The sequence below is a fragment of the Sitophilus oryzae genome, unplaced genomic scaffold (assembly GCF_002938485.1).
Source record: "Sitophilus oryzae breed Bouriz unplaced genomic scaffold, Soryzae_2.0 scaffold_1903_pilon_pilon, whole genome shotgun sequence".
Classification (NCBI taxonomy): Eukaryota; Metazoa; Arthropoda; class Insecta; order Coleoptera; family Curculionidae; genus Sitophilus; species Sitophilus oryzae.
In genome coordinates this window covers 991724-1063812 of record NW_022146617.1, presented here as the reverse complement: position 1 = coordinate 1063812, position 72089 = coordinate 991724, and the positions used below count along the sequence as shown (strand labels likewise).

The window sequence follows — 72089 nt, the reverse complement described above, 5'->3', positions numbered from 1 at the left end:
TCGGAAATCACGCCGTTCAGTTCGTGCAACGCCGCCTCCTTGTCTTCTATTTTGAACGAAATTTCCAACAGGTCGTTTTCCAGTTTTTCTTTGGCACGTTTACCTCGTAGAATTTCGGCGGCTTGATCCTATATTAGAAGAGATAAATGATAATGCATTCTGTACTTCTTTAGCATTAATTACTAGGGTTGTTTTTTATATTTTCCATATACCGGGTGCGTCTCAAAAGTGGCTCACCCCTATAACTTCTTTATTTTTTCAGATAAAAAAAACGAGATTTGGTATGTTAGTATATGACATAAATTAGGATGGATTGACATATTCAATTGTTTTTGGTCACTTCCTGTTTTACCGGAAATGACTACAACTTTTGAATTCTCGCTTAATAAAAAATCGTAATTTAAAATTCAATCTAGAGCGCCATGGTTATGTTATAAACACTAATTCTTAATCAAGGATCCCTGGAAAAATAGATTTGACTATCTAATGTTTTTAGTGTCTTGTCCTGGCCTGTTAGAAAATGCTCAAATCGTATTTTTAATCATATCTCATTTTTTTCAAATGGAACGAGGGTGGCTCATTAGCATATTTGGAAAAAGTATTTTTTTACGAATAATTTGATACCACACACTTGGTATTTCAAGTCAAATTTTCATTACAAACCACAAGTTATAATTTCAAATAAACCATATGCGAAGATGTCAAAAGGTGACATATGATTTCTATCGCATAAAAATACCGAGGGTGCCATTTAAATATCAAAAGTTGTAGTCATTTCCGGTGAAACAGGAAGTGACCAAAAACAATTGAATATATCAATCAATCATAATTTATGTCATATACTAACAAACCAAATCTCTTTTTTTTTAAATTAAAAAATAAAAAAGTTATAGGGGTGAGCCCTACTTTCCCTACTTAGGGGTGAAACTACTTTCATATCTCATAATTTTTCTATTATACCAACCTATACCTATCTCTAATAGTTTTTGGGATAAAAAATAAAACATGTGTAAAATTGACAAAAACCTTAGCGTGAATAAGCATTGGTAAAATCATGAATTAAACACTTTTAAAATTGCAATTTGGGTTATAAGTTAACGAAAGTCGATATATTCGATCTGTCTGAATAAACCGATTGGATATTACACAGGGAGAGCAACAAAGATTTGAGCATTTCCGTTTGTTATGAAATTGCTCAAATCTTTGTTATTTTAATTCAAGCCTATGTATATTATTTAAAAAATCAAAAGACTAATAAAATTGCTTTTCAACTATATATCATGTTATCATGTTATAGTCTATAAAATGAATAACTTTGAATTTTGACCGTTATCTTTACCAACATGGCAAATATATAATTCCTCTATCAAAAAAGTTACTGATACTCTTTAAATTGAGTGCCTGAACGTAGGTAAAAAAATCAAGTAGGTAACTCTTTTAACTTTCGTGAAATAGAAAAGGAAAATAATAAAACAAGTGACAATTCTTCCTCTTCTTGCAAATCAACACAAAATGTCGTCAAAAGTAAAATGTCATCAGCTTTTGACATTTCTAAATATCAGACCAATACCGTCTCTAATAGAACAGCCTCGGAGCGAGATTTATGACGTCACGCTAGTTAGATACTACGGATTAATAAATATGTTGTAGAATACATGGAAAACATAATTATTCCTCGTATTTTTGATTTGTATTTTAAAAATGATATAATTTACATGAAATATACATAATATACAGTTAATAAATACAATATATATACCTATTTATAGTAATAAATACTTTGGCAAATAAACTATGAACCATACAAATACAGTAAATGTTTTACAATATACAAATAATGAATAGGTACAAAAGATAATGGGTAAAATGTAAAATATATTTTACATTTTGGGGTTTGAAAATCGATCTAATTTAACAAAAAACATTCAATATCTACTAATAGTGATGTATTGTTATTAGTGTTCGAAAAATTATATTTGCAAATAATACAATATCATAGAAAAAAAGGCGTCATTTCGAAGGCGGATTTTTTTGGTATTTAGGTTCGGGAAAAACGCTGATTAAGTTTTCATTTGGTTTTACATCATTTTTATTTGGTTTAAAAAAAACGTTTCGGCTAACATTATAGCCTTCATCAGTGTTGTGTCATATGAAAAAAATAGTGTCGAATATAATCCAAAAAATTACATATTAAAATATTCACACCACACACCACATACCTAATGTTTACTGCAATTAATAAACTAATATAAACTTGTCAAAAGATGACCACATATTTTTTTAAATTATTATTCTTAACACTAAAACTACCTACATTGACAATGGAGTACGATTTCAGCCATATTCTAAATCATTTACTGCATTTATATGGTTCATAGATTATTTGCCAAAGTATTTATTACTATAAATAGGTATATACTCGTATATTGTATTTATTAACAGTACATTATGTATATTTCATGTAAACTATATCATTTTTAAAATACAAACCAAAAATACGAGGAATAATTATGTTTTCCATGTATTCTACAACATATTTATTAATCCGTAGTATCTAACTAGCGTGACGTCATAAATCTCGCTCCGAGATATATAGGATTATATAATATATCTATTAAAGACGGCATTGCATCAGCATGGCCGCAAGTTGCTAACCTAATAAAATTAACACTAGAAAAGCCCGCGGGAACTGTCAAATTCAAAGTTATTCGTTTCACAGACTATATCATGTTAAGTAGAGCTATTTAAAAATTAATAATTCTATTATTATATTTTCATTTTAAGAATTTCGTTACCATGATAATTTTAGAATTTTAGCACATAAATTCTAATTGATACTATTTATATAGAGTGTAGAGATATCTCCCATGCGAGTGTAGAGGTATCTCCCAAATCTCTACGCTCCATAATTGATACTTATAAAGTTTGAATATTTATCATGGTAACGATTTTCTTTAAAAGAAACAATTATAAGTGAGTTATTATCTTTTAAATGGATTTACTGAAGAAATCAGAAGGTTTAGGTATAGGAACAAGATATATCGTTGAAAAGAAATTTTATTTGGGTTTCGATTTTTTAAATAATATACATAGGCTTGAATTTAAAATAACAATAATTTGAACGACTTTATAACAAACGGAAATAATTATTTTTTTCTGACCTCCCTATTTGATATCCAATCAGTTGATTTAGACAGATTTTAGTTAAGCTAAAAGTAACAAATTTTAGCTTTCAATATGCCGAATTTATGATTTAACCAATATAATTATTCAAGATCATGTTTTTGCCAACTTTACACATCTTTTATTTTTTTATTTCGAAAACTATCAGAGATTGGTATGGGTTAATATAATAGAAAACGTTTGAGGTATGGAAATAGCAGGTCCTAGACACTCAATAGTAATTTTATGGAACTAAAAATTTAGTTTCTTCTGCATCGCCAGGTGGCGCAAAAGACATTAAAGTACAGGTTTCTAATTTATATATGAAGGTGACATAACAGCCTCTATATTTACTACCGTCTATGGTCTAGTTGTCAAAATGTTGGTGATCCGTCAAGTTATTTTTAAATCATTTTTAAATAATTATTAATTCAGATATTCCTGATTTGCCGGAAAGTTCGGTGATTTGTGTTTATAGTTTATGTTTTTATTCATTTGTGCATTTTGATATTTACAGTCGATCATTATTTTCGTGCTGGATACTAAACATTTTTATTAAAGACATTTTAGACTAGAGAAATAATACATTTATGAACAAACTAAAAAAAATGTTTAATCATAAATAAGTAAGTACATAGTTGGTAATATAGTATTTTTAGTAATAGTTAAGTACTAGTCTATACTATATTATAATTTATTTGTTAAATCAAAAAAATAGGCGGTATGTGCTCTATTGTTGGTGTTTAAAATGTATGTTTTCATAATTTTATTTTTAGTTTTGAATGTGTTACACTTTTAATGATCAAATAAAACATAAAATATAGTAAACAAGTCTATATTTATTATTTTATATTTTACAAGGAATAATTTTGCGCTTGAATAACGTTACCGGTTTGGTTAGCGTTAATAAACAACGGAACGCTAAAATTATGTTATGCTAAAACTCTCCATTAGTTTCTTCCGGATCACCAGGTGGCTCTAAATGATGGACTTATTTGTTTTATATCAGTGTCCAATCTATCTCTAGTACGTGACATTAGTCTATGGGAAGTAGTTTGTTAGCAATATTCTGAGAATTTAGAATAATGGATTGAATAATGACAAGACAAGTGACATCTGTCTAAAAAAGACAGCGATTTAGAGTGACAATTTGGTTATTTAAAATTTAGAGTGGCAATTTTGATTATGCAAAAGAAATACATATTCTATGAGTTTACTGGTTACCTAACGATTAACATTAATTTAAAAATAAATCCCCAACATGAATAATCTTTGAACAAAACATTTAAACAAAAACAGACCATAGACTACACAAAACAAATTGTTGGTTAGTAGCAGTTAGTAGTAGTCGGATATATAGATGTAGTAGTATTTTGGTTTAATGGCCACAGCTATCCGGCCGGGTAATAGAATTATCGTTTTTGAATAAAAATGAAAAAAAAACATAAATTTATAAAGCTAGAGTACTATACGGTTTTATATTAACTCTTTTTTTTGAAGTTTATAAAATGCATTCTTAAAAAACACAACCTAACCAACTATATCCTTCCAATCCTTCAATTTAATAGCTGTTAGTACGAAGTTCCACTTCAAATATGCGCACATAGTGCACACACAATTTTTTTCTACCTCTAATACCTCTAATATTCAAAATATAAAAAACCCTCGTATAAAGTATTACGCTTCGTCCTACGTGGCAGACAAAAGCGAGCGAGCGACGCATGCGCGACATATTTCAATCGTCTACCATGCCGTTTTACGCTTCGTCCTATGTGGGAGACAAAAGCGGGCGATGCGAGCGACGCGGCCTTATCAAAAAACGTTTTCTTATGAACAAATAATAATTTCTTATGAAACTTATGAATTAGCTCTGTTATCTACGCTTATAAAGGTGTTCTGCATTGCCGACGCAGGACGATTTCAGAAGAAAACGGTGTTTGAAAAAACACTTGTCGCTCCCATCGCCCGAATCGCCTGCTTTTGTCGCCCACGTAGGACGAAGCGTTAGTCGCGCCCATCTCCTACCTAGGACAGCTTCGTAAGAAAATGTTGTTTGATAAATACGCGTCGCTCGCACCGCCCGAATCGCGCGCTTTGGTCTCCCACGTAGGACGAAGCGTTAGAAAAATTATTTTAGATTTAGCCTCGTCGCACGTATCGGCTACAAGAATCGGCCGATATTGGGTACCAATCTTTCACATGTAGCCGAATTTTTCCCAGACTTTGAGGAGGACTATTGTGGGAGCATTTTACACCTTGAAGGTAACGCGGGAAAAATTCTACAACTATTTTCTAATGTAAATTTCTTCTTTTGGCGAATTACACTGTCAACTTATAATTCCGAATACTAACCTCTAATTGTCCTGATATCTCGTTGAGACGAAGATCAGCGTCAGAATTCTTTTTCTCTAACTCTTCTTGATAATTGAGGGCGTTGTACAGTTTGGTACTCAGTTGAGTCACTTCGTTTATCAGCTTATCGCGTTCTCTCTCCAATCCATCCTTGTTTTTGGTCATTTCCCCCCCTCTATATTTACAGATTTGTATTTTAATAAAATATGCCATAGTTCGATACTATGGCATACTAAATGGAAAAAATAGAATCATTTTTAATCAATTGATAAGTGTAACTCTTATAATGTTATAATACCATACGATTGAAAAAAACGACGTCAAGGACGGCTGGGGAATGACAATCGATGATAATTTTTGGCGAGGTCAAGCCCTAGACGCATTTACTTGGTTTACCCGTACTCTTCTATATTTTTTTATGACGTTTTCTGCCAGTTGGCCTTAAGAAGGTTGTAATTATTTTTATATTGAGTAAAATTATTTTTAAATTAAATAAAATTTAATCTTAATAAATTGTAAGTTTTATGTCAACTTTTAGTTAAAAGACGTCGTTTTATTTTCGATCATAGGGTATAATAATAATGCTAGGATTATTTTAAATGAACCTTAAAATTAAATTATTATCGTTGATTGAAAGAATTGGGAAGATAGCCACCTAATGGGCGAATTCGTGACAAGGCTGATTTGATTTCCCCCTACGTCTTAAGTGCTGTACGATGGAGACACCAATCGTTCTGCGGTCAACACATAAAATACTTATTTCCTCTAAATCGGCCAGTGAAGGTATATCGAAGACGGTGTAGATCTAAAAGCGACACTGTTGCCATATTAAAATGTGTAATATCTGTAATACGTTTAACAAAAATATCTTTGAATGAAAAATCCGCGTTAATGTATTGAAAATTTATTCGCGTTAAACATAAAATAAACAACAAAAATATAAATTCCTTTATAGGTACTGAATATATCGTATGATCGAAAAAAGTCGATTAGTTGGCTTGGAAATGACGATTATTGACATTTACAATAATATTTTACATATGAAATAACAGCGATCTTTATTTCCAAGCCAACTCTGACGCCGTTCTTTGTTTAATAATATAATATTATATTAAATTGTTTAATGATAGAAAATCCGTATTATTAACGCACTGTACCCAAAATCCGTAAATCTACGGATTAATCAGTAGTTCTGACAACACTGTCTTCGGCAACCACTCACTCTGTCGATTGAAAGCAGAACTACGGTATAGTAATTGAAATTATTTTTATTTGTAACTTTCGAAACCATAAGAGTTATGGAACATTATGTTTTTTGTTAACCGCATATATTTGTGTTGAAGAGCCTCTGTGAAATTTTATTTCCATAAAATACTAACACTCCCATGTAGATTTTATATAAATCAAGTATTTATTTTTATTTACTGAAACTGACGGTTCTACTCATAATATGAAATCAATATGTAATAGTTATTTACAGTACAAGTGTGTTTATATACGAACATGATTACAAAAAGTGTGAACGATTAACCAAACCAAATCACACGAGTGTTGTAATTATGGAGTGTAGAGGTAAGGAGAAACAACTCTTACGGGACTTTTATTGAAAAAGTGGTCACAAAATGGGAAGAATAAGGATTCGCCAAATGACCACAGTGGCGCTAAAAACGCATGAATCTAAAAAAATGAAAACTAACCATAGATAAGAGAATGTGTAAGAGAATAAAAATAAATATAACCAAACATTACCCAAAAAAAGTTTTGTTTTTATTTTTTAGACAGAGTTGTTGAATATAAAATAATTATTGTTTATCAATATTTTGTGCTTTATTTATTATTTAACAATGGTTAAAGTGTGTGTGGTGCGAAGTTGATTGAATAGCTGATGGAAAAATAAAGAGCAAAGGCAAAGCCTACGGTATGGAAAATACATAATATAATTCAATATTGTATTATTTGTATTATATGTAAAAATTAGAGTCAATCAAAAGTGTAGTAAACATTTTTCGTAAGATTATTAACATACATGTTACAAAGTATATTTTTACAATCCTTTTTATAAAGTTACAACCTAAATAAAATTTATTTTTAATGATTTTAAAGTTTGACAGACATGCATAAATTGTTGGCATTTTTTTAAACAAGTAAAAGTAGGAAATACATAAAATTGTAGGTACTTTGAAGAAATATAGTTAACTGTAAGTGCTGTATTTTAATAATCTATCAAAAATCAAAATCATCAGGATAATATTAGGTATTGATTTTCAGACAAGAATTAGATTACAGTGATGGTCAAAAGCATTTAGATATTGCTTTGAAATCTACAGATAAGGTATGGCAGTTTCATTTTAAAGAACAAGATGTTGAAGTTTGTGATAAAATTGTCATCAGAAATACTGTCCACTTCAGTATTTACATAGGAAAATATTGGAGGATGAAGCTCTACCTACTGCCTCAGGTTAATTTAAATTCTGAATTGCAACAACAGCAACAAGCAAGAAGGGCACCATTAAATGAATATTATACACATAAGTATTATTATACACAGAAAGAGTAATGTTATACACATAAATATTAACATTTTGTAGAGCAACAACAGAATAAAAAACCAAAATATGAACACCAGCAACTAAAACAGGAACCATTAAATGAATATTATACACGTAAGTACAATTTGATCGAATAAAAAACGGCGTCAGCGATGCCTATGAAATGAAGATTGCTGTCATTTTTTATGTAAAATGATATGGAGAATGTCATCGAGATGTTCATTTCCAAGCCAACTGGACGCCGTGTTTTTCGATCATACAGTTATACACATAAATAGTAATATTATACACATAAACATCCCTTGATAAAGATCAACATTTTGTAGAGCAATAACAGCATCAAATAATGGAAATAATGGACTCTATTGCTCAAATCAAAAACAAAATTTCAGCATTACCACTTTATTGGCTATATCAATAAAAGAAATTATTGAGTTTATGAGTCTAGATCCTACAAGCAAGCAGATGTATCACATAATTTTAAATGAAGATTTATTCTAATAATGAAAAAAAAAAACTTTGGATCAAAAATATTTTCTTCTGATGAGGTTTATGAATATTAAAGTCTGTTGAAGTTTGGCCATTATGTGTTGGTATACAATTTATTTATGATGTTACAGTAGTTAAACCATCCGAGTACGAAACATGTTTAAAATCCACTATTCTTAATGAATGGCAACTACCAACTTGAGAGGAAGCTAAGAGAAAGGTTCTATTGGGTGGACTACAAGGAAAAGGGACATATACATGAGGATCTGGAAGGGCTATAACATTACGTCTCAAGCCATGGAACAATAGGAAACGAAATTCAAAGGAAAATATTACAATACGTGGGATGCAAATTATAGTGCAAAGAATTGAGAAAAAGAATTATTAAAAGTAGTTATTGTTACGATAGTTAAACCATCCGACTACCAAATATATTTAAAATCCACTATTCTGAATGAATAGCAACTACCAACTTGGGAGGAAGCTACGAGAACGATTCTATTGGGTGAACTACAAGGAAGACATGAGCATCTGGAAGGGCTATAAAATTATATTATTTCACGTCCCAAGCCATGTTGGAATAGCTGGGAGTGAAAAAGAAGATAATACTGCACACGATTCTTGTCTAGAAGTAGTTGATATTAAGGTAGTTAAGTCATCCGACTATCGAACATTTAAAATCCACTATTCTGAATGAATGGCAACTACGATAGAGCAAAACGTAAATAACTACTTGTACAGTATAAAATTACATAATATTGGCTTAATTTTTATACTAAATAAAATGTATTACGTTATTTTTGACCTGCATTATATTTATTTAAATCCCATATCATCAATTAAACTTCAAATAAAGTTTTCCTAATTATAATTAACATTAATTTTAAACTAAAGCTTTTTCATGTTGAATGAGATTTACGAAATAACTTATGAAAAACAATAAAAAAGACGCTCAGTCTTTTGCTTCTGAATAATCGATAATAAAACCACATATTGACTTACTTTTATACTAAATAAATGTAGGTATGAAGTTATTTTAAAGCTGCATTATATTTATTGTAAACCCATCACCAATTATTACTTTAAATAATTTTTTTCTTAATTATAATTACCATTAATTTTAAGCTAAAACGACCAGAATATCTTTTCGTCGTCTTGAATGACATTTGCGAAATAACTTATGAGAAACGATAAAAAAAGGGCCTAGTCTATTGCTGCTGAATAAAAATCTGTAATTTATTTCATGCAACATGAAAATAAAATTGTATGTTTTTGAAACTCGCGGCTTCGCGTTTGCTTCACGTCAAATATTTATGTCTTGAATCATCTGTTCTAAAATGTTCGGCGCATGTCTTAAATTTTAGGATCTTGCTACAGCAGCGCCATCCTAATTCTTCCCTTTTTTTGATGCACGGAGTTATTTCTCCTTACCTCTACACTCCATAGTTGTACTCATGTTTAAACGCACGTGTCATGTACAACGTTTTATCTACAACCGAAAAATAAGAAAATGCTGTTTTAATTTTCGTTTATTAGTCGCCCACCTGTAACACCTTTAACTATGACATTTGTCACATTTTTTTTCTGAAAACTCAGTTTGCCCTGTCAAGTAAACGCGAGCACTTTTTGCACAGAAAAATTATTTTAAAAATTAGAATTGTTTTGAAGAAGTGTAAAAAATGTGTTATTAATATTTATAATAATCAGTAGCAGGAATTTGTATCAAAAATTAATATATTTAGATGTTCGTAGTTGTCATTGTTCATTATTATAAAAACTAGTTGTGTACCATAACACCACTAGTTGTGTTATGAATCTCATAACGTAACTGAAATACTAAAAAAATAGCGATGTAAAAAACGGTTGTAGATAAAATTCATAATATAATAATCTACGATTGACATTTCTTTAACAAAAAATGTCTCTAGTAAGAATAGTAAATGGGAGTAAATATTCAAGGCCGTGACACACGAGCTAATTGGACAGCCTATGTTAGCTTGAATTATAATAACCATCATAAAATATACGCTTTTTATACAGGGTGTTGTATATATTATATCAAACATGTGCCATCTCTCGTGGAGAAATTCCTCACGTAAAAATTTATTTATTTTTCATATCAACATAGGTCCGATTCTGCTTTGTTTCGTAGCTACAGGGTGTTAAAGTCTTAATAATCTTTCGATTTATTATAATTTTAAGTACTTATAGTGATTCGAATGAAATTTTGAGGGTAAAAGTTACTATAAATGCGACATATTTTAAAGCTAAAAAATTGTCAACATATTCACCAGTGACTTGCATATGGGTTATCACTGGAATATTTTTCAAAAAAAAAACATGTACGCCACTGACTTTTTTCTTTTGATACCAAAATTGTGTAGACCATTTAATGTCAATTAATCAAATAAAAGTTATCTCTTGATATTTTGTTGAATTCTGCCTCCTTGATGAGACGAGCGCAATTTTATTAATCACAATTAATAAAATTAAAAATAAAATTAATAAATTAATTATAATGTATTTTACCTAATTTATTATTAAATATTATTACTATTAGTTGTTAGTACTGGTAAGTGAAACCTACAGCAGTTTCAAATAAAAAATAATGGTACTTAAGATAATTACGAAAAACCTCTAATTTTAAAATGTTTTAACATCCTGTAACTCTAAAAGTATGCATTTCCATAGTCTAAATTTTTGTCATATTTTTTGATGAGAAATCATTGAGTACTTATTTAAAACATTAGCAACCCAAGTAGCAAAATTACGTTGTTCAACGTAATCACAACGTCGCCAGGAGCAACCCAACGTTGCCGGACAACGTCGAAGCGACGTCTAAGCGACCCATATTTGCTCCAAAATGGTGTTTGTTTTTAGGGTCGCTACAACGTCGCCAACGTTGGCGACATTGTTTGAGGTGACGTAGTACGTCGTGTGCTAAAAGTTGTTTTTCATGCCGATTCGCGATATTTTGGGGTTAGAGTTAAAAACATTCGTCGTCAAATATTACTATATTCAACCATGGGGAAACCAAAATGAATGATGTATGAATTAGAAATGGAATATATTATGCTCCATTAAGAAATAACTAGGTGAATTTAACTTCGACAAATCTGCAAAGTTTTGAAATGTCGGCAATTGAAATTCATCAACGAAGATTAGTTTACTGTTGAAAGTACCATGATACTTCGAAATATGGCAAAGCCCCTTTTTAATTTCCTAGTTTTAATTTTAAAATTATAGTTTACTTGGTTAACCTAACTTTTTTTTTGTTTAAGTTTGAGACAAATATACGAAATCTATCAGAAAAATTAGCTTACAACCCTAACAGATACAGATTTTTAACGAAATTCGCAGTATTTTGTGGTTTCTGATATTTTATTCGATTCGTCCACAACGCACGAAAAGATAAATCGTATTAAAATGGCGGAATTGCCTAACGCAACCTTTAAAATACCAATATAGTGCATAAGGTGCGGTAACCGACCTTTAGCTCACCTATGCCAACCTTTGGTTCAGAAATTGACACCTGCTTTGACGTAATAGGACCTCTGAACCCTACCGACATCTAGGAGGTAAATAACAAAATTCCTTCTTACAGTGCTCTTTTTTACCAAAGAAAAATAAAATAAAGAAGAAAGCCGGTCATCCTTTGGTGGTGGTGGTCACATACTCGTTAATAAGATCGCTGACATTAGATCAGCATTTCTATTTATTTATTGTTAAAAAAGCCGTACAGGAAGTATTGTTGCACAAGATGATAATCCTTTTAAAAGCTAGTTTACAGCTGAATGGGATATATTATTTTGTACACTCCACTGACTTAAAAATGTTTTTATCTTTTGGTCGAAAAGACGTCAGGATGAATTTCAGTTGACTGCTCTTCTGGAGGATCATTATTCTCATAGTATTCCTCTGTTGTATGGGCTTCAGCTGTACTGTATTTATTTCTATAGTATCCATTGATGATAAGCTACCACTTGTAGCACATTGCGAGGATGTGGATGACGAACATAAACTCGTTATTTCCACTTCATTTTTCAGACACTGACTTGCTCGCTGACTTTCTTCTAAATACTTTTTCCTTTTTCTATAAAAAGTTGTAGAGTATTTATATACTTTTTTCCTATACATCTTCTTTTCGCTTTACACAGTAAGTACCACAGAAAAAATACCTAACCAATTGCTCTGTGACAGTACAGTACAGAATTTTTGTGAGGTTAGGTGTAGATAGTTCCGCTTCCACAACAAAAATCGATATCGTCGCGCTCGTCGCCGTAATCCAACGTAGTAATTGGTTATAATTTATAATCTTGAAGTTGCTTTGGGTCGTTTAATGAAACGTTGTATTACGTTGTAGTTAATATGTACATAAGTACATACTAACTACAACGTAATACAACGTAAATTACGAGTGTAAACTCGTAATTTAAAAGTACGTTGCACAACGTTGTACTACGTTTGTTATTCTGTAGTACAATAAACATGCCTTCTGGCGACGTAATGACAACGGTATAAAACCCCACTTCTAACAACGTTGTGCCCTACAACGTTTACCAACGTTGTTAGGGGTCAAAATATACAACTGTTTAAGTGCAACGTCGTAGCGACGTTTTGGCTACGTAATTTGAAGTTTGGGTATGCATGGGGCAGGAAAAAGTACCAATTTCAACGTTGCGCGTAGTCAAAACTAGTTGGAAGTCGGAATTTTGTTACTTGGGAAGTTAACGGTATTATTATTTTTAAAAGGTTGAAATTAGACTTGGATCAAGGCAAATTAATAAAATTGTGTTTATCTCATCAAGAAACCGACAAAGTATCAAGAGACAACTTTTAATCGGCATTAAACTGCTAAAACTATTTTGCTAACAAGAGAAAAAAGTCAGTGGCGTACATGCTTTTTTAGAAAAAATATTCCAGTGATAACTCATATGCACATCCCTGGTGAATATGTCGAGAATTTTTTAGTTTAAAAATATTAATTTATAGTAACTTTTACCTAAGGGTAAAAGTTACTATAAATTCTAAGGAATTTCATTCCAAACGCTAAGAGTACTTGGAAGAAAATTATAATAAATCAAAAAAATACTAAGACTTTAACATCCTGTAGCTTACTTACTTACTTACTTACCAATCCTGTAGCTACGAAACAAATTAGAATCGGACTATGTTGATGTGAAAAATAAATCTTATTTTTATGTGAGGAACCTCCCACGAGAGATGATGGCATATGTTTTTTGAAACATCCTGTATGTTAGACAATCTGGATATATAAAAAGATTTACCTTATTATTTTTTTAGAATTTTCACAAATTTCACTGACTAATACTTTTCAATTAATATTATAACAAATATTTCGTGTACTCGCTATTTAAGCTCGTGTACCTATTTGTATAGGTCGGTACTTTACAAGATTCTCCGTTGGTGGCAGCACTGTTTAAGGAATTTATAGGCACCAATCCTATAAACTTCTTCCTCTTTTATACAATGATAAACTTGATAATGATCAGAGAACTAATACATCATTATTTTTTTTTCAAATTACATTTTCAATTTAAATAAAAACATTTAACTAATGTTAATTATTTGATTAGAGTTTATACTATGGAGTGTAGAGGTAAGGAGAAATAACTCCGTGCATTAAAAAATGGTCAAAAAAAGGGAAGAATTAGAATGGCGCTGCTGTAGCAAGATTCTAAAATTTAAGACATGCGCCGAACAGATGATTCAAGAAATAAATAGAGAACAACGGCATACGGTCGAATCGGCCTACAAACACGTAAACGTTTACGTACGCATGCGCATTTCTTATATTTTCTATTTTTTATACACGTAAAAGATTCTTTACGTCTACGTATACGTGCCAGGAGCGGCCGACTCGACCGTATGCCGTTGTTCTCTAATATTTGACGTGAAGCAAACGCGAAGCCGCGGGTTTAAAAAAAAATACAATTTTATTTTCATGTTGCATGAAATAAATTACAGATTTTTATTCAGCAGCAATAGACTAGGCCCTTTTTTATTGTTTCTCATAAGTTATTTCGCAAATGTCATTCAAGACGACGAAAAAATATTCTTATCGTTTTAGCTTAAAATTAATGGTAATTATAATTAAGACAAATTTTATTTAAAGTAATAATTGGTGATGGGTTTAAAATAAATCTACTGCAGCTTTAAAATAACTTCATACCTACATTTATTTAGTATAAAAGTAAGTCAATATGTGGTTTTATTATCGATTATTCAGATATCAGAGCCTCTTTTTACTGTTTCTCACAAGTTATTTCGTAAATCTCATTCAAGATCAAAATCTTTAGTTTAAAATTAATGTTAATTATAATTAGGAAAACTTTATTAAAAGTTTAATTGATAATATGGGATTTAAATAAATATAATGCAGGTCAAAAATAACGTAACACATTATATTTAGTATAAAAATTAAGCCAATATAATATAATTTTATATCTGTACAAGTATTTATTTACATTTTGCCATCGTAGTTGCCATTCATTCAGAATAGTGGATTTTAAATGTTCGATAGTCGGATGGCTTAACTACCTTAATATCAACTACTTCTAGACGAGAATCGTATTATCTTCTTTTTCACTCCCAGCTATTCCAACATGGCTTGGGACGTGAAATAATAATATAATTTTATAGCCCTTCCAGATGCTCATGTCTTCCTTGTAGTTCACCCAATAGAATCGTTTTCGCAGCTTCCTCCCAAGTTGGTAGTTGCTATTCATTCAGAATAGTGGATTTTAAATATATTTGGTAGTCGGATGGTTTAACTATCGTAACTATAACTACTTTTAATAATTCTTTTTCTCAATTCTTTGCACTAAAATTTGCATCCCACGTATTGTAATATTTTCCTTTAAATTTCGTTTCTTATTGTTCCATGGCTTGAGACGTAATGTTATAGCCCTTCCTTAGATCCTCATGTATATGTCCCTTTTCCTTGTAGTCCACCCAATAGAACCTTTCTCTTAGCTTCATCTCAAGTTGGTAGTTGCCATTCATTAAGAATAGTGGATTTTAAACATGTTTTGTACTCGGATGGTTTAACTACTGTAACATCATAAATAAATTGTATACCAACACATAATGGCCAAACTTCCAACAGACTTTAATATTCATAAACCTCATCACAAGAAAATATTTTTTGATCCAAAGTTTCTTTTTCGTTATTAGAATAAATTACCTGCAATTTGTTAATTCATTACAACATTGAATAAAAGATGCAAAGTGTTTATGCATACTATAATAGATAAATCTTCATTTTAAATTATTTGATAGATCTGCTTGCTTGTAGGATCTAGACTCATAAACTCAATAATTTCTTTTATTGATATAACCAATAAAGTGGTAATGCTGAAATTTTGTTTTTGATTTGAGCAGTAGGGTCCATTATTTCCATTATTTGATGCTGTTATTGCTCTACAAAATGTTGATCTTTATCAAGGGATGTTTATGTGTATAATATTATTATTTATGTGTATAATAATACTGTATGATCGAAAAAACACGGCGTCCAGTTGGCTTGGAAATGAACACCTCGATGACATTCTCCATATCATTTTACATATAAAATGACAGCAATCTTCATTTCATAGGCATCGCTGACGCCGTTTTTTATTTGATCAAATTGTACTTACGTGTATAATATTCATTTAATGGTTCCTGTTTTAGTTGCTGGTGTTCATATTTTGGTTTTTTATTGTGTTGTTGCACTACAAAATGTTAATATTTATGTGTATAACATTACTCTTTCTGTGTATAATAATACTTATGTGTATATTATTCATTTAATGGTGCCCTTCTTGATGGTTGCTGTTGTTGCAATTCAGAATTTAAATTAACCTGAGGCAGTAGGTAGAGCTTCATCCTCCAATATTTTCCTATGTAAATACTGAAGTGAACAGTATTTCTGATGACAAATTTATCATAAAACTTTAACATCTTTTTCTTTAAAATGAAACTGCCATACCTTATCTGTAGATTTCAAAGCAATATCTAAATGCTTTTGACCATTACTGTAATCTAATTCTTGTCTGAAAATCAATACCTAATATTATCCTGATGATTTTGATTTTTGATAGATTATTATAATACAGCACTTACAGTTAACTATATTTCTTGAAAGTACCTACAATTTTATGTATTTCCTGTTTAAAAAAATGCCAACTTTGTGCATGTCTGTCAAACTTTAAAATCATTAAAAATAAATTTTATTTAGGTTGTAACTTTATAAAAAGGATTGTAAAAATATACTTTGTAACATGTATGTCAATAATCTTACGAAAAATGTTTAATACACTTTTGATTGACTCTAATTTTTACATATAATACAAATAATACAATAATGAATTATATTATGTATTTTACATAATGTAGGCTTTGCCGTTGCTCTTTATTTTTCCATCAGCTATTCAATCAACTTCGCACCACACACACTTTAACCATTGTTAAATAATAAATAAAGCACAAAATATTGATAAACAATAATTATTTTATATTCAAAAACTCTGAAAAATAAAAACAAAATTTTTTTGGGTAATGTTTGGTTATATTTATTTTTATTCTCTTATCTATGGTTACTTTTCATTTTTTAGATTCATGCGTTTTTAGCGCCACTGTGGTAATTTGGCGAACCCTTATTATTCCCATTTTGTGACCACTTTTTCAATAAAAGTCCCGTAAGAGTTATTTCTCCTTACCTCTACACTCCATAGTTTATACGTACTCTTCACCGTCTTGGTTCATCATATTCTTGAAATCGATCTCCCTATTCAAATTTTCCACTTGCGCCCTTAAATTGTCTATGATTTCTTGAGCCAACTGCTCCCTGCCGTGCGCCGCGTCAGCTAGTTTCCAAGCCTTGTTGATCTCCTGCTTCAGCGTATCTATGGTCGTTTTATCTTCGTCGGCTAGCCTGAAGGCCGCGTCCAATTGTTCCTGGTTCTTATCTATCAATTTGCAAAACGCTTCATTTTCTTCTTCCGTTTCCTTTTGCCTGGTAAACGATTGAAAGAAGGCCTCGAACAGTTTGTTGAAATCTTCGGCGAAATGGGCGACCTCCGGGTTTTGTTCCAATTCGGCAACAGTCTGGAAAATGAGATTTTTGAATAAATATTCAGAAGTTCTTTTTAAATTATAGATTGTCTGGGAGGAGGAAAGTTAATCCCTACGACCTTATAGACCTATTGTCCATTTTCTCGAGTTATAACTCATATCATACAGTCTCACTACTACTACTGCCATTACTCGCTGACGAGTATTTGACACGCATCAGAAGGTGGCGACGAAAGGTGTTTTCTTTCATGACCTTTTCTGTGACTGAAAAACCCGATACGTGATGTTATCTGCCTACCGCACTCCGGACATTCAAAAATATCATTGCTTTGTTGCCTCTTTACTTTTTGGTTGTCGCTGTTAACTGAGTTTACATTTCTTCTCCATTGGGTTCTATTGTGAACTGCTTCTTTTCCCACTCATTCTGCATGTTAATCTCTTTTAAGTTTTCGTGGAAAATGTCCTTGTATCTTTTGAGTTGTCCACCCGGCCTCCTCTTACCGTCAACAAGCTCACCGTAAAGCAGAGATTTTGGTGTGCGGTTTTCTTCCATTCTGCATACGTGACCAGCCCATTTTAAGCGGGATTTTGTACCATGCCTTCAATACTCTCGCAGTTAGCTTTTTCAAGGACCGATACGTTTGAGACATGATGGAATCATCGGATTCTTAACAGTTGCCTAAGGTGTCTCTGCTGCAACTTGTTTAATGCGTTCATGTGGCGGCGGTACGGCACCCAGGTTTCGCTTCCATATAACATGGTGGGAATTATAATTGCTTGGTACACTGCAAGTTTCGTTTTTGTACTCAAGTCATGATTGTAGAAAACCCTGTTTTTTAATTTCCAGTCAAAATCAATTTTAAGTCAAAAACTTAGAAGAAATAAAAAAAAAATGTTAAATGAATCTATTTTTGTTGTTAGATACTAATTTTTTGTATTTAATCTTTCTGTAATTAGTGAAACTGGAACGCATATTTTATCGTTAAATACACTTACAAAATTGTTAATACCAAGTTGATACTAAGTATGTACTATTTTAAATCATATTTATATAATAATTTGTTTATATTCATACCTTGTTGTAATCTCTTTCGATAATTGCAAATGCATGTTCTGGATTGTCCGGGTCCAATTCTTCTTCACGATTTTCGTCACCCTCATCTGGATTATCGCTAAAGTCGCTTTCTTCCATTTTGTGATATTAAAAAAGGTACTAGGTCTGGCAAAAATAATCTCAGGTAAAATCACGACATGAGATATGTCCAAATCTGTCATTAATAATACCTTAAATATGATACGAAGGTAAATAATCAGTATCCATGGAAATTATTTATCGATAAAACTTTGTTAAGGCAATTACAGAATACCTTAGTAGTCCAGTAAATCAAGGTTGAAACCACTTAATTCGGCGGCCGGGACTTTTCAGGCGAATTGTGTACCTTTTGGGGAGTAATTTTAGGGGAAATATTGTAACGCCGTGGCTTTGCCCGAATAAATGGCCCCAAATAGCCGAAAAATCAGTTTTTCGCAAATATCTGCCAAAATATGCAATTTACAAAACTTTTCCTGAAATAAAAAATTAAGCTTATGTAATAATATACAAAAATGATTCTTATCATTTTTACGTTGAATTAGCAGTATTCGAGATATTCCGCGCACAAGATCAGTGAATTTTCTCTCTTGAAGTCTTAACGCTCCGAAGTAGAAGTGGGAATTCTAGTTCCTTGGGAGGAACTAGTTCCTTAGTTCTTGTTCCTCCAAAGGAATAGTTCTTTAAACTAGGTCTTTAGTTCACAATTAATGTACGAAATATAACGAGACGTGTAATTGCGTACGTTAAAAATATATACAGGGTGTCATTGAAATGGTGTAAAAAAATTGGGGAGTGATAGTACTCCTAAAAATAGTAAAAAAAGTTCCTATAAGTATAGGGTGGAAAATGCATATTAAGGGAGTTAGGGGCACTGAAAGGGTGAATTTAAAAAAACGGTTGTTTTGAAATTGTAGGCTTAAAAAACGAGATAAAATTTCGAAAAAAAAATCCTCTGCCATAAATTTTGACCCTAAATCTCTGTTGCCTTCAATTTTCTCGAAAACCATCGCTTTGGGCGATGTGCAACATGAGTATCTTTTTTGTAGGAAAAAATATGTAGTTTTCAAGAAAATGACCCCACGTTGCAAAAAAATAACCTCAAAAAGTTATTCACGAAACAACCCCCTACCCTTGCAAAAACTACCCTTTCCGCTTTTCCAAATAATTTTTCAGTATCACCATTTGTTTTAGGGTCAAAATTTATGATAGAGGATTTTTTTCGAAATTTTATCTCGTTTTTAAACGGTTTTATTTGGCTCGACCCGTACGGTATTTATTTATTTGTTTGTTTATTTGGGTCAAAATTAGAAATTGAAATTTAAGTACCTTCCTGTTGTCAGATTGATCTGAAATTTGGTACACACCTTTAGTTCCGATGACAATACAATATAGTAATATCGATAACATTGTAAATCTAAGATGGCCGCCGGTACAAAATGGCGGATTTCATATTTTCCCACAACCCCCTCAATATGGGTATCAAATAAAAGGGCTACACTAGTAGAATACTGTGATTATGACAAAATTTAAAATTCAAGATGGACGTCGTTACAAAATGGCGTATTAGGTGAGGGCATGAGTAGTCATGTCCAGAACAGTTGTGTGACGTTAGGACAGATAAAAAAAATACGTGATGAATTTGTGAAAATGTTGCGGTCCAACATTGACGTTACAAAAGGATTGGTAAATGGTGCTATAGGCCACATTACAGAAATTGTTTGGCCTCAGTTCCGTCGAACCCAAATGTACGAAACAGATGTACCATCAGTTTGGATTGACTTTGGCAGAGACGGCATGCACGTTATACACCCGAAAGCCATACAGTTTCCAGCAAAATTCAATTATGGTACGGCTGAAAGAAGGATGTTACCCTTAATTTTGTCATGGGCATCCACCGTCTATAAAATGCAGGGCAGCACAGTCGACCATGCAGTAGTGTATTTGGGCTCAAAATTGTTTGAGGAAGGGCAAGCATACGTGGCTCTAAGTCGAGTCAAGTCTCTGGAAGGGCTATGTGTTGAGGAATTAGATTGTAATAAATTATCAGGTAAAAAACCATGTAACAATGATGCACTAAATGAATTAAATAGAATGAGGAATATTCGGTAGGCATTTCCGTTAAATACTAAAAACTAGAAAATAAAAAATCGGTAAAAAACTTTTAAGTTAAACGGTTTTATCTTATGTGCACTGAAAACTAGAAAATAATAATAACAATTAGTTGTTTTGAACTTCTAGTTCAGAAAATATTTTAGTACTAGGCAGAATACTTTTAGGCATATTAGACTAAAATAAAAACGTGGGGCCCCTCTGAAATCCTACCTATGGCAAAGCATATCTTTATACTTTGGTAGATCATGAGCTCGGCGTTCGTTGGTGAAGCCGCTACGGCTGGTTATTGATTGTCAAAATCTCCAGTTACGATTATAGTAAGTCGATGCAATCCACACTTAGTATAGAAGAAAGTATTACAGCAATAGTTAATGGGCCCCACGTTTTTATTTTAGTCTAATATGCCTAAAAGCTATTCTGCCTAGTACTAAAATATTTCTGAACTAGAAGTTCAAAATACATAATTGTTATTATTATTTTCTAGTTTTCAATGCACATAAGATAAAACCGTTTAACTTAAAAGTTTTTTTACCGATTTTTTATTTAAGCCCACAATTTCAAAACAACCGTTTTTTAAATTCACCCTTTCAGTGCCCCTAACTCCCTTAATATGCATTTTTCGCCCTATATTTATAGGAACTTTTTTCACTATTTTTAGGAGTACTATCACCCCATGATTTTTTTACACCATTTCAATGACACCCTGTATAGGTAAGTTTTATTGCAGATAAAGAACTAAAAAAGAAACTCAAATCAAAGTTTAAAAAACTATATCACAAATCAATTGGAGCAAATAATACGAAAATTTTACGAAAAATTGAATTTTTCTTCACTTCAAGCTATTTGTTTTTGTCTAAAAATTCAAAATATCTACTTCGTTTTATATACGTATATAATATAAGTATATATATAAATTTTTAATTTTAGGGACCTAAAGTGAGACATTCCCATAAAATATTCAAAGAACAAACTAAAAATCATAAACAGTATCCACGACAATTTTCTGTCGTAATTACGCCGGCTGTGGCAATAGACAAGGTCGAATCCATCGTCGTCACCTTGTATTATATTTTGGATCTGCCGACTGAATAGATCCCCGTGAACTAGTCCTTTAATTAGTTCCCCTCCGATCCGGAACAGGTAACATACGGCTGGCACTCCCCACTCTTGTTATATCCATATTATACTATACTCCATATTATATATCGGTCACAGTCTGGATCCCGAAATAAGTACTGAGGAACTAGTCCTTTGAGAAACCGGGAACTAGTTCCTTTCATTCCGGGGTCGGAATAGTTCATTGGAACTAGTTTGTTCACGAACTATAAATAAATAAATGCCTTTATTGTCAAAAAATGTTACAATTTGTAGACAAAGGTAAACTAAACAAACAAAGTAAACAAACAAGGTACACGAACAAGCAAACAAAAGATAATACAAAACATTATACAAATAATATTGTCAGTCTTATTGTTTAAAATAAACATTTATAAATGTTTACAATGTCAAAGAATAAAAAAAATAAAAATAATATTCAAAAATATTTAGTTAGTTTAGTAAAGCGATATTTATTATTCTCTAAATAAATTTATTTCGATGTCATTGGTAAATATAGCAATAGCAAACATTAGACCAGTGTTTACAAGATCAAATTCGATTATCAAAACATAATTCATTTAATGCGTAGAAAGCCTTGTCTAGAAAATAAGAGTTCAATGCTTTGCGAAATGAAGAAAATGATGTTATGGATTTGATTTCAAATGGCAGGTGATTGTGCATTTTTTTCGAGTTGTATAATATTGAACTTTTAACTAACTCTGAGCGTGGGGTAGGTAGATAAAAATCTTGCTTCGGCGTTCCTGAGTGGATAAGTGTGAGATGGCATTTCTTGAGAAGCTGATACATGCTTACGTATTAGGCAAACGGAGTCAAATATAAATAAGGAAGGAAGAGTTAATATTTTAATTTTTTAAAAAAGTCCTGGCAATGAATTCTGCTGTTTAGTCCCAGTGAATATCCATCAGCTCTCTTCTGGAGCTTGAAAATGCGGTCAAATTGAGTCGCACAACACATACCCCAGAATGGAAGGGCAAATCCCGCGTGCGACTCAAAAAGTAATATAATAAACAGTTCTAGCCACTGACAAGTTAAACTCCTTAGAAACAGATCTTAATAACAAAACAGGCAGAGCTCAATTTTTTCGACAAAGTTTCGATATGCATGTCCCATTTCAGAGAATTGTCTACAGTAAACTGTATAAGTTTACATTATCATTAGAGAGATATGAAAGTGGATCATGAAAAGGACATATTATGCTTTGTAAATGTAGCGAAAAACTTAACTAATACCAATTAGTTAAGTTTTTCGCTATATTTACAAAGTAATCGTTAAGGTTCTCAGGTGAGGTAGAGATATTGCTAGACGAAAAAAAGCTTTGTTTCTCAAATCATTCACAATAGACCATGTTTCTTTAGCAACATTACCAGAATTGACTATTCTCTTATTATAATAAAGGTCCTTAGCGGCTCTTATAGTCTTATGATAAATTTTTCTGTATAGTTTTACGTAATTGTGGAAGAAGACACTGTCTGAGAATTTTTTTAAGTGAGATAATGAACGCATGCTTTTAGAAGATATGCGTAGACCTTTAGTGGTCCAAGGTTTATTATGCTTATTTTTGATACGCCTATGAGGAAAGGATTTGAACGCTAGACTGGTTAATGTTTTTACGGAAATAGAAAATTCGGTGTCGACATCATAAGAGCGAGTATCCCAGTTTGTTGTTTTACATAAGTGGCTGAACTTTTGAGCATTCTTTTCTGAAAAAATACGGAATAATTTACGAGGGGCATTTTTGATTTTGGACTTTATTTTGAGAGAAGATATTGCGCATGTAGTTGGCGGAGCTTAACAGAAAATTACTATCCTAGTGACGTCATGCGCGCGGAGAACAGATTTGCGACCGCGAAGGATCTTATCTAACCTTCTTGTATCATGCATAATTACGAACAGTCCAACTGGTTTCTTTTTACGAACAACTTTACAAAAAAAAGTGCCAGGATCATATTTTTAGCTAAGGACCCAATCTTCTATTTGGCGATCATGAAAATCATCTACATGCCATATTTCGGCCAAAATTGGTGAAAAACCCGTTCTTTGGCCCGTCAGGGCCGTTTTTAATTGTTTTTCTGAGACTACGAAAAAAAGTGTCAGAACCTTTTTTGTAGATAATAACCTAAGCTTCATTTTTTATTTCAAAAAATATTTTGTAAATTGCTTATTTTGGCAGATATTTGCATCAGTTATGGATAAAATAGAAATGAATATGCTGTTGCTCCTTTCCATAGTAATAATGCTTATTAGTTCCAATAATTACCTACCTAAGTACGCAACTTAGGTAATATCCATATTTATCTTAGTGTGATGAAATATATGCAGATATTAGACATCATATTCAAATGCACCAGCCAGTAAAAACCTGCAAGCATAGAACATTTTTTTACGAATATTTTCTATTTTTAGTTTCACAAAAGGGTTATTCTTGAATAAAAATAAATAAAACAACAAATGTGAAAAATAATATTTATTGGATATGATAATCCCATAAACCATTATAAAATAAAATATACAGTTATCACAAAATAGTTCAGTACATTAATGAAAATTAAATGTGAATAATGTTCAATGAAACTAAAATGGCTACTTTAGCTACGAGCAGACCTGTTGAACTTTTACTGAGCTTTTGTGCAACAGACCTGCCATAATATATTTTTTTTATTAATTTAAAAACGAAAATAGTAACTGTAAGTGGTAGGTACTAAAATTTATAAAACATCAGGTCACATACTAAAAATCTAAACAAGTATTCACTGCTAAAAAAATCACTCTAAACTTTTCTTGTCGCATTAATAGAAACTAATTTCGTCTTATTATAGATAAAAGTCGGTATTTTAAGTCAAAACACCCTATATTTTATAAAATTGTTGGTTACGAACTTTTTACGCGGTTCATTTTAAGGCAATACATATGAAATGCTAGTTACACGAAGTTAACGCGTTTAACAAAAAAAATTGTAAAAATCTAAAATGCCTTTATAAAAATAACTTTCTATGATCTCCTTTAATACAGAATATAACTACGATTTATATAAATAAATAGGCGTGTCAAAATATACAGATATAGAACATGCCCGGTGACCAAATGACAAATGTGTCCCACTATACATTTGTTAACCGCAAAAATATAAATAAATTAGATCATAGGTATTTCCATCCATCTGAAAATAAAGCCTAAATATTTTATGAGGAAAACCTCAATACTTTTTATTTTATTTAAAACAAAATAATAATATACAGGGTGGTCAGAATTGTAATCGGAAAACTTCGGCGAATAGGTTGCCGAAGTTTTGCAGATTTGCAGATAAAAATAAGTAAAAAAGTTTGTAGACATTTACGTTCTAAAATGCTTCGTTTCGGAGATACAGGGTGTAGAAGTTTAACTTTTATTTCGTTTTTTTCCAAATAATTTTTGAACTAAAGCCGATATTTGGATGAAATTTGGTGTTTGGGTGTTTTTTAACATAAGACATTTTTGATGTCAATATGACTCCTACTTGTAGGGGACGCCACTTACACATTTTTTAACTGGTGTGAAGAAAACTAAATACTGTGTTAAGTGAAAAAATATACATATTTTCGCCATTTTTTACGTAAAAAGTCTTCTTGATAAAAATCGCTACGAGTAACTGTTTTCAAGATATTTAAAATATTAAATATCAATACGTGTTATCATTGACAAAAAAATAAACATATTGACTAGATAGCTATTTGACAGAAATTACAAATTTGAGAATTTTGGCACAAACATTTCAAATGTATGATTTCAGACTAATAACTCTCTTATCAACTCGTTCAATTTTTGTCAATTATGACATGTACTGATTATTTCGTTTTCAAATATCTGGAGAAATAAAATATAGAGATATTTGATAAATGGCAACAGTGGCAACTTCGCTTCTTCATATGACAGATAGAATACTTATTTCGCGCAGCCGCAAAGAAAATTGAAAACCGGACTGTCGCTACTTGTCGGTTTACTTACTCTGATATTACTATACTACGAGTTTTACCAAGAGACGTTTTTTTACGTAAAAAACGGCGGATATGTATATTTTTTCACTCAGTAAATTTATACAGGTACGGACGAAAAGCTATTACTCTTGAAACTAGTTTCAGGCACCCAACAATGTTGCCGCTTGTTGTTCCTTAATTTCATGATTTTCAATTATTGTTAGCTAAAGTAAAGACGTTTATTTTTACGTTTTTTTTTCAAAGTTGGATTGTTATTGGGTTTATTTTGTTAGAACTATTTGTCTTGCCGGACCGTGCAACTTTACAACCCGTAGTTCCGCATGCGTATTTGTCTTCGGTGGAACGGCAGAACAAAGTAATGCTTAGCTATAGTCTGGTGACGAAAGTAGCCTGTGGCTCCCTGAGTGAGGCAGCCGCTTCGGGACCGAGGGGTCCAAGGTTCAAATCCCACAAATATAGAATCTTTTTATTTTCTTTACAGCTGTTTTAATTTTTTTGCAGCTGTCGGTAATAGCAATCAAAATACGCCGTACGTGTGTTTTGATTGTACTGGTTAGTCTCTGGGGTAATTTTTTTTTGTTTAGATTGCACGCAACTACCCGAGTATCGTTTCTGCGCATGTGGAATTGCGGGTTCTAAAGTCGGTCCGGCTAGACGCCAATCGTTCTAACAAAAATAAACGTCTTTAGTTTAATTAGCTAACAATTGGAAATCATAAAATTAAGGGAAAATAAACGGGAAAAAAGGGACAAAAAATGTTGGGTGCCTGAGTAGACTAGTGAGACGTAGACACAAGTGTTAAGAAAGATGTAGTCGTATTGCCATCGAAATCAAGTTTCCTATGTCAAAAAAATTACCAGATACCAATTTTCATTCAAATATCGACGTTACTTCTGAAAATATTTTGAAAACATCGAAATAATAATGAAACCTACACCCTGTATTTGCGAAACTATTTTTATCTCCGAAACGGATTTTTATCTGCAGAATATACTGCTGAAGTTTCCTGAATTCAATTCCGACCACCCTGTATACAGATAATACCTTTGATAACTTATCTGACAAGAGCTGTATAAGTTTTTAAATTGTTAATTATATTATATTATGGGTTTTCTGGTAATACGTTAGCACTTGACTAAACGATCCACAATCAACAATTAAAGTTATTCATAGCATATCACCACTCAAGGTTAGAAAATATCTATCTATTTAAATATTACACGTTAAAAATAACAAATGGAATGTAAACATTTTCAAAATGTAATTTTCTTTAAAAATATGTCTAAGTATAGCGAGTTTCGAGTTTCTTATTTAAATAACAAATGTTCCAAGTTCCAAGGTTAGATTAGTACAGTTAAGAGTTGGAACTTTTGGTGTTACAACAGCAAAATAAAACACTAATTCACCACATTACACCAAAACACCTTACTTTTGCTCTACATAAGCAGATGATGCTAACATGGTTAGCGAAACGCGCGTCCAGTGTAAAAGTAATATGTTTTGGTGGATTGGGGTGAATTAGTGTTCTATTTGACGATAATTAGTTAAACAAATTATACTTTATACCTAAATTTCATTGTTGTAACTTTAAAATAAAATGATTTATAGTGGGAGACACTTGTCGACCAGTATGGTACGAGAAGAAATAAATTGTATAATTCCTTCATCATAAAACAAAGCAAAAATATCAAATTGAGCAAGACATAACATGAAGAGTTTAAAAATTGACCAAAAGAAATATGTATGAGCTAAAATCTAATTTTTTACATGTAACCTTGAACTTCAAACTAAACTTATTAAGCAGTTTCAATGAAAATGGGAGGGGACTATTATAATTGTTATTTTAATATTTGTAAAAATAAGTGCAAGGTCACATTAAAATGTATTTTTCTCCGTTAATTATTAAAAAATAAGCTATCATGCAAAAGTTTCAACTGATGTGAATGTTTTAAAGACTACTAAAAACAAACTTCTGAAAAATTGTTTAAAACGTGGTCAATTATCGTTATTTTATTTTATTTATGATAGATATAGATACATACATATAAAATGCTTAGTGAAACACAAACGCCTTTTTAAGTAAAAAATAATGAGAAAACATAAAAAATTAAAATTCAAAAAAATCAAAGAGATATTTGAAAAACATAATGAACTTTAAACCTTTTTTAATTGATAGAGGCTTGGAGACGTTGGTATAAAAGAAAATCATCAAAGAAATAAAGCATTTTAGCTAAAATAAACAGAACAAAAATTAATTGCAAAAAACAATAAAATATAAAATTGACCACAAAAGTTAAAAAATCTTAAAAATAACGATCAATTTATTGTTAAAAAACTGAATTCAATTCTATTGATCATAGATATTTTAAAATCTATAATTCCATTTTATTTTAAATTACTGGTCACATCAGCTTCTAGAATATTTAAAACAAATTAAAGCTTAATTAGATTAAAAGAAGTGGCTAATAAAAATAACATATTATACATAATCATAAAATAGACAACCAATGTTACAATGAGCTTTGATTACAATTAAATATTTAATTGATAATAACTAATTACAGGACTTGATAAATTATGAAAATATGTACACACATACACCTGCGAAAATTTCTAATCGATAACGTAGCAGGAGTTTTTTTATGTTGGGTTTATATCACATATATACATAACATACATGTTGAAAATATATTGTTATACCTAGAAAAGAACTATCTGAGGTTAGGGGTTCTAAATCAAAAGAAAAATGATCTAAAGAGATTCAAGAAATTAATATGTGTAAAAGTAATTAGAACTAAGAAATTAAGTTTGTAAACATGTTTTGAAAGAAAATTTATTTATATCCCTTAGAACATTTTTTAAATTTCATTCAATTTTTTATAAAATTTAGAACAATTTTTTTAATTTCGAAGTTTGATCCCACAAAATTATATAGCCGCTGTTTTTAGTTAATAATAAATCATATAGAAAAAAAATATCCCTGGTAACTTTCCCATACTTAAACCCTACAATAAAAGTTGTTTTTACTTTATATTATTGTAAGCTATGATAAAAAGTGAATTCGAAACCAAATTTTAATAAAAAATATGGTTTGAGCAAAATATGACAACCAAAGCAATCAGCTGCATTCTTAAGTAAAATGTTCTAATTTGTCATTATTTCTTAAACATAAATGGACTAAATAAATAAAATAAAGAATAAATACTTTCCAGTCCCAATTGGATCATTGGAAAGCAAAAAAATCAAAATATTACTGAGAGTTTTCAATTATGTTTTTATTATAGATTTATAGTAAGCAGCTGATATTATTTTTATGTTATGCTATACAGGGTGGTTCGAATTGTATTCGGGAAACTTCGGCAGTTTATTCTGGAGATAAAAATAAGTAAAAAAGTTCCTTTAAATTCATGTCCTAAAATGCTTCTTTCAGAAATACAGGGTGTAGAACTTTCATTTTTATTTCGCTTTTTTCCAAATAATTCCTAAACTGTAGGCAATATTTAGATGAAAATTAGTCTCTGGGTGTTTTCTGGCATGAAGATTTATGTCAATATAATTCATACTTGAAGGAGGCGCCACCTACATGTTTTTTAACTCTTTTGCAGAGTAATAAATTTTCGTCTGTACCTGTATAAAGCTACCAAGTGAAAAAATATACATTACCATATTTTTTTTATGCAAAAAAATATCTTGATCAAAATCGCTACAGCAACAGTTCTCAAGATATTTGAAATAGAAATTTAGTCAATACATGTCATTATTAACAAAAAATAAACATGTTCATTATAGTTATTTAAGTTAAATAGTAAATTTGGGAACTTTTTATTTTTTTAATTAATCATAACTTTTTCTAGAAAAAATCATGGTAAAACGGTTTCTGTTGAAACTTTGACAAAAAACATTTCTAAATTCATTATTTCAGTCTAATAACTATCTAATCAACATGTTTAATTTTTGTCAATGATGAAGCATTTGATTCCAAATATCTTGTGAACTATTTTTACCAAGAGATCATTTTGACGTAAAATACCGCGGAAATTTATATTTTTCCACTTAGTAGTGTAATACAGGTACGGATAAAAGTTATTACTCTTCAAAACAGTTAAAAATATATAGGTGACGCCCCCTATAAGTAGGAGGCATACTTATATCCAAAAACACCCAGACGCCCATATGGACATTAGTTCAGAAATTACTTAGAAAAAAAAACAAATAAAAATGAAAGTTCTACACCCTGTATCTCCGAAATGAAGCATTTTATGGAACATTTTTACATATTTTTATCGGTAGAATATGCTGCCGAAGTTTCCCAAATACATTTCAGACGACCCTGTATATTTCAATAAACCCAACATTTAGTGTCCATAGTTAATAAAATAAAAGTGAAGATAAAAAATGGTCAAGATAATAAAAAAATATACACGGAACCACCTTGAGCTAGTGAAGTTTACATTTAATGAGCTACCTACTGGTTGGTTTAGTTCGAGTTTTCTTTTATACATATAAAATTACCGTAAACATTTCACTATCCTCCAAAATTAAAATTTCCAATAATCTATAGCGCAAGTCAAAAAAAATCTCACTCTATAAGTACTCTGTGTGCCTTCCTCTCTCGAAAACAGCCGCCTCTAATGAATTGTAAATGGGGTCAAATTGTATAAGAAGCACTTATTGCAAACCCTGACGGGTTTCACCAGGCCGTACTTGGGTAGCGGCACGCTGTTGGACGAACAGCGAGCGCAGAACACCTTACCGCAGTTCCGGCAATGGTGCCGCCGTTTCATCACAGTAAAATTCGATCCGCAACTCATGCATTTCGGCGCCTGCACGTCCGGGATCCACACGGGCGGACTTTCTATGCTGTCCCGATGTGATTCCTCTATAGACGGAGCCTCGCCGTGCGTTCCATCTGTACCCGGACCGGTACTGTACACTGAAAAAAATATTAATATAAGTAATTTTACAAAAAAATATTGATATATTAAACAGGTTTGGCAAAGCTACTGTTAGCAATAGGAGATTCTCAATGCGATAAAAAAAAAGATGACACGGCTACAGTCTACCCTGCAGTGTAACAAAGACAGATAACTCTGTTTTTCCTTCCCCTGATTAGAAGAAGTGACACGATGAATGAAAAGATCGCTTCTGGGAGAGGGGGCGGGACCACAAGCGTCTGCTTCGCGTCGGCGATGGAACTTCGACAAAAGAAAAAATTCCCGAAAAAAACTTAGTAATGAGTGGCAGAACAGGGTTGCCAGATTTGTTAGATAGTAAATTTATTTCTTCCCTATTTGATGATCTTTTATTTATAAATCAAAAGCTTTATTAAATAATTTGATAATTTTTCACGACTTTTATTTTATTAACAAATATTGATATTTAAAATGATCAATCAAAATTAAAACTATAATAAACTGCACAATCAAAATAAAATATAATATTTAATTACAAAATTAGCATTTCTATGTGTTCCTAAAATTGAACACGCAATTGAATAGCGCAATCACTGTCGAACACTAACTCAATTCCACTTATTTTTACCAAAAATGCAAGTGTTTCTAACATGCATATAAAATTTTTTAAACTATAAGGAAAACTACAACGACTCGTTAATAAATAAACAAATAAAATATCACGAGACGTAATTAAATCGTGAAGCTGAACGCATGATGTACACCATTCCCTAGAACTTTAAGTACTGACAGAGGTACTGAGTGGGCCGACCGGTCAACTGCGACAAATCTGCTATATCCCCTTCCACGTCTCTTAGCAATGTGTACAGTTTCTCGATTTATTTCATACGTTTGGCAACGTGTTTACTGTTCTCTCTTTGTTCAGTACATTATAAACGCATTGTACTCTTCTTACATACGGAAATCTCGACCCAAGACTAACCTTTGCCAGCCCTTAGTATGTTAACGTAGCTGTTAACTCTCAACTCTCTTTTTATTAATATACTTTTTAGACAGAAGAAGCACACAAATATTTGTCCGTATTTAGTTTGTTTCTTAACTTAGATTTTGTTCTTTGTTTATTTTTTGGGGGGAGAAATGCGGGTTCAACTTTAGTAAAGGAATGAGACAAAATATTTTCTAAATATATGATCTTCGGAAATGCTGGCAATACAGCACATAATCAGAGACAATAAGAATTTTTGAGAATGTCTCCGTAATTCTGCGACCAGACAGAATGATGACCTACAATTTTTAAACAAAATTTAATAAACAATAATATTTACGAATGTCAGAATATACGGTTTACGGCGCGATAGTCGGCTTAATTTTTAGTCCAAATGTGTCAGATTTTTAAAAGTGCTTCTATTGTAAAGACTAAAGACACAGTTGAACATACCGCTAGACTTTTGTTTAAATCGGTAGATCGGTAGCTTACAGACGAAAGCGGTAGACCTGGCAACTCTGTGACGGACTGAAGCGCTGGCGCGACGCGGGGGCGCGGAGAGAGAAATAATATTAATGGCGACAAAGAGCAGGTGGATGGGAGGAGGCGCGGAGGCGGTCCTATTTTCAAAATTTGTTGTCTTATTGAAGTTTGTCTAACTTGACAGTCGAAGTGGAAGTGGAAACGGGGAAGTTGTTGTCCATCTCTCTTTAAGCTTAGACTTTTTATAGGCGTTTCATTCCAATGCATGTAATTCCTATGCCTAGATATCAAGTTACCAATCCTGTATAAGATGACAGCGATCTTCATTTCATAGCCATCGCTGACGCAGTTTTTGTTTTCGATCATATGGTACCTAGAGTAGAACAAAACCAGCTTTGCACAAAAACCGGTACCGAAATCGTTTTATACAGGTTTTTAGATTTTCATATTATCATGAATCTATTTTTCTGTACCGATTGATTCCTGTACCGGTACCAAAATCGGTCCTCCGGTACCGGTACTGAAACCGGTCTTGTAAAAGACGATACTGATAGTGGAATATTTCAAAAGTACCGGTCCTGGTACCGGTAGACCGGAAGACCGAACATGCCTAGCAAGAAATAACCATCAATATTGTTATTAAATTCACAAATTAACCTTCAACTGGCAAGGTGGGCTCCAGCGGACCCCAAGCACTATTTAAACCTCTGTAAAATGTTTACGTTTGAGAATTAAGCCGCGCCGCGCCATTTACCTTTAAGTTAGGGTACCAATACGCAACTCTTAAAGGCGCACTAGATTTCATCAAGTATTGTTCCTACCAGAGGGGGCTAAAGTTTCATTGGGGTCTGTGTGGCACCACCACGCCAAGAATGTTTCATTATTAGGATGGTAGGTAGTCTAAAAAGTGTGCCTCACTGGGACGCTAATTTTGAGGAAGCATTAATTCAGTAGTTTGATGAACTTGTAACGTTTTTAGTTCGTTACATGTCTTTTTTGTATATGATATATATGATGTCTGGCGTATCGTCATCGGATTCCGTATCGTTCAGGCCTGATAATTTATTTGGCACCCTTGGCGTAATTTTTACGTTCTCTAGTCCACAACCCTGTTATCGTTTGACACAACCCTGTTATCGCTCTGTGGAGGCGCTGTCAACATCGCTTCTGTCAACTCTCTGTGCTGTGGACTGACTTTTGCTTTTAGCGCTCTGTAGCCTAACCTAACCATCCCGGCTTTTAGAAATGGTGATTATTTAAATCTCGCTGTATAATCTGAATCAGCTGCTATTTCAAAGCAACAGGTAAAGATGAAATATTATCCTTTGAGATTCGATATTATTACTGCATATTTTTAGGGTAGAGTTTTGGATGTCCCAACTTAACTTGTATTTGTATTTTGCTGGCACGTTGGCGTCCCTTTTCTTTTGTCCTCCAGAATGTTACATGGAAGAAAGGACAGTTTCTTTGTTTATTATTGAGCCCTCGGAAGTAATTCGAGGTAGGTTTATTTTGTCTATTAGACCTTGTTTGGTTTTAAACAAGAGTTTCATATTTTTAGGCTCCAAGGTACGGACTATTTCCAAGGTTATAGTCCTAAGTTATGGTCCAAGGTATGGGTAGTGTTCCCTTGTACCATTATCCTATGTACGGATGTCCTATGGACGAGTGTCCCCAGTAGGAATGATTTTTCTTACATATAAAGTGCCCCAGTGTGGATGTAGCTTGAGCCCCATGCTGCTTCGTTCCCATCCATAAGCTAGTTAGTAGTTACGGCTGTTCCAATTCATGGTGTCCTCATTCTGGCCCCTTTTGTTGTATTGGATGGCCGAGTACAGAGATGCGAGACCACCTCACGCTGTTACTGTTTGAAGCAAGCTTACATAAAGAACAGCTAAGTGTAGATTTAAGTTCTAGTTTTACATTTAACATCTAAAACATTTTCAGTCTTAAACAATAACGTACATCTTAAGTAATATCGTACAGACTATGTTTAGTGGTTAGATTGTTAAGAACATTCATGTCGATTTAATATTTAAAATATAATTTAGATCTTACATTTAGATCATTACATTACGTCTTGTAATGGTATTACTTTTATAGATATTATTGCACTATTTTAACAGATGAATAACCAAACATAGATTCTAGAATCTACGGGTTGCAACATCTTCAATTTCATATAAGATATATCAAGTTAATTGTACAGTACGTCTGCTGGATCTGTGTCTATGAAAGGAATGCGGACAAAAAACATTTAAATAAACAGCAATATATGTTATACGTCGACTTGACGAGTACGTCACCGCAAATCGCTCCGCCCACTCATTTTATTGGCTACTTGCAAATTTGTCGAATTTTTATTGATTGGACGCGTCGTCTAATTTTTTACGAAAAACATCGAGAGAATATCGTTTCCCCTCTCACGGATACCCCGTAGCTACAGAACGGACAGACGTACTGTAATGCTACATTTCATATATTCTCTTAAACTCTACATGTCTTGTAAGTTGCATAGTTGTTTTCATAGATATTTAGTACAACTCGTAACACCACTTTCTTTGACATATAACCACTATATATTTACTAGAACTCTACAATGTCATGTACCAGCAAAGAACATCATGAATAAATATAGTCATTAGTTTTAAGTAATATACAACTGTGTTTTCTTTCTCTGTACATGCCTAGCGCCCAATATCTATATTTTTTTGTTTATTGTTATTGATTAGTTTTCTCTCTAGTGAAATACCTTACCCACGACTGCTCTCCGATGAAAAGCTGCCGTTCGCAGTGGTAATGTTTATAAAAAACGTTACAAACTTAAAGAGGCTTAAGTGAGATGAAGATGAGACATTGATTTTTTCCCGAAGAGTAACCATAACCGATTCTGAATCTCTTACTTATAGAAGAGAGAAAATTGAATAATCAATACCAGAAAAGAAAGAGTTGTGGTATATGGCAACCATATGTCATTGAAGAAATGACAAAAAACAAAAATCTCATGCGTCAAATGTGCACGATCAATGTGCGGCAAATGCAGATCCTATATTAGCATGAACTGTATTTGACAAAGTTATGTACATTCAAGGTTTGCAGTTTTGTTGAAAATAATTTATGTTTATTACTTTAGCTTCACATTTCAGTTGTTTGTACTTTTAATAACATGGTAAATTCATAAAATATAGTTTTTAATTTCTATGGGTTTCTTAGCCAAGTTATATTTCTGTTGTCAAAAATCCCTAAAAATGCGTTTTAGTTTATTTTTGTATCCGTTCTTATTAATTTGTTGAAAATTAACGAAATTCTTTGTTCACAAGTTTGAATATATTGTAAACAGTGTTAAAGTAACAAGCTTTTTATAAAATCTCTTCATCATGTATTTTAAACTGAAAAAAATTTGGGTCCGTCGGACCCCAGCACGCCATAAGCGTTACAAAAATTCACCACGCCAGTTGAGGGTTAATTTTTCAGTGTTTTCAACCAAACCAAACCAAACCTACCCAAATCGTTCAACGAGTCTTCCAGCTGAAACTGCCGAGGGTGGTTGGTGTAATTGCTAGGACAGCCGTCGGTGTCCAGATGGAAGTAGACGTTGGTATCGAACAAAGCCTCCTGGGCCAGGATGTTGGGGTCGACGGAGAACTCGTTGTTCTCGATCACCTCGTCTTCGGAGGGGTGGTACTCGATGGACGACTCCAAGGAGGGCGGTTCCAGAGGTTTGGGTGGCGGGTCGGTGGTGTCGGAGGCGTTGATGAGAAAGACGGATTTGAGGATGTTGCGCAGGTCGCAGGCGAAGTTGGTTTGGAGCTGGTCGGCTACGCCGGCGATGCAAACGAACAGTCGGTGGATGAGGTCTTCGCTGGAACTGTAGAGACAAAATTTGTATATGCATTTCCATGCAATAAGATAAAGACAATCAGAAATTTAAAACTATGGAGGGTAGAGGTAAGAAGAATTATCTTCCTGTATTGAAAAGCAATCAACAAACAGGGAACAATAATTAAGACGGCGCTGCTTTATGTAGACGCGTTTCAACACTTCATTAATGACTTCACTTTATTTATAACCGCTAAGTTCAGTTCAATCCCTTATTGCTCACTAGCGCTACCTTTTCAAAGTTCCATAACATATATTTATAAAGTAACCATATTGTCTCCAAACTATATTCTGTGAAGCCGAGCTGGTGAAATGGGTATATAAATTCTCAGAAGGAATTCATCTCAGTTAGGCCTGCTCAAGCGTAGTACGCAAGCCTGGATTTTGAATTATCGATCGGATAACTAGACCAATAAGAGACTAGACGCTAGCACTAGCTGTTCATTCGTACGGCTTCATCCAACTTCGTACGGCTTTCGTTTGCGCTCCCGTTTCAACAATTGGCTAATCCTGAGAGTAAGGGCTAATCGATATTCGGAATATTGGAGTTGCTCTATTGCGCCAGTGTCTGCCTAACAGACGAACTTATGTAAAATATAAATCGACCGGTTATCTAGTCGTCTCTAACACAGCTTCAACTCCAACACATTGCAGGGATAGGCGATATTCTTTATATAGTTTATATGTATATGTTCCATAATAGATGATTCTCCTTGCCTTTACCAGAGAAGAACAATAATCGTTCCTCTACACTCCATGTTTAAAACAACCAAAATCAAAAATGTATGGCAATCTCTTCTTTGATTTTAAGGAACATAACATACGTAAAAATTAAAAATAATCATACAGAAAGTTTGGGGCTTTTTGGTTTTACCTTATTAAGTAATTGTTATCAGATGGTAATTATTAATTTTGAAGTTTAACTTGATATAATGTCATTTTAACAGAACGTCAACGGTTTTTGTAGACCATAGATAAATGAAACAAGTTTAGATTGGAAAGTGCCCATAAGGACAATGTAAACACTATTTGGCGCTATTCTTGCAACAATTGCGACCCAAAGCTTTTTATAACTTCGGATCGGTTCGGCTTTTTCCGGAATTATGGTCACCAAATATTTATTCAAATTTATTATTATTTTCTTTCAATTTTATAAATAAAATACAGTGTGTTGCATATAAGAAACTTTATTTTATATAAGGACATGTATGGTGAAATACCTATGAAACATTGGAAACCGACGTTATACAACGATCCACGATGGTTTTGGCAGTTCACAGTTCATAATACAGTTTTATAGTTTTTAATGCCACTTTTTCACAATTATCACGGGTTTGAGTAAGTAAAATTTAAAAAAGATAGTAATAATTACTTTGAGAATGGAAGCTTTAAACACTTTTCGGTATTTTTTCAATGTGGGCGGTTTAAATTTTGAAAAATCATATAATTTTTAAGTCTGACTTTGACAAGAGAAAATTATTTCTGTTATTGCTTGGGCGGTTGTTCTTAGCAACCGCTATAGCAGCGCCAAATCGCGTACAACGGTCGCGACCCAAAACAATTATATAATTTGACAGGCTTTCCAATCTAAATTTATTTCCTTTAGTTATGTTGTAGACGTATCTGTTTTAAAAACTAAAGTGTTCTCGAATAGTTCAATTTAAATATTTTAAACAGTTTTTTTCTTCCGTTTGGATTAACGCAGCAGTGTTTGCAAAAAATAACTATTTTATTTTGTAGATTTTCTTGCAGTGGCGAAATAGCCATATAGGATTTTTTGGAGAGAGAAAGTAATTATGCCAAGACTTGAGTTAAAATGACATTACTGTGAATCTTAAAAAGGCTTACAGAGGCATACCAAAAATATGAATATCAAAAGGAATCAGTTTTCACCCTTAAGTAAAATATATGTAAAGAGTAGTAAAGTGATAAACTAAGAAATTTATTAAGAATTAAGTAGGTAGTTATATTTTTATTTTTACCTTTATTTTTACTTATCACGGAGCATTTTATTTTTTCTATTAATATTTACCTGTATTTTGCTCGAAGTTCCTCTTTATTGATCAACATCTCCGCCGCCTGCAACGCGTACGCTATCTCCTCATCGTCGGCGCACGCGCTACTAAACGACGACGTCTCCGAGCTGCTCGAACTCGACATCTCCTGTCTCAGATTCTTCTTCCTCGACACAGTCTCCCTTTTCGGCGATTTACTCCTCCTCGAACCCTTCTTCGATGACCTACCATACTCACTTTTCTCCATCCGCCGCTGTGAGTGACCGCACTCACACCTTCTTCGAGGTTCGTTAGATTCCAAACTAGGTGACCTATCCAAGCTGGTGGTTTCCGTGCAGATTCCTGAATCGTCCGGCGATTCTAGGTCCTGCGATGACGCCTTCTTCTGGGGCGTGTCGCTAATGTTTAAAATGGAAGATAGAGTGGCAGCTGCGGCTGATATCACCTCTAAAGAATCGTGTTCTGGAGGCGAGTCTACGGACTGATCATGAGCTCTCCGACCTGGCGAAACAGACGAAGCGATTATGGTATTCCGCACTACACTTTGAGGAATCAGATATCCAGAGGTGGAAGGCCTATCCGGCGTAACTTCTCGCTGGACATTACTAGGTTGAACCGTGGCAGGTTGCGGAGGCACTTTTTTCTCAACCGTCGGCGAGGAATACTCGTAGGTCGGTTGGTTTTGCCAGCGAGAAAAATCCCGATAAAACTGATCAAAATACTCGTCGTCCCGAAGGTCCACGTCCACCACCGCCCTCACACTGTCGATTTGCTCGTTATCACAGAGCAGCTTTTCTAACGTATACAACTCTCGCTTATCTAAGGCCCAAAGCAGTTCGCGAATTTTCCGCAACAACATGCGAAACGGTCGAAACATCTCGCTCATACCTTCCATCGGTTTATCTATACACAAAGGACTGTCCGGATACACTAATAACCCGCTAACAATCGCCAGACGTGGGATGGTGAACATCAAGGCCGGATCGCAATCGTCCACCATGTCCTGCGTGAGCATCTTCATCAATAACGCTCTGCGCAGCGTTTCGGAGAACAGCACGCCGATCAGCTCTTGCAGTTCGTATTCTTGCGTCGATTTCACGGGCACCATGGCGCTGACGTAGTCCAGTTCGAACTCGGCGAAGAGGCGGTCGAATATCTTCAGACTTTCTAAGAGCATCTCGGTGAATAGGTCGTTGGAGTCGAGCTTGATGGGTCCGTTGGGCGTGTTGCTGCGCAGACAGGCGTTGCGTAACAGGTTGCGCACGCTTTCCAGGCTCTTGGTCACGGCTTTGGCTAGGGGGCGCATGGCGGAGCTTTCCGATTCTCTATTCATGATAGAGGAACCAGCTGCCAAGCACTGGAATAAAAATAAAATGAATTAGTATTAATAGATTAAATGATAATTTGATATTGAAATGACAAAATACAATTTTCACAATCATAATTTTTTCGTTTTTAATAAAAAGTTATTGGCTAAACAAGTAAAAAAATAATTTTATATAAAAAACACACTATGGTACATCCATTTTATTCTCGATTTTATTGCATAATTTATCAAATAATAACGGTGATTCTGGCATATTGTCACTATTACTTGCTATAACATCTGAATATGAAACGGTTTATCTAAATTTAATGCATTTATAGCTGATTTAAGCAGTATGTACTATCGATTTTATTGTGCAATGGTTTAAAAAATCATAAAGTGACGTCGTATTAACTCCAGCAATTGTAACTCATATGAATTCAAAATCATATTGCGATTTTTTTTTCAAATATAACTGTATGTACAAGGTGAGTCAAATTGGACGCTTTTAAAGTGAACCACTCTTTTCTATAGGAGATAGACGAAAACTAATATCGGTGTCTGGAGCTTAATTTTTATCAAAAACATGATGGTGAAAACCGCACATCGATATCTGTTACCGTTTCGGAGATACGGGATGTTTTTCAAAAAAGTGCATTTTTAATTCGAACTTTTTAAAATACAAAATTTTCCATAGCAACAAAGTTACAGCGATTTGTTAAAAATGCACTTTTTTAAAAATACCCCGTAACTCCGAGACGGTAACAGATACCGATGTGCGGTTTTCACCATCATGTTTTTGATAAAAATTAAGCTCCAGACACCGATATTAGTTTTTGTCTATCCCCTATACAAAAGGGTGTTTCCCTTTAAAGGCGTCCAATTTGACCCACCCTGTACATGTACAAAGGATTTTACATGATATCACAATATTCCGTTCAATCGCAAAGTTATTTAGCGCATTAATGTTAAAAATGCAGAAAATGGATATTATATGATATATCTGATATATCAATAACTATCGATATATCGATAACTAACATGTATCGATAGGTGAATTGCATTATCGATAAAGTGCATTATCATCCATCCTTAACAAGGATGATAAAAAACAACAATCTTTTAAGAATATTGTATAGACAGTATTTTACATCCACTGCTATTCTCTTGAACAATAATATAAAATTGTTGGAACTGAAATAAAAGATACTGGTTTTGATATTCCTTTGCGGTTTTTCCGGTGATACAGATAGTTGATTCATTAATTCGAACTTCTTTAGACGTGTAGTTAAAAAGTAACACATTAAATTAAATTATTTACAAGGAAAATACGACAATAATATAGTTAGAAAATTTCAACCGATATGGTGCGTCAATTCTAATCCTTGCTACTAAAAATCATTTGAATGCAAATAAATTTCAAAATGCGTATCAAAAAACCGCAGTGTCTTAATCAATTACGGAGATCAATTCTTCAACAGCTCATTACATCTGTGAAATTATTTCATTAACTATCAAACAATTAACTGTTAACGAAGTTAAGTAAACACATTATTTCTCAAAGTTAAGCACTTCACAAAACAGCTGATAATTTACAGATGTTAGGAAAACGTTATAAAATTCGATTTAGGAAGTAAGTGTTAAAATTCGTTGCAATAACAACTGTATCGTAAACTTCTTTTATTTCGTTTGATAACTGAATATTTATTATTATTTAACTGAAATCTTTTGAATTTAAACCTAAATAAAAGTCGATTTACTTTGAATTTTATTTTTTCAAGGTTAGTAGGTCGGTTGTATTTGGTTCGATGTTGCCACCACGCTTATGATTGTCTCGCAATTTATTCTGGTTTCGTTGGTTTGTTGTTAGTTATAGAATTGTTTGTTATAGTTATGGAAACAACATTTATATTGTATAACATTTATATTCTATAAATGTATATAAATTTAAATGATACCCTTGAGGTGGAGGCTGGAGGTCGGTCTCTATTTTCTCCACCTCTTTAACTTGGTCTCTCCTTAGACCTTATACCGGTGTTGTCCCCGATCTATAATAGAGGATATATCTCTCTTTCCCTATTACCTCCTTGGATTTGAGGTAATGAAATAGGGAATGAGTAAGGAAATAGGGAAAAAACGGAAGATAAATATATACGAGACCCTGGTAAAGAGCAGTCTACTCACTCTACTCTCTCTGCACCATAGAGATGGTGCAGGGAGTTGGCGAATAACGGAAGCCAATTGAAGAAAACTGGAAACGGTAGAAATGGATACCTATAGAAGAACCTTAGGCTTTTCCCGAAGAGATAGAATCCGAAACGAAGAAATCCGACAGAGAATAGGAATAGAGGGATCTTTAGCAACCGACATCGAACGCCAACAACTTATGTGATTCAGAGTATGGACCGACTTCCAAAACAAATTATGCAATGGATACCCCAACATCGAACAAAACGTGGAAGACCTAAGAAGACTTTGAAGGAGGGTGTCACAAGAGCAATGAGTGCTAGAAATCTGAGCGAGGGACAATGGAATGATCGGAAGACGTGGAAGTTTGGCATCGGACAACGTCGCAAGACTTTCTAGACCGACAATATGTATATATAGGATTTGAGGTCAATTCCTATTGTGAGGTCCTGACCATGGCCCTTATGACCATGGAAGTATTGCCAAACCAAAATTAATGTTTGACTCCTCTTTAAATTCAACGTTAAAATTCTACTTTTATTTTAAGAATTAATATTGGTACTGGGTCTATGAGTAATAAACTAAAAATGGGTCTATGAGTAAAAAAACTAAAAAAATCTAACGCAGAATATCAAATCAAGAAATTTTGAAATTCAATTTTTCCTTTTTATATCAAAAGTAAAGTAAAATCAGTTTTCCAAGGAAAGTAGTATAACAAGCCTGTGTAATTATTATATACATTTTTTACATTTATTTATATTCTTTACAGTACACTAATTCCTAGATACCTTGTACTTTTTCCTTTATTAATTAATTTAACATTTCTTCACGTGGCCGATTCATATTTCTATAAATATAGTATAACCAACTGTAAACTATAACTTATTTTGAAATTATTTTTTTGCATGGTTTAAAAACAAATGTAACACCGATAACATATTAGGATGTCTGTTTAGATCTAATATAAAACCAAAATTTGTACGCAAAGCTGTTACAAAAAATTAGCCCATACTAAAATACGTTAATAAAAAGTTGGTAGGCAGTTCTTTTAGTTTCAAAGTAAAGGAATTTTTCCAATTTTTTTTTATCTCAAAAACTGCGACATTGACTGATTTTGATGTTATTACCAATTTTGCTGCAAATATTATTCCTAATCTTAAATTGAAAACCGTGTTTCGCTAACTACTGTAATTTTAGAGTTACGATTTTTTTTAAATTTTTAACCCCCTCCCATACCCCCTTACCAACCCCCATCCCCACCAGATAGACAGACACCATAAAAATATTTTGTATTTAGGTCATTTATGACCCAAATAACTCATTTTGAGTGAAATTAAAAAAACTTTTTTTTTGCCGATCTTAATAGCCTACCATACCTATTGGTATGGTCGGCTAAAAATGAATCAATACATCGTGAATTCAGTTTACATCGTCATGGCTATATTAACAAAGAACTGTTTATGAGAATTTAATATGTGTAAAAAAGAAACGTTAAAAAATATTTGCTATGGACGAGATTGTCCCATAATCGAATGGAAAAATAATATACTAAAATCTAGTTAATTTTATTTAGTCACTAAATAGAATTTTTAGAATAGTGTCAGTATGTTAAAGAGCAACAAATCAGGCAAAAATAGTATTATAAAGGATAAATAAAATATTTAATTACGGACTTACCCATTTTTGTAAAAATAAAAGATAAAAAATAAAACAAACACAAAAATAATGAAAACCTCAATATTCAATAATTAACAGTAGCACACAGCACCAATATAAATTAAACTAAATTAAAGCTAAATTTAAGAGGGTACTAACCATAGAGAGAAGCCAAATTATTAATTTTTGAACCCAACACCTTCAATGAGTCGTTAAAAAAAACCAATGTCGGTAATTCTGGCCTATTCATTTGCTGTCACTGAAAAGCGTGTTAAAGAGGACATTAAACCATAATTAGTCCTGTGAAAATGAACATCAAATAAATTAAATTCCCTCAAAGTTCTCTTAGTACAGATATATTTATCAGAGATAACAACTCAGAACAATCTAAGAGCCATCAGACCAATCGACCTGAACACAGACCTCATAGACAACCTCCTCACCCCTAATACCCATCTTCGAACTCACAAACTGGACAAACTTTCTCTGTACTCTCTCAATTTGTTGAATATACCTACATAGCAAGGAGACCATACTTGGCAGGCATATTCCAGGACTGATCTAACATAAGAATAGTACAGACTTTGGTACAGAGTAACTCTCTTTGGTACAGACCAATACAGACTAACAGAAAACAATCAATATTATTGAAATCACTCAAAGTTCTCGAAATTCTCTTCCTCCACCTGCCCACCGCAATCAGATCTCCTTGAAGTCTCAGACAGTCATCTAAATTCTCAATTACTCGAAAAATCTTTAAATCATCAGCACTTACATTATTCAAAGATAACATAGGTACATATATTAGATCATACAAAAAATATTAAATTCTAAATGTAATTTTTTTTGTTAGTATAATTAAAATGCATATTTTAATTGTCTTAATGTATATTGTTGAAATAAAGATAATTTTGAGATGATTGTTAAAATAAAGATAAAAAAATATTAAAATTCACACATTAAATATATATTTACCGCTTGACAACAGCAGATATGTTAATACTTGCAGGTTGTTCTAAATGATGTACAGTATTTTTATTCTCTTTTTCGTGCTTATTTAGATTTTTGGAAAATATAAGCTTTGCTTAATAACAGAAGTGTTAAAATGTTAGCAGAAATATGTTTATTGTTCATTATATTATGGTCGCTAAATGTTTACTTTTCACATTAGAATAATTAAGTTAAACAAGTTACTGAAATACATTAAAATACCTAAAATATGGCAAACGAATCTAAAATAAATATGTATTTTTATAATGTTTTATAAATAACGACTTATTATTTAGATTTTCACACTTTATTTAAAATACTTAATAATTTTGACGCGTTTTGCTAGCAATCCTCAATGGTTGGAAAAAATTCCCAAACAGTAGTATAACATATTTAAACGATTTTGCAAAATAATTTGCAACTAGGCAAAAATATTACTGTCATTTCTAAGACATTCCTACATAATTATATTTATTAACTCTGTAGTTAACTACAACAGTACAGTAGGTACGAATTTTTTCTTTGAACCTGAGTCAGCAATGAAATATGAAATTAAAATGATATCACAAGTCTCAAGACTGATGAAATTACATATTCCTTTGATAATATATAATACCTGCTTGTAAATAAGAACTGCTGTTTTAAGATTTTCAGAAACAGTTAACATGGTGTTTCAGGCATGCAACAAACTAAATACCTAAAAAATGTCTATACCTATGTGGCGGCTAAATCATCAATGTAAATTTTACATTGGTGAAACATCTAGACCCTTAAATGTTAGAATTAAAGAACATAAAGATTATTTAAGAAAGGGAGATTTTCACAAATCTAAGATTTGTCAGCATTCAAGGGGCACAGGGCACAGAATAAATTTTAATAACGCCAAAATTATAATAAAAGAAGCGATAGCCTCTAAAAGAAAAATAAAAGAGGCTTTTTTAATTCAATCTAATAAAAATAAATGTATTGCTCATGCATCTGTAGATGTTAGTAATGTATGGCAATCGCTTCTTTGATTTTAAAGAACATAACATACGTAAAATTTAAAAATAATCATAGAGAAAGTTTGAGCTTTTTGGTTTTACCTTATTAAGTAATTGTTATCAGGTAGTAATTGTTAATTTTGAAGTTTAACTTGATATAATGTCATTTTAACAGAACGTCAACGGTTTCTGGTAGACGTATCTGTTTTAAAAAAGTAAAGTGTTCTCGAATAATTGAATTTAAATATTTTAATTTTTTTTTTCTTTATTCTATGTATTTTTTTGCTTCCGACGACGGAAAGAGATAAACTTTCCGAAACGTTAAGCATTTTTTTCTTTGTTAGGCAAATTTGTATAACTGTAAACATAACTTCTGACAAGCAGTGCCCGTTTAGGTTTAACGCAGAAGTGTTTACAAAAAATAACTATTTTATTTTGTAGATTTTCTTGCAGTGCAGTGGCGAAATATCCATAAAGGATTTTTTTGGAGAAACTAAATACCTTTAAAACTAACTTAAAAAGACACACAATTAAAAAAATTCAAGAAGTAAACACGTCGCAAAAGTAGAGATTCGCCATTCACCATTATGTAGATAAACAGAGTGTCTCTGTCTGAGTTTTCATTGTAGCAAATATCCTAGTATCTACACTCAGATGTAAAAAACCCAACGGATTTTTTTTGCTCAAGTTTAAAATGTTATATCTTTTTGATTTTTAGCCCTATTTCCTCGATTTTTTTAGCAAACTGTATATAAATATATCAACTTTAATTCGTAAACTCGGTTTATTATAAACTTTAGTATTTGACTTATTATACATGGTTAATCGAAGAGTTGTTTTTTTGCCCTAGCTTTAAAACACCCTGTGCAATAATTTCGTGAGCAAGTTTTCCTAAAACATTATTTTTCGGTCAGAACCATTGCCTGGAAACTTATATGGTGAAATTTTGATAAAATAATTTAGTACTCACTAAAAACACGGTATGTCGCTAGTGGTAGGAAAAATAATTTTTAGAGGTTACTAGTTTATTTGGTTGCCTGTGATATGCATATACAGGCTGTTTCTTTAGAACGAAAATGACTATTCTAAAGAAACAGGCTGTTTCTTTAGAAAATCTTTAGAAAACGGCTTAAGGCGGGCTCTTAATAAGTATATTTATTTTTTTCTCGGCAACTGTTTGATGAACAAGAAAAACTCAAAAGATCAATTTTGTTGAAAAAGGATGGCCAGTCAAGAAAAAAATATATTTTCTTTAAAAAAGCGGTAGTGTACCATTTATTTTAAGCAAAGTATCGACTTTTTTTTAATTTTTAACACCCTGTAGATCAGAAAGGAAGTACTTTAGACCTAATGGTTACATAAAAATTGATTTAAGAACACATGAGGAATCACATCACAATTTTTTATACTAATTAGAAAACACCCTGTATATTGTCAACTTGACAATGATTGTTGATAAATCAAAAAGTACCCTTTCTGTGAAAAAAGCCCGATTTTCGGAGGAAAAATGTTGGTTTTTATTGAATTTGGGCCTGCGTCTGCAAATACCGGTCCCTTTTGTAATATTCTATCTATCTAAATTTTAAATATCAGTCAGAAATAGTTTTATTATTTATTAACTGTAAAAATGGTATACTTATAAGTTTTATGAAATATTGTGATTTACTTTCTATCTTGTAGTCAAAATTTATATTTAATAAACTGTAAAATATATATATATATATATATATATATATATATATATATATATATATATATATATATATATATATATATATATATATATATATATATATATATATATATATATATATATATATATATATATTCTTATGTTTTATTAAAGTTACTCTGATATACTAATATATCAGTGTAACTAAAATCCTTTGAAATCAAAACATAAAAAATATTTACAGCAGAAAAGGCGAAGGCGCTGGGTTAAACGTAGTCTCTACTAAGAACCTTCTAAGAACACGGAGGGGCGCTTTGACCCAAAATTTTACTATTAAGTTTCATATCTATCTTAATAGAAGATTATTTTCTTTTATCTATGGTCAGAACCATGTTTCAGGAATATTTTGTTTTTTGACTCATGTCAACACATTTCTTGGTTAATTTTTAAGAGCAAAACTGAGCAAAATGAACTTGACACAAACATGTTGCAATTTTTTTAATTATCGTTACTTTGTGATGTTATTCTCCATAATGAAGAGGTGAATTTGGTGATTATTGTTGTGTACGTTTAAATATGGTTCTTAGTGTCGAAGATTGTGCAAAAGTCATTGATCTTGTTAAAGATGGCCGAAATTATGAACATTCGTTTGGACCTTGAAGACGAATGAGAAAGCAAAACACAATACATTTGCAGCCTTATTAACAGTATGAATCGACATCTACAGACAGTTATAGTAGCCAGGGGAGGCAGTTCAAAGTAATAGAGTATTTTTTATAAGTCTTTTGTTTGCTTGTACACTTAGTATTCGTTATTTTTTAATATCCTTAGTTTTGTTAGTGTTACTAATATTTATTAAAACCAAGCCTGTGTCGTTACTTTTTAACGCTTTTTAAATTTTAATATAGAGTTCTAATCAGTGTCCATATGACATTACGATAATAGTCACCAAAGCCACCTCGTGATATTAAAAAATCATAAAGTAATGGTAGTAAAAATTGCAAATTATTGCTCTTAAAAATTAATTCATTTGGCTCTTAAAAATTAACCAAGGCATGTGTTAACATGAGTCAAAAACCAAAATGCCCCGGAGACATAGTTTTGATCGAAAAATAATGTTTTAGAAAATGTTACTCTGAAACACACTTACTGCACAGGGTGTTTTAAAGTTAGGGTAAAGAACAACCCTTCAATTAACCCTGTTTAATAAGCCAAATACTAAAGTTTATAAAAAACTGACTTTATGAAAAGTTTGGTTTGGTTTGGTTTGGTTTATATACAATTTGCTGAAAAAGTTCATGAAAATAGGGCTAAAATTAAAAAATATATAACACTTTAAACTTGACGAAAAAATTCTCCTTTGTGTTTTTTTGTGTTAGGAATTCGACCGTGTTAGGAATGAAGACATTCTCAGAAGAGCTGGTCTGGAACAACGTGAACTCTTCGAAATCATCAAGAAGAGGAAAATAGCCTATTTGGGACACATACTACGTGGAGAACGCTATCACTTTCAGCGTCTGATTCTCCAGGGTAAAATAGAGGGGGGCAAAAGGGGGATAGGACGAAGGAAGCTATCCTGGCTGAGAAATATTCGTCATTGGACAGGCATACAGGACTTCCAAGCACTCCAAGTCGCGGCAGTTAACAGAACCATCTGATGAGGAAGAAAAAGATGAACGCCTACGCAGGAATCTGCACGGCACCTTAAGAAGAAGTGTTTTTTTTTGCATCGGAGTATAAATAAAAGCTTCATTAAAATATAGACCACGCAGACAACGCAGATGAAGTGACCAGGGCAACAGGGCTAGTATACAGGGTGCTCCGAACTGTATTCCGGAAACTTCGGCAGCATATTTTGCAGATAAAAATAAGAAAAAAAGTTCGTATAAATGTATGTCCTAAAATGCCTAGTTTCAGAGATACAGGGTGTAGAAGTTTCATTTTTATTTCGATTTTTTCCAAATAATTTCTGAAGTAACGTAAATATTTAGATGAAAATTGGTGTCTGGCAGTTTTTGGTTTTTGGACATGAGAAATTTGATTTTGATGTTAATATGACTCCTACTTGTAGGGGACGCCACCTACATATGTTTTTATTGGTTTGAAAAGTAATAACTTTTCGTCCGTACCCGTATAAAATTAGTGAATAAAAAAATATACATTCACGACGTCTTTTACGCAAAAAAGGTCTCTTGGTAAAAATCTCTACGAGTAATGGTTCTCGAGATATTTGCAACAGAAATTATCAATACCTGTCATCATTGACATAAATTAAACATGTTGAGTAAACTGACTGAAATCATAAATTTGAAATGTTTTTTTGCTAAAAGTTTAACAGAAACTGTTTTATGATTATTTTTTCGCAGATAAATTTATGATTAATATCAAAAAATAAAAATTTCCCAAATTTATTATTTCAGTGAAATAAATATCCACTCAACCCTGTTTATTTTTTTGTCAATAATAACATGTATTAACAATTTCCATTCTAAATATCTTGAGAACGGTTGCTCATAGCGATTTTTACCTAGAGACATTTTTTACGTAAAAAGTCATGGAAATCTATATTTTGTCACTAATTAGTTTTATACAAGTACGGACGAAAAGTTATTACTCTTCCAAACAGTTAAAACACATAGGTGGCGCCCCCCACAAATAGGAGGCATATTGACATCAAAATCAAATTTCCCGTGTCAAAAAACTCCCAGACACCAATTTTCATCCAAATATTGATGTTGCTTCAGAAATTATTTGGAAAAAATCGAAATAAAAATAAAACTTCTACACCCTGTATCTGCGAAACTAAACATTATAGGACATACATTTATAAAAACTTTTTTACTTATTTTTATCTGCAGAATATGCTGTCGAAGTTTACGGAATACAGTTCGGACTACCCTGTATATTCTAACCAATAATAAAAAAATGACATTTATAGCTATCTTGGACAACCACTTCTATTTTAACCTGCCCTAAGTAGCTATAACAGAATACCCCTCGGAAAACCCTAAAGCATATAGTTTTTTATTAATAACTAGTTGAAGCCTGGCGCATCCGCCACATCACGAAAAAAAATACTTTTTATTTTTTTGTTTAATTAAATAAAAAACAAAAAATCCGGCGACGACAGTTTTTAGAAGAGCCAATTTGCTATCTTTTAGTAAAAAAGCAACTTTCTAGAGAAAATTTAATCGGACCTTTTTAAAAAAATTAATTTTATTTTTCAGAAACTATTAGAGACAGAGTTTACCAAAAATGCTTTTTATAACTACTAGTGGGTAAATTAATTTCTAGATATATTACGAATTTTCTTGGAATTTTAGTTTCGGAGATATAAATTTAATCGGACCTTTTTAAAAAAATTAATTTTATTTTTCAGAAACTATTAGAGACAGAGTTTACCAAAAATGCTTTTTATAACTACTAGTGGGTAAATGAATTTCTAGATATATTACGAATTTTCTTGGAACTTTAGTTTCGGAGATATAAATTTAATCGGACCTTTTTAAAAAAATTAATTTTATTTTTCAGAAACTATTAGAGACAGTTTATCAAAAATGCTTTTTATAACTACTAGCGGGTAAATGAATTTGTAGATATATTACGAAAAAAAAAGTCGTGACTTCAGTAGAGACGACACAGATAAACATTAGCATTTTATATACGTAGATTTTTATTAATATTAGAAAACAAAATACTCGACGAACAAAAAAAGCTTTATAATAAAAAAAATTTCTGTCCTATGCTAGAGTACCCACTTGGTGAATCACTTTTTGTGTACTCCACGTTAAACAAACAAAAACTAATAAACGGTATGTTCGTAATCTTTTTAATCATCTGGAAACATAAAAGCGCTTGTTAATGAGTGAGTAAGACGCATAAACATAATATTGATTTTAAGCCAATATCGGCTAGGAATATTTCCTACTGGATCGGAATAAAAATAACTGGGCAATGACATTAATAGTATAAACACGGTTTTTAGTCACAACAATTTTCCACGTGTTAATAACAACACATATAAAATTAACAATATTCTGTGTAGGTACAAAAATATATATCTTTTAATTTTATCTTCATATTAACATTGACTTGTATTAAATTATTTGCAGAAAAGCATGAAAAGGATGGAAGATATTGCAAAGTCATTTAGTTTAAATATTTAAAATTATATATTTACAAACCATTTACAAACTATCGATATCATTCAATTTTAACGACAAACAACGTAAAAGATAATTGAAGTTTGTTGTTTGTCAGTGGATTTTGATGTACCTACAATTAGTACAGTTTTAAATACCGATAAATGGGTAATTGTTTTATGTGTATTCAAAAAATTTCAGTTTCGAGACGTGGTATATATTACTATTATTTATAAAAGGAAATGGTGGTTGTTTATACAGGGTTGTTCACCACATACGACACGGAGTATTGTAGCTAAACGATTAGATTTTTACAAATTGTAAGTTTTGGTTTTTTTGAAGGTCTATTAGAGCTACAATTTAAAAATATTTTTACAAGATACAGAGTGTCCTAAATAAGTAAAAAATATTATAGTTGTATTTTTTTAAATGGAACACCCTATATATTATTCTATTTTTGGATTCTACGATTGAAATAAAGGTAAATTTTATTAAGTTAAACTTAATAAAATTAAGACACTTAAACCTTACCGTTTTTGAAATATTTTCAATTTCATGAAATTGCAGTAAAAAATTTAAGGCTTTATTTCTCCAAGGCTATCAAAGTTTTTAATACTAAATATTTACTGAAGGTTATTTATTGATCAGATATTGTGTTGCAATAATAAAAATTTTACTACCTTATACAGAGTGTCCAAAAATTTATATTAAATAATTACTAGCTTTAAACGGCAATAACTTGTTTAATTTAAATGAACGCCCTATATATTTTACGTGAATCAAATGCACAACGTAATTGTCTATCAAATTATATTATATCATTTTTTACGCATCTCTTCAAGTTTTCGTAGAAAATGCATTTTCTTACAATTTAGACCTCATTTATCACTATACCCATGAAATATTGACATTTCCGATTTTTTTGAAGCACCATAATATGTACAAAACGTACAGGTGGTAAATATTGCAAGCCTATTGGCATACAAAAAAACTAATTAAATCTTTGTAAAAGAGTATACCAATTAAGTATACCACCATTATTTCCTACCAAAAACACCAAAAATTAGTTAATTACATACTTTTAAATTGTTTTAATTAATAAATTATTCTAAATAAATGTGGATTTGGCTCAGAAATCAATATAATAATAAGTTATGAAAACGAATGTCTCTGTTTTTATAAATAAGCATTCGTCAATAAATGAAATAAAATTTATAAGATGTTACTTTTTACCACACTGTCTAATACACACACAAAATTCAGTTTTTTAGTATTCGGAGCAATTATTACTACAACGTAAACAGTCAATTAATGTAGTTTGAATATTGGGATCATATTAATTGGTCCTCTTTAACAAAAAATATTTAAACAGTTGTTTTTTTTTATTTTTTAATCAAATAAGCGACAATATTAGTATCTGTAACCTTTGAAAATTTATTACATCTTTAAAAATAAGCTAAAATGTCAATATTCCATGGGTATAGTGATAAATGAGGTCTAAATTATAAGAAAATGCATTTTCTATGAAAACTTGAAGAGATGGGCAAAAAATGAAACAATACAATTTGATAGACAATTACATTGTGTATCTGATTCACGTAAAATATATAGGGTGTTCCATTTAAATTTAAAAAAAAAACAAGTTATTGCCGTTTAAAGCTAGTAATTATTTAATATAAATTTTTGGACACTCTGTATAAGGTAGTATTTTTTTTATTGCAACACAATATCTGATCAATAAATAACCTTCAGTAAATATTTAGTATTAAAAACTTTGATACCCTTGGAGAAAAAAAGCCTTAATTTTTTTACTGCAATTTCATAAAATTGAAAATATTTCAAAAACGGTAAGGTTTAAGTGTAATAAACCTTAATCAAATTTACCTTTATTTCAATCGTAGAATCCAAAAATAGAATAATATACAGGGTGTTCTATTTAAAAAAATACAACTATAATATTTTTTACTTATTTGGGACACTCTGTATCTTGTAAAATTATTTTTAAATTGTAGCTCTAATAGTCCTTCAACGAACCCAAAACTTACAATTTGTAAAAATCTAATCGTTTAGCAACCCTGTATACATATTTTAAATTTGTATAAAAAATTCCACAAGTTCAGGACTTAGTAGGCGTATCTGTCAAAAAGCTCATTATTTATTATTAGATAGCAGTATTTATTATTAGAGTACAGTTGTTCTTAAGTAACTTTTCCCCATATGGTGTATTTTTTTAAAATAAAGCAAGATAGTAGGAGAAAATCATCATGGATATAAAACGCATATAAATCAAATTAAAAGTACGAAACCCTAAAAATTATAGAAATAATATCTTTTCTACTTCTGAGGTAACGTTATTAAGAAGCCTTAAATTATTTTAATATGGCGCCGCAGCTCAGTTGAAATAAGTCAATTACTCGAGCTTTTTCGACGACAAATTTCTGCTAAATTAATTTAATAATCAAAAACTTTGGCCTCTTCTTCTCAGAAAAAAAAGTCTACATAAGTTATTTCAGGCTGCTTTTTAAAAACACATCTAATGCAAAGTCCAGTTAAACGTTTTAAACCATTTGGTTTTTCAGAACAAATCTCATTAAATATAAAATTACTAAATGAAAAAAAAAATAGTATTAATTTACTGTAGATACTTCTTTTAAAATGTTCATAAATATAAAATCTTACCTATTTATGTAAGTATTTATTGTTCCTTTAGTTAATTTTGCTATAATTCCTTACTCGCTTCTTTATTATAATTAAAACAAATAAACAAGCCTTAAACTTTCTTCTTCAATACAGAAAAATATTCTTGCGTTATATTTGACTAAAAATGTGTGTGTCCTTGCGTCTAATTTAGTCGGGTTTAATGAGGGTGTTTTAAATATACATGTTCAATACAAAGCCTATACTTAAATGTTTAGACCCTGAAAATATTTTTGTCCAAAATAATAATACAAAATGTTCGTTATACTGCAGTTCTAGAAAAGAAACGACTTCGTCATACAGTGTTGGAATAGTTCCTTCAATAAAGTTTTGTTTAACTACTAACATGTAGCACGTACAGGATGGACAATCCCTGATATTTTAACTGAGACTTTCCAATATTGAGAGACAAATAAAAACATGAACAGTTCATTTGATTCTTTTTCTTACAGTATATTTTAATGGTAAATCCTTCAATTACTATATTACTAAATATCAAATAAGGATATAAGCAAAGATAGACACAATAGATCAAAAAGATATTTTATTGAATATAATAAAGTAATATGAAGAAATAGGTTTTTGGGTTAATAACTCATCCATCGATTCAGAAACTTCAAGGTTTTTGTGCCATTACACTGTTATTTTTTAATAAATAGTATGAAAACATAAATTTCGTTTGGTTATATATTTTACTAAAATGAGAATATTATAATTTTATTTAAATTTCTCCACAATTTTAAATAAAAATAGTAACTAAAATAAATAAATAGATTTTTAGTCAACACATTCAAATCAAAACTGAACGCAACGATTGGAAAAACAGCAAATTAAGATTAGAAAGCTAATTTTTAAATCAATTCTGTATGATGTATATCAAATAAATGACATTGCATTATTCTTAACAAGTTCAATAAAAAAAAGAAATGATCGCGCGTGCCAATTAATAAACTAGATCCAATAGACACGTCCATCACAGGTAAAGCAGAAGTAGTTTATACCAAATTTATACCCTGGCAAAGGTTAGTTTTGGGTCGGGATTTCCGTATGTAAGAAGAGTACAATTTGTTTATAATGTACTGAACAAAGAGAGAACAATAAAAACGTTGCCAAACGTATGAAATAACGTGGACGTATATAGCAGATTCGTCGCGGTCGACCGGTCGATCCAATCAGTACCATATCAGTACTTAAAATTCACACATAAAAAGAGTGTAGATACATTATGCGTTCAGCTTCACGATTTAATTACGTCTCGTGATACTTTATTTGTTTATTTATTAACGAGTCGTTGTAACTTTCCCTATAGCTTGTAAATTTTTAAGGGCAAGTTAGAAACACTTGCACTTTTGGTAGAAATAAGTGAAACTGAGTTGGTGTTCGACAGCGGTCGCGCTATTAGAACTCTGAATTCAAAAATCGATATCTCGAAATCCATTAGGAATAATTGATTGTAGTTTTTTTCAAAAACTTTCTTAATATTTCTGCTTTATTTTCTTCGCAGACAGTATGTGAAAATCTTTATAAATAAAAAAGTTACACGATTGTTGAAAATTGCAATGCAGTAAAAGTAAATGGATGTATTTTTTTTAATTTTGAATAAAAAAAACAAGCCTATCGAATTTTTCTTATATAAACATCTTATAAAAGATCCAAACCAAAAATAAAATTAAAGAAGTTTTAATATCTAATGTGGTTCTTGAGTTATCGCGTTATGTGTTAAAAAGTTGAGTTTTTAAATTATCGCGATTACTGACGTTTTCTCGTTGTAAAAAATGGACACCCTAACGATATCCTTATAATTCCATTTCATATGCTCAGAAACATATCTAATGATTTATACTAGTTATCTTTTCGAAGATAAAAGTGTTTTAAAAATAAGCGGTTTGCGATCGTGACTTTACTTTACTTGATAGAGAAAGGCGTACCGGAGGTATGTGGCAACGCCGCAACAGCACACCGTCGCATTTCTCTTACCCCGACTTAATAAGATCTCTATGCGATTTACTTCCACACATGTAAATACCGACCCAAAAGTAAGAGTTGCCAGCACGGTATACAAGTATATTCATCGTACCTATATCTTTCAAAAAATAAAGTGGTTTAATGAGGTTCATGAAGCCACTTTGTCTTTATTATTCGAGCAGTAAATATGCAACTCATACTAACACGCAGAAAACTGCGCCTCAGAAAAGATACATCAAACTGCCTTAAAATTAGCAATCATTAATAGGTATAAAATTATAAAGGATTTTTGTCACAACTGGATGATTAAATTTCTGAAGTATAACTTCAATACGCGAGATGGGAGTAAAAATTCAAAGCCGCGACTAGGGTACAGAACCGGGAAATCCCGGTACCGAAAGTACCGGGTATTCCCGGTTCTTTTGAGACATCAAAGAACCAGGACTCGAAATAAAGATTCCAGATTCTTTCGGTACCGATTTTTTTTTACTCGTTAACAGTAATTAAAAAATTATTTTTTGTTACATGCGAAAGTTCATTGATACTTTCTGGCGGTCGAAATCAAACTCTTCTAAATATAGTAAACGCCACGAATGTTTGGGAGTGATTCATCGCTTGATGAAGTTAGAATCGACACGCGCGCTATCATTTTTACATTAAAAACGTAAATTTTTACCGCAGACGTAGGTTTTAAAGGCCCGGTCTAATCATCTGCCTGCGCTCCTCCTACTTATTCTACGACGATACTATATCGCGTTTCTTTGATTGATTCGTTTTTGTGCTTCAGTCCATTGGTGTGCTTGCAGTGCGACCAATGGGGCATTCCATTTTATATTTATAACCAAATATATGTTTTGACAAGACTTTGACAGTTAAAACAACAAATTACAACAGATTATATATTGATTATTATATGACTTTAAACACCACGGCACTGGAATTAAGTTTAATGTGACCTTGAACAGATTAGTTCACATGGTAGTGACCGATGAATCACTCCCAAACATTCGTGGCGGTTACTATAGTGATATTATCTCTTATTGTTCTTACTTCTGAAGTTCTTTTGAAGTTCCTATAATGTTTATTAACAATTATTGAAGTTTAGATATGTCATTTTATTATTATAAGTATAATGTTGCTCAATATATTAGTTATATTTTATGTTGTTTTTATAGGAATTTGCATTTTTCTGACTGATTACTTAATAATAATTATTTTCATTAAAAAACACCTATTTCTAACTATTTATTTTTGAAAACAATCCCTTGCTTGCTGATTGACGAAATGTGGCATCATTGAACAAAAAATTAGCCAGTACCGAAAATACCGGGAAATACCGGTTCCTTAGAGGCGTGGTACCCATAATTCCCGATTCCGACAAACGGCTCCGGTTCCGGAAACCCTAGCCGCGACATACGAGCTAGCGTCACGAAGACTAGAAAAAGTCTGATTTTTATAGTATAAGTTTTAATTGCCCATTTTTTTAATGTTGTCAAAGAAATCTAGTTTCATTTCGTCTACTAATTATTGTATTAAATTACCTCGTAAATTACTTAAAATAAATATAAACTTAAAAACGGCTTATCTTATAACATAGAAAAGTAATTTTCTACGTCTGGGCATGTAGAGAATGTAGAAAATTAGTTAGTGTACAAAATTAATTTTCTACTAGTAGAAAATACGGTAGAATATTCAAAATTTTCTACCTACCCAACCCTGCCTGCGAACGTAAAAACCGGCAACACTGTATGCCGCTTTTTATTTTGTCTCTGTCTGTCAACCGGTTATTTAAATTATTCTCTGTCTTGCAACAAAGTTGCACCCCAGGTCGATATAAAAGTTTCGCAAGTGTTACTCACCTCCGCGCCGAACCACAGCTGACCCGCCAAATTCTCCTGCAGCACGTCCTCGGGAAACTTCACCCGAAAGTCCCGGTTGGCGCGCTCGTCCCCGATCAGCACGTCCATGATGGCGTTGGTGATGGTCAGCACCTTGTCCTGAGCTTGGCGCAGCTGATTGACCAGCCACGTACACCGTTCCGGATCTTTTCGGCCGTCGAAACTGTCCAGCTCGTTGGCGACAGTGTTGAGGTCCTCGTCGGCGTAGAAGAATTGGGCCAGAAGTGATTTGTCATCTTTCTGAAAATTAAATATCACTAACATTTAAAAAGTGTTAATTTAATATTAACTTTGTAAAAACCTGGTACAAACAATCGATAATAATTATTAACCTACACCAGTATAAAAGTAGTGGAATATGGAATAACAAGAACTATTAACAACAATAAAAAGACGGAAAGCAGCTTATTTTGGTCATATTTTTAGAAATAACTAAGTATAGCTTCCTACAGCTGATCGCCTAGGGAAAGATTGAAGGACGACAAGGCACCGGGCATAAACGGTTCTTCTGGATGTGGAATTTACGTCAGTGGTTTTATTTAAGACAACCAGTACAATTATCCGTTAAACACAAATCAGAAAAGAATTCCAGTTGACTCAGATGGGGAGAGGGCACAAGTATGAAATAGAGAGAATGAATTTTAATAATCGAGTACTCGAGTTTCAAGCGATTTCAATAACCGAGCGATCGCTCGAGCGAAATTCCGCTCGTATATAAATATACGATTTTTCGCTGTCGCTTGTAGTCGTAACGCCAAACAGTAAGCTGCGTGCGCAGAGCGCATATTATCCTTTCGATGGTAGTGGCAAGCGACAAGTGACGAGCGACGAGTAGTTTCGCTTAATCATGGATCAAAGCTTTGTCGATGTAGGTGGTAAAATTTTGTCACACAGTTATGTAACAGTCGTATAGTCCTATAATTATTAACAACGCGGTCCCAATCAAAAGAACAATCTGTTGTTTGAAGATATTTTACCAAAAATACTGATAAAATATTGCCAATTTGCAATGTTTGTAGCAAATTCGTTCGATAGGACTGCTTGCGTTCATCGCTCGTTCATAATCGGGCGATGTCGGTTATTTCAATAATCGAGTACTCGAGCGAATTTTCGCTCGAGTTATCCCATCACTAGTTAAAACGTGACTTTGCATTAACAGGTAGGTACCTGTGACCGTGACCTATTCGCCGCGAAATTAATCAGTGGCCGTGATTTTAGCGTTAATGTTAATTTTTAGATTAGGGTTATTCTGTTTCGATAATTTCCCAGTAAATCTGTCCGAGATGTTTTATTAACCGTTACTTTTTACTCTCTTTAAATTAGACTGCGATTTGACTATCGATCTTTCAGATATAGCAACTAGTTTATGATGCCGACAGCGATGGAAGGCAACACTAGACTATGCCCTTCTGTTCATATTATCATAAAATAATGAAATTATTTATTTATCCTCCTTGGCGCAATTGAGCAGTAGTGGGGAATTTTGAAAATTCGCTCATTAAGGGGGTGATATGAGAGGTGAATTTTGTATACAAAAAAATTAAAATATGTCCTAGTAATTGAACAGCGATTTTTGGAAATTCTTCTCCTAAGGAGGTGACATTTTCGAGGACATTTTGTATATTTTTTTTAAATTAGTCTTAGGCGTGTGAAATTTTGTACAGGGTGGGTCAAATTCGACGCTTTTAAATGGAAACACCCTTTTCTATAGGAGATAGACGAAAACTAATATCGGTGTCTGGAGCTCAATTTTCATCAAAAACATGATGGTGAAAACCGTACATTAATATCTGTTACCGTTTCGGAGTTACGGGGTGGTTTTCAAAAACGTGCATTTTTAACAAATAGCTGTAACTTTTTTGCTATGGAAAATTTTGTATTTCTATGAAAACATTTCCAAAGCACCTTTTTACGTAGAATTTAATGGTTTAAGTATAATTTTTTTTAAATTAATAATTTAAGAGTAATCAACAGAAAAATTGATTTTTTATTTGGGACACCCTCCATATTTTGAATTAACTGAAAAGAATTTAAAATTACCTTTCCAAAAATATAGCACACTTGATATTTTGTTATAATCCCCTTCGAAATACAGAATTTTTAAAAGTTCGCCACTTTTAACTAGTAGGCTTTGGACCCCTTATTGATGATATGCCCTTAATGGAACTCGAAAGCATATTTTTTCCAGCATGACGACGCACCGCCTCTGAACGTTGAAGTTATCTGCAAATTTTTGCAGCCAATTTTAAGAATAATTAAATAGCTAACCAAGATCCCAGCCGTTGGCCGTCGAGGCCGCCTGACTTAGTTTAGTACCCATGGATCTAATCCTTTGGATATATTTGCGGAAGAATAAAGGTTCCTTATTCTTCCGTATAATTTAGACAAGAATTAGAAATACTTAGCAGTTATGACAGGGTATCTTTCACCCCCCCTGAGTTAATGAATTCCGCAAGAAATGTTCAAAAACTGCCCCGTCTGTCCATAACAGAAGACGGTCGATATGTCGAACACCTGTAGCAAAATCTCATGTCTTATTGGTTTGCTATTGATTTTTATTGTTATTAGATATAGTTTAAATGTGTTGATGTTGGTTAAATATATTTTAAATTGTTATAAAATTCTGCATCTCTCATAGCAAATATTATTTTTGTTTTAATTGATGCTCACAGCTATAATTTTTTTGCATTACAGCCGGTGCCGTTCAAAGCCTACTTATTTAAAGCGGGCGAATTTTTATATACTCTATATCTCGAAGAGGAATCGAGCAAAATATGAAGTGTGTTAAATTTTTGGAAAGGTAATTTTAAATTCCTTTCAATAAATTAAAAATATACAGGGTGTCCCATATAAAAAATCAAATTTCCTGATGATAATTCTTAAATTATTAATTAAAAAAAAATTATACTTAAACCATTGAATTCTACGTAAAAAGGTGCTTTGGAAATGTTTTCATAAAAATACAAAATTTTCCATAGCAAGAAAGTTACAGCGATTTGTTAAAAATGCATATTTTTTAAAAACACCCCGTAACTCCGAAACTGTAACAGATATCGATATACGGTTTTCACCATCATGTTTTTGACAAAAATTGAGCTCCAGACACCGATATTAGTTTTTGTCTATCTCCAATAGAAAAGGGTGTTTCCATTTAAAAGCGTCGAATTTGACCCACCCTGTACAGGGGTTCCTGTACCACCAAAAAGTGAGTACTTGCGAATTTTGAATATTCATTCCCCTAAGTGAAATAAGGGAAGAAAATGTGTACAAAAACTTGTTAAAATCGGTTTTAGAAGTATGAAATTCTGCGCAGACGTTCATTATGTAACATAATTTAGCACTAAGAAGCAATTTTAGAATTCGCTCTCTAAGGGGCTGAAATTAGGGGTGAACGTTCTGAAAAAAATCCTGTCCTATTTGAAATGTTATTGCGCCAAATGTTCAACAGAAACTATTTAATCATTATTTTTTAAAGACAAATTTATGATTAATTCATAAAAATAAAAAGTTCCCAAATGTGTCATTTCAGCTCGCATTTCAGTCAAATAACTATCTACTCAACATGTTTATTTTTTGGCAATAATGACATGTATTAACTATTTTCATTCTAAATATCTCGAGAACAGTTGCTGGTAGCGATTGTTACCAAGAGAAATATATATTTTAAATATATATTTTTTTAACTCAGTAGTTTTATATAGTGATGTTGGTAGCGAATATTTCCATTCGAATTTTGCAGGAAATTTCCGAAATATTCGGTCCCAAAATCGCGAATATTCGCAAAAATCCGAATTTTGCAAGAAATTTCTTTTCAAAATTCAAGACACTGAGTAAAAATTTAACGAAAGTGTATCAAGTATGCCTATTCTTAAATCAGAAGAAAAAGAATGCTTCTCCGCCTTACAAAATAAAAAACGTATGGCTCTTAAACCAATGCATTTTGCCGCGAATCTCTTGGACCCCTGTTTCCTGGGAGAGCACCTTAACAATGAAGAACACATAGCCGCTATGGAATTTATCAACAATATCACCAACAAACATCCTCAGTTTGTCAATAATAAAGAAGCCATTTTTACAGATGTAACAAATTATTGCGCCAAATCGGGTTTATGGGCTCCCGACTACGTTTGGATGTCAGTTAAAAATGTAGACTGTCTAAGTTGGTGGCAAGCAATGTGTAAAAATACTCAGTTAACATATTTAGCTGTTGCTCTGCTGTCTTTACCAACGCAACGTCTGAGAGAAGTTTCAGTACTTACAGTTTTAAGGTTGTCGCCCACTAGAACGCGGCGCGGCGCGGCGCTGGGAAGAGATTTTTTTCCGGCTGCGAAGGGACTGCGCCCACTATAGCGCGCTTTTGAAACGCGGCAACGCTATTTAGTTATAGTCGAAGTGTTTTTTACTTACTGTAGTTTAGTTTTTAAAGCAATGAGTTCAAGTACGGACGAAAGCGTATTTTTTGTGCTCTTCTAACAGAGGAAGAGGAAGAGGGGGTGAGGAAAAGTTTGGACTCATACGATTAACAAAAAAAGAAAGAAGTTTGGAGAATTTTACCATCTTTTTCCAGATTTAATAAAAGACAAAATCATTTTTTTCAGTATTACAAAATATAAAGGAAACATTTTACGCACTCCTCAATTGAGGGTTTTAGAAGAAAAAACACCGGGTATATCTACTCATCATATTTTTTCAGAAGAGACAAATTACTAATATTTTTGATAATTCTTATTTATTCTGATGTGTATATTAGTTATGTGGTCAAAAAAACCCTGATCTTTTTTATATATTTAGGTAATTAGAATTTAAAAATTGGAGATTGTCACTTTTGTTAAAAAGTGGAGATTGCCAGTTTTGCCTCTACACCCCTCAATTATATTAAATCTTTGATAGAAAGGCATTTCGTCCATCTGTCTCTAGTGAGGGAAGACTAAAAAAAATATCATATTCCTTTATGAAAATCGATTTGCCTAATTTACCTTTAAAAATACAATTCTGCCATTAATACATATCACTAGTTCCTAGTCAAAAAGCCAACTGAAAAGACTCGAATGCAAAATTATTTCCCTTGTGAGTACGCACACTGCAACGCGCCGAAACGCGGGAGACGGAAAAAAGTTGCTAGAGAAGTCTTCCGACTTCTTGACGATAGAACTATGAATCCCGCGGCGCGCTTCTGCGCTGCGCGCTCTAATGTGCGTTGGTCCATTTAAATACATGGCAAGCAGACAAAAGAAATTTCCACATGGCGCCGCGCCGCGGTCTACTGGGCGACAACCTTTATCCATACTAAAAAAGGAATCGCTTAACTGCACAAAGAGCCGGCAAAATAATGTTCGTAGCTCATAACAATAAATTATTACAACAAAAATAAAAAGTGGATATGGAGCATGATATTCAACAACATGAAACTCCTCCAGAACCACTAGAACACGTAGAGGTAGAGGTCCATCCTTCAGCATCAGAACCAGATGATACATCAAATATATCTGATTTGGAAAGAGAAACTGACGAAAACAGTACTACTACTACTATAATACCCTATGAAGATGGGACCAGCTCGGCGCCTGAAAGTATTTCGGAATTAAATAATCAGTTATTTGTGTTTTACGTTTTTTAAATTTATATTTCGTGCTTTTTTTTTTTTTTTTAAGTTCATAGTCATAGCTCATGGTTTATGTACAAAATACAAATGTTACCAAATAAATGATTTTTGTTATGTGTTATGTTTATGACTTTTATGAGTTATGTATTGTTTATTAAAAATATAACAACTAATATTATGTTTATTGTTTTTTTTTTCACTTACATGTTGGTATCAAATGTCTATCCAATTTATTCCTTTATTGTATCAACAAAAAATATGTAAAATTGTAAAATTTCCTAAAATTTCATAAATTTCCGAAAGTTTCGAAAATTTCCTGCAACAATCAAAAATTTCTGAAATCACTGAAATCATCACTAGTTTTATACAGGTACGGACGAAAAGTTATTACTCTTCAGACCAGTTAAAAAATATGTAGGTAGCGCCCTCTACAAGGAGTCATATTAACATCAGAATCAAGTATGTCATGTCAAAAAATTGTATGTACCAATTTTCATCCAAATATTGACATTACTTCAGAAATTATTGGAAAAAAATTGAAATAAAAATGAAACTTCTACACCCTGTATCTCCGAAACTAAGCATTTTAGGACATACATTTATACAAACTTTTTTTCTTATTTTTATCTGCAGAATATGCTGCCGACGTTTCCGGAATACAGTTCGGACCACCCTGTATACCGGGTCCGTCTCGAAAGTGGCTCACCTCTATAACTTTTTTAATTTTTCAGATAAAAAAGCGAGATTTGGTATGTTAGTATATGACATAAATTAGGATTGATTGACATATTCAATTATTTTCGGTCACTTCCGGTTTCACTGGAAATTACTACAACTTTTAATTTTTAAATGGCACCATCGATATTTTTCTACTTTATTCGATAGAAAATGACACCCTGAATAGAATGACATATCATATGTCAACTTTTCACATTTTCGCATATGGTTTACGAAAGTTTCGAACGAAGTAACATATGGTTTACTTGAAATTATAACATGCGGTTCATAACGACAATTTGACTTGAAATACCAAGTGTGTGGTATCAAATTATTCGTAAAAAAATGCTTTTTTCAAATATGCTAATGAGCCATCCTCGTTCCATTTGAAAAAATTGAGATATGATTAAAAATACGATATGGTATATCTTTTAACAGGCTAGGACAAGACACTACAAACATTAGACGATCAAATCTACTTTTCCAAGGCTCTTTGATTAAAAATTAGTGTTTTTAACACAGCCATGGCACTCTAGATTAAAATACAATTTGTTTTTGAGTGAATATGTCAAAAATTGACATATGATATGTCATTCGATTCAGGTAATTTTCTATCAAATAAAGTAAAAAATACGGAGGGTGCCATTTAAAAATCTAACATACCAAATCGCGTTTTTTTAACTGAAAAAATAAAAATGTTATAAGTAGAAGTGAGCTACTTTTGAGACGCACCCGGTATTGTAATGTTGGTTCACTATGTATAAACAAGTACCTTTGTAGGGAACATTTTACATCACCTTTTTCATTTTTCAATAAGCAAAGCTTAAGAAAGTAGTTTTTAAAGTAATATATCCCCATTAATAAAATCCAACAAGATTATTATTCAACAAAATGCTCAAAATTCTTAAAATATGCCGCAATATCGCTTCTATCGGTATAAGTAGCAATACCTATAAGATTAAATTTAAATTTTGCATACACAAGGAGCTAATATAATAATAGACTAGTTATTATTTTTGGCTATAGGCGAAATAAACAAGAGATAGCTAAAATTATAAATGTTTTTGTACCACTTGTTACTTTGTAAATAGAAAAATGTTTACAAAGAAATTGTAATCCAAACTATGCTGACAATTATTGGACAGGTGACAAATCTGTATTTTTAGATATAAAAATTCATTCACTCTGTGCTTAATAATTATAATCGCAATTTCTCTTCAATTAAAATACTCCTACAACTTTCTCTAGATGAATATTGAAAGTGTACCTATATTAAGAAAAACATAGAAATTCAATACCAACTTAATTAACCAGTGTATTAAATTTACTAAATTCTTGGATCAACTTAATAGCACGAGCAAACAAGTAAACAATATTGTTTCTTTAAGTACATTCATTAAAATTATCCATGTTTCATACAATCTCAAGTAGACCTGAACAAAAACAATAAAACGAGACCTTTGGGTGTTAAATTATCAACACATTACTCAATTTTAGTTATTAGCCTTTATAAAATTATCACATAATTCACAGAGATTAGAAAAGGAAGCTATGTAGCTCAACCATAAAAAATTTCTTAAACGTAATTGTTAGTGAGTCATGGCTTCAAGGACTGTTGCTCTGTGACAGACTGAAAACCACAGTTAGGTATATTTTCATTTCAAAGTGCGTCATTTCCTTAAATGTTTCTATAATAATAAAACAAGATGTTCAAATCATAATAAAACTACTACAAAACAATCTACATATGTAAGCTGTTTACGTATTCGAAAACACTGATCAGGAAGTCGCCAGTACCAGTAGGTAGTTGGAATAACCTTAAGATTGTAGCATGTTAGGTATTTATGCCTTAAAAGGAAGTTAATAATATAAAAGTCTTTCCATTATTGCCATCATAAAATACAAACATTTACTTTGCTATGATCTGTCAAACTTAAGCATAACAAAACACACACACACTCCTGATAAAATAAGAAAATATTTATTATCTTTAATCCTTGACGTCAGTAATACACATTTTATTTGATTTTTGACGAATTTATATTAAAATTAAATTGTAATAATAAGATAATTTGGAAGGATTTTTTTCAGCAGGTATATACTAAATTTTACTATACCATAACTAAATTCAATGCTATTTGATTACCTTGAAAGGGAGTTTTACTATATAGATCCTTAAAATACCTATTTAGTTTTGATTTGTAAATCTCAAGGTTAAATTAAGACTGTTGTAGAATAAATTAAAAGAAATATTTATTAAAAATCTTAAAACATAAGAATAAAATACCTAGTTTTGACAACAGTTTTATAAAAATGTTGATTGAAGGACTTGAAATTACAAATAATTGTAATCATATGATCAGTTTCGAAGGCCAATGATTGTGTGCCTTGCATATGGATGTTGTTAAAAGTGAAATGCTTTTTCTTTTATAAAAGAAATTTAAACAGTTTAATATTCCGTAAACAACAAACACACCCAACAAGTATATAACGTTATGAAGGTAGAAAGTGAAACTTTTCTTAATCTTGATCTAGATTTGCAACATTGTCCTATTTCAGTATGTTGTAACTGTAGTGAATTGGTATATTCAACTGGCTGATTTGAAAACATGTTGAATTATATCGTCTGTATGAAGCCTGTGGTGTAGAAAATGCTACAGAGATAAACAAAAATACTGCAAACTTTAAAACTTAAGGACAGCTTACCTTTGGTTTATATAGCCACTTTCTAATCGACTCCATCACTTATCACAACAGGCCCGCTCTTGTTAATACTAGGACACCACCATATCGAACGATAATTAGCCCCCTTTGTGACAAAAATCCTTATTTTGCTAAAAAACTGAGCACGACATAGCGATACATATCCCCGCTCCTCTTGACCTATTATGGTTGTTTCTTGACGAAAATCGGATTTTCAGTTGCTCTAACTGAATATTCTTTCAATGTACACTACGCTATTTTATATTACTTTTATCTGGTAGCCGCTGGAATTAAGAAAAACCCATCGAAATTAAAAAAAACTTCTAGGAAAGTAATCAACGCGAACAAACGCACCAGCTTTGACAGTTTCCTCGTTTATTTCTTTTTGACATTTCAAATTTCAAGTTTGTTTTCTGTCAATTTTTTTGCAGTAATCTACAGATTAAAATAAATTATACATTTTGCCGAATCATAAAATTAAAAAGTTTTATGTGGATGCAACCAGTAAAACACTATTTCTTTGGGTTTCGTCATGTGCGGATAGATGGCCGTAGTAATATTGATTTTAATACGATTTTAACGGCAAAGAAAATAGAAATAGAGAGTTTTTAAAGAAGGCCTGTCAGTAGCGTCTCTCTAATAACTCAAATTAAATATACTAAAATTTTACTTTGTCAATAATTATACCGTATGATCGAAAAAAAAACGGCGTCCAGTTGGCTTGGAAATGACGATCGATGACATTTCCCATACAATTTTACATATAAAATGACAGCGATCTTTATTTCATAGCCATCGTTGACGCCGTTTTTATTCGATCATACGGTACTTTAGGCGTCGTGTTGTGTTGTGACAATTTCTACTGTTAATAAAATTGCCGAAAAATTTTTAACGCGCAATGGAAAGTGCAATTAGGGCGTTGTTGGGTGCAATAACATTCAATAACTCAACTTTCCCGGATATTCAGCTCTCCCGAAACAACATTTTACAGCTTCATAGTTTCTCACACCGATCTGGTCAAAAGGAAAAATGAATTCAAGCAGTTCGACGAAACAAGTGAGTAAACAAAGTTCTCCTTACATAATCAAAAAATTAAATAGACATATTATACTATGAGAGGATAAAATATAATTTGCAATATTAATTATGGTATACTTTTTTTAAGCAACTAGTGATTAAATGTTTTATGAACATCTTCTAAAATTATAATTAGGTATCTTTAAAAAATTTCGTTATAGCCGAAATAGCCCCAATGATGTTTCACTAGCAAAACCGGTGATTAAAACCAAAGAATATTATAGTTTTAAGAACTCTCGTGTGGAAGCTTTAGTGATTTGTCATACGGTGGCGCTTTTGAACATAATCGAAGCCTGAAAATGCTAATATTTTAAATTTTGAGGACTACGCGCGGCGATATTTTGTACGGTGTTGCCAAACATATTTTATTTCTCGATATTTAAAGAAATATGTATTGATTATATATTTCGTATATTCGATAGTACCTACATGAGGCATCCTAAGGCTATGAAAAAAAAACGTAGCTATGAAAATAAAATTTTAGATTTTTAATTTTTTTGTATCTTCTAATAAAAATTACTTCTATTCCAATAAAAAATTAACTAGTATGATTATGTGTTATCTGTACTAGTATTAGGAAACTGGAGTAAATACGGAGAATATTAATTCGTTCTCTAAGATGAGCACTACTAAGTAATTTTTTAAAATTCGACCCATAAGGGGGTGTAATTAGATAAAGGGATGTAATTATACAAAAAAAAATCTGTACCTACTAGGAGTATGAACTTTTGCACAGATGTGGCGCATTTGAACATTGATAAGCGAAATTTTGGAAATGTATAGCCTAAGGGTAGTGAAACTGGGGGTGAAATTTTGTACAAAAAGTGTTAGTTCTAGGAGTATGAAATTTTGTACAGAGTTTCCTTAAGTGACGAAAGTGAGTACCTAGAAGCTAATTTTGACATTCATCCCTTAGAAATAAGGGATGAAAATTTGTACAAAAGGTTAAAATCGGTTTTAGAAGTATGAATTTGCAGACGTTCTTATGTAACGTAATTTAGCATTAAGAAGCAATTTTTGGAAATTCGCCCTCTAAGGGTGTGAAATGAGGGGTTGAACGTTCTGGAACAGAAATTCTGTTCAAGGAATATGAGAATTTGCACAGAGGTTCCTTATGTAGCGTAATTGAATAATTAGAGTGATTTTTGGAATTCATTCCTTAAGGGGGTAAAACTAGGGGTGAAAATTTGTATAATTTTTTTATGTAAAATCCGTTCTAGGACTAGGAGTATGAAATTCTGTTCAGAGGTCCCTTAAATGATGAAAGTGAGTACCTAGAAGCGAATTTTAGGCATGCATCCCTTAAAAAATAAGGGATGAAAATTTGTACAAAAATTTGTTAAAATCGGTTGTAGAAGTATGAATTTTGCAGACGTTCCTTATGTAACGTAATTTAGCACTAAGAAGCAATTTTTGGAAATTCGCCCTTTAAGGGTGTGAAATGAAGGGTTGAACGTTCTGGAACAATAAATTCTGTTCAAGGAATATGATGATGATTATATATGATGATTTGCACAGAGGTTTATTATGTAGCGTAATTGAATAATTAGAGCGATTTTTGGAATTCATTCCTTAAGGGGGTAAAACTAAGGGTAAAAATTTGTATAATTTTTATGTAAAATCCGTTCTAGGACTAGGAGTATGCAATTTTGTACAGAGGTCCCTTAAGTGATGAAAGTGTGTACCCAGAAGAAAATTTTCGACATGCACCCGCTAAAAAATAAGCACTCCCTATAAAACAATTAAAATAAAAAAATTGTCTAAAAAATAAAAAATAAAGTTGGGGTGGGCCACTCTTATCACTTAGGGGTATAAAAAATAGATAACAACCTAGGAATAGGTTGTGACCAAACCAAACCAAACCAGACCTACTGAATATACATATAAAATTTTATCAAAATCGGTCTAGCCGTTTCGGAGATGGTAACAAAAAATTAAAAAAAAACAACCCCTATTAAAATATAGGGGATGATGGTGGAACAGTGAAAATTTAGGGTTATTTGTATTTATTAATGCCAACTAAAAAATAAAAACATTTTTCTTTTCAAAAAAAAAAAAAATGAGGGTGGGCTACCCTTACCACATAAGGGTATAAAAAATAGATAACAACCTATTCTTAGACGTACTGAATATACATATAAAATTTTATCAAAATCGGTCAAAGCCGTTTCACGGATGGTAACAAAAAATTAAAAACAACCCCTATTAAAAATAGGGGGATGATGGTAGAACGGTGAAAATTTTGGGTTCTTTGTATTTTTTAATGCAAAATAAAAAAATAAAAATATATTTTTTTTCAAAATATAAAAAATGGGAATGGGCTACCCTTATCACTTAAGGGTATAAAAAATAGATAACAAACTATTTTCAGACCTACTCAATATACATAATAAAATTTCATCAAAATCGGCAAAATCGTTTCGGAAATGGTAACAAGAAACTTAAAAAAAAACAACCCCTATTAAAAAATAGGGGATGATGGTAGAACGGTGAAAATTTAGAGTTGTTTGTATTTTTTTAAGGCCAAATAAAAAAATATTTTTTTTTCAAAAATAAAAAAAAATGAGGGTAGGCTACCCTCTCAGCTACCCTTATCACTTAAGGGTATAAGAATAGATAACAACCTATTCTTAGACGTACTGAATATACATACATATAAAATTTTATCAAAATCGGTCAATCGGAGATGGTAACAAAAAACTTAAAAAAAAACAACCCCTATTAAAAAATAGGAGATGATGGTAGAACGGTGAAAATTTAGGGTTGTTTGTATTTTTTAATGTCAAATAAAAAAAATTAAAATAATTTTTTTTTCAAATATAAAAAAATTGGGGTGGGCTACCCTTACCACTTAAGGGTATAAAAAATAGATAACAAACTATTTTCAAACCTACACAATATACATAATAAAATGTCATCAAAATCGGCCAAGCCGTTTCGGAGATGGTATCAAAAAAACAACCCCTATTAGAAAATAGGGGATGATGGTAGAACGGTGAAAATTTAGAGTTGTTTGTATTTTTTAAGGCCAAATAAAAAAATATTTTTTTTTCAAAAATAAAAAAAATGAGGGTGGGCTACCCTCTCGGCTACCCTTATCACTTAAGGGTATAAGAATAGATAACAACCTATTCTTAGACGTACTGAATATACATATAAAATTTTATCAAAATCGGTTAAGCCGTTTCGGAGATGGTAACAAAAAATCTTAAAAAACAACCCCTGTTAAAAAATAGGGGATGATGGTAGAACGGTGAAAATTTAGGGTTGTTTGTATTTTTTAATGCCAAATAAAAAAAACTAAAATATTTCTTTTTCAAAAAATAAAAAAATGGGGGTGGGCTACCCTTACCACTTAAGGGTATAAAAAATAGACAACAAACTATTTTCAGACCTACTCAATATACATAATAAAATGTCATCAAAATCGGCCAAGCCGTTTCGGAGATGGTATCAAAACAACCCCTATTAGAAAATAGGGGATGAAGGTAGAACGGTGAAAATTTAGTGTTGTTTGTATTTTTTAATGCCAAATAAAAAAAATATTTTTTTTTCACAAAATAAAAAATGAGGGTGGGCTACCCTCTCGGCTACCCTTATCACTTAAGGGTATAAAAATAGATAACAACCTATTCTTAGACGTACTGAATATACATATAAAATTTTATCAAAATCGGTTAAGCCGTTTCGGAGATGGTAACAAAAAACTTAAAAAACAACCCCTATTAAAAAATAGGGGATGATGGTAGAACGGTGAAAATTTAGGGTTGTTTGTATTTTTTAATGACAAATAAAAAAAGTTAAAATATTTTTATTTCAAAAAATCAAAAAAATGGGGGTGGGCTACCCTTATCACTTAAGGGTATAAAAACAGATAACAACGTATTCTCAGACCTACTGAATATACATATAAAATTTCATCAAAATCGATCAAGCCGTTTCGGAGATGGTAACAAAAAATTAAAAAAAAAACATCCCCTATTAAAAATAGGGGATGATGGTAGAACGGTGAAAACTTAGGGTTGTTTGTATTTTTAATGCCAAATAAAAAAATAATAATAATTTTTTTTTTAAATAAAAAAATGGAGGTGGGCTACCCTTATCACTTAAGGGTATAAAAAATATATAACAACCTATTTTCAGACCTACTCAATATACATATAAAATTTCATCAAAATCGGCTAAGCCGTTTCGGAGATGGCAACAAAAAAAATAAAAACAACCCCTATTAAAAATAGGGGATGATAGCAGAACGGTGAAAATTTAGGGTTGTTTGTATTTCTTAATGCCAAAT

The 72089-nt window shown here is 31.9% G+C and overlaps 2 protein-coding genes and 2 long non-coding RNA genes across 7 annotated transcripts in view; 1 reads left to right on the top strand and 3 right to left on the bottom strand.

The window, feature by feature from the left end:
• Positions 1-18889, bottom strand: part of LOC115883449 (cilia- and flagella-associated protein 58-like) — a 33824-nt gene extending 14935 nt beyond the window's left edge. For both annotated transcript variants that reach the window (XR_004050383.1, XM_030901815.1), the window contains exons 1-4: positions 18706-18889; positions 17302-17663; positions 5515-5689; positions 1-128 (exon numbers count right to left, since the gene is read on the bottom strand). The exon at positions 1-128 is cut by the window's left edge and continues 187 nt beyond it. Coding sequence is in view for 1 of the 2 variants with exons in the window: in XM_030901815.1 (XP_030757675.1) it covers positions 1-128; positions 5515-5689; positions 17302-17663; positions 18706-18822 (782 nt within the window). In the remaining variant the exon portion in view is untranslated. The remainder of the gene's footprint in view (positions 129-5514; positions 5690-17301; positions 17664-18705) is intronic.
• LOC115883452 lies at positions 7308-8425 on the top strand. Of its 2 annotated transcripts, none has more exons than XR_004050385.1 (3): positions 7308-7432; positions 7783-8177; positions 8390-8425. It is a non-coding gene; the product is annotated as an uncharacterized LOC115883452 (long non-coding RNA). The 2 variants fall into 2 exon arrangements; XR_004050384.1 differs by lacking the exon at positions 7308-7432 and having other exon boundaries at positions 7642-8046; positions 8103-8177.
• On the bottom strand, positions 15442-16719 carry LOC115883453. Of its 2 annotated transcripts, XR_004050387.1 has the most exons (4): positions 16546-16719; positions 16214-16467; positions 15818-15995; positions 15442-15759 (listed from the first exon to the last, which is right to left on the bottom strand). It is a non-coding gene; the product is annotated as an uncharacterized LOC115883453 (long non-coding RNA). The 2 variants fall into 2 exon arrangements; XR_004050386.1 differs by having other exon boundaries at positions 15442-15995.
• Positions 18890-29328: 10439 nt separating the features above from the next.
• LOC115883468 (lateral signaling target protein 2 homolog) lies at positions 29329-67099 on the bottom strand. The gene is made up of 5 exons (XM_030901830.1): positions 66722-67099; positions 57658-57936; positions 38218-39557; positions 35810-36174; positions 29329-30858 (listed from the first exon to the last, which is right to left on the bottom strand). Exons 1-5 carry the CDS (start codon positions 66755-66757, stop codon positions 30554-30556), a joined length of 2325 nt encoding a protein of 774 aa, XP_030757690.1. The 5' UTR covers positions 66758-67099; the 3' UTR covers positions 29329-30553.
• Between the last annotated feature and the right edge of the window lie 4990 nt (positions 67100-72089).

Excerpts from the sequence above, each read along its gene's own strand:
- LOC115883468 (XM_030901830.1), bottom strand. The coding sequence starts at position 66,757 with ATGGAGTCGATTAGAAAGTGGCTATATAAACCAAAG. Across the intron at positions 39,558-57,657 it reads AGCTGTGGTTCGGCGCGGAG|TGCTTGGCAGCTGGTTCCTC; the intron begins GTGAGTAACACT and ends TTTTTATTCCAG. Across the intron at positions 30,859-35,809 it reads AGACTCGTTGAACGATTTGG|TGTACAGTACCGGTCCGGGT; the intron begins GTAGGTTTGGTT and ends TATTTTTTTCAG.